General features: G+C 37.5%; 3 non-coding genes across 3 annotated transcripts; all 3 read right to left on the bottom strand.

Annotated features, from left to right (window-relative positions):
• Positions 1 to 24,587: 24,587 nt before the first annotated feature.
• Positions 24,588 to 24,695, bottom strand: LOC148553725 (small nucleolar RNA R71). Its single transcript, XR_015893486.1, has one exon. It is a non-coding gene; the product is annotated as a small nucleolar RNA R71 (small nucleolar RNA).
• Positions 24,696 to 33,805: 9,110 nt separating this feature from the next.
• LOC148553726 (small nucleolar RNA R71) lies at positions 33,806 to 33,913 on the bottom strand. Its single transcript, XR_015893146.1, has one exon. It is a non-coding gene; the product is annotated as a small nucleolar RNA R71 (small nucleolar RNA).
• Positions 33,914 to 39,767: 5,854 nt separating this feature from the next.
• On the bottom strand, positions 39,768 to 39,875 carry LOC148553727 (small nucleolar RNA R71). The gene has a single exon (XR_015892979.1). It is a non-coding gene; the product is annotated as a small nucleolar RNA R71 (small nucleolar RNA).
• Positions 39,876 to 72,089: the final 32,214 nt, after the last annotated feature.

The raw sequence follows: 72,089 nt of genomic DNA on the forward strand, positions 1-72,089 counted from the left end.
GCCATCCTCTCCCAGAAACGTATATTTAAGGGATGGTGGCAATGGTTTGAGCTCGGGTTTAGGAGGCTTATCCTCTTCCTGAAGAGTTTTCAGAGGCTTTTCTGTTTTCTCTGGTTCCTCCAGATCAGGCTGAACATCTTTAAAGATGTCCTCTAGCTCTGATTCAAGACTCTCAGTTATATTGATCTCTTCCACCAAGGAGTCAATAATATCAATGCTCATGCAATCATTTGATGTGTCTGGATGCTGCATAGCTTTGACAGCATTTAACTTGAACTCATCCTCATTGACTCTCAAGGTCATTTCCCTTTTTGGACATCAATGAGAGTTCGTCTAGTTGCTAGGAAGGGTCTTCCTAGAATGAGAGTTGCACTCTTGTGCTCCTCCATTTCCAGCACTACAAAGTCAGTGGGAAAGGCAAATGGCCCAACCTTGACAATCATGTCCTCAATTATGCCTGATGGATATTTAATAGAGCCATCATCAAGTTGAAGACATATCCGGATTGGTTTGACCTCTTCAGTCAAGCCAAGCTTTCTGATAGTGGATGCAGGGATTAGGTTGATACTTGCCCCAAGGTCACATAGAGCTGTCTTGGCACAAGTACCCTCTAATTAGCATGGTATCATAAAGCTTCTAGGATCCTTAAGCTTCTCTGGTAAGCTTGTTAGAATGACTGCACTGCATTCTTCTGTGAGAAATTTTTTTTTAGTTTCTCTCCAATCCTTCTTATGACTTAAGATCTCTTTCATGAACTTAGCATAAGAGGGTATTTGCTCAAGTGTCTCTACAAACGGAATCTTTATTTCAAGAGTTCTGAGATAGTCTGCAAAGTGGGCAAATTGTTTATCCTGTTCCGCTTGGCAGAGTTTTTGAGGATAAGGCATCTTGGCTTTATATTCTTCAACCTTAGTTGCTGCAGGTTTATTTCCTATAGAGGCAGGTTGAGAAGCCTTCTTGAGGGAGTTATTATCAGCACTTGCAGGTGTCTGATCCCTCATTGGCATTTGAACGCCAGGATAGGGGGATGGATGAGTGTTTAACGCCAGATTCCCGCCCTTTTCTGGCATTTGAACGCCAGAACTAGACATGGATTGGGCGTTTAACGCCACTTTCGTTCCCTTTTCTGGCGTTTGAACATCAGAATCATTCCTCTCTGGGCTCTTATTGTCCTCAGAGGGATTTTGGGCAGTGGGTTGGTCTTCCTCTGTCAGTTGTTCCTTTCTTGGCTTTCTGCTGTTTTGGGTTGAGACATTTAATGTCTTCCCACTCCTTAATTGAACAGCTTGGCATTCTTCTGTTATCTGTTTAGATAGCTGCTGTCTTGTTTGATTCAATTGTGCTTCCATATTTTGTTTAGCAATTTTAGTGTCTTGGAGCATCTCCTTGAATTTTGTGAACTATTTTGTTATAATAAGCAGTTGCTGATTGAGTTCAGCAACTTGTTCTTGAGGACTAAGTTCAGTGGATACTGCTTTAACCTCTTCTTTCGGGGAGGACTCACTGCTTAAGTACAGATGCTGATTTCTAGCAACTGTATCAATGAGCTCTGGAGCCTCTTCAATTGTCTTTCTCATGTGTATAGATCCACTAGTTGAGTGATCTAGAGATATTTGAGATTTTTCTGTAAGCCCGTAGTAGAAGATGTCTAACTGCACCCGCTCTGAAAAGATTTCAGAGGGGCATTTCCTTAGCATTCCTCTGTACCTCTCCCAGGCATTATAAAGGGACTCATCATCCTCTTGTTTAAAGCCTTGGATGTCCAGCCTTAGCTGTGTCATCCTTTTTGGAGGGAAATATTGATTCAAGAATTTGTCTGATAACTGTTTTCATGTTCTTATGCTTGCTGTGGGTTGGTTATTTAACCACCTCTTAGCTTGATCTTTTATAGCAAATGGAAACAGTAATAATCTGTAGACATCCTGATCTATTTCCTTATCACGTACTGTGTCAGCAATTTACAAGAACTGTGCCAGAAATTCAGTAGGTTCTTCCTGTGGAAGACCGGAATACTGGCAATTTTGCTACACCATGACAATTAGCTGAGGATTTAGCTCAAAACTGCTTGCTTTGATGGGAGGTATACAGATACTACTCCCGTATGCAGCGGTAATAGGGTTAGCATATGACCCCAGAGTCCTTCTGGACTGTTCATTTCCACTTATGTCCATGATGGAGAAAAGAGAATTGATATGAATTGCAAATAAATTATATTTTTATTTTTATTTTATTTAATTAAAAGCAACTGAATAAAATAAAATAAAATAAATGGAAAATAAAATAAAAGTTTCGGAAACTAAAATAATTGATTAATTAAGAAAATTTGAAAAACCTTGGATATGATTTTTGAAAAAGATTTGAATTTTGAAATTTCAAAACTAAGATAAGATAAAATAAGAAGTTTTAAAATAAAAATATGAATTTTTAAAGGCATAATTCAAAAATCAATTAAAATAAAGAGAAAAGATATTTTTGAATTTAATGAAGAAAGAGAAAAATAGTAAAAACGACACCAAACTTAAAATTTTTAGATCAAAACAAAGAAAACAAACAAGGAAGCTTTGAATATCAAAATGAACACTAAGAGCAACTTTTGAAAAATTTTTAAGAAAAAAGAAACACAAAGGACACCAAACTTAAAATTTTTTATATTTTGAGCACTGATAATTCAAAAAATGAAAGAAAAATAAAATCATGCAACTAAAACAGAAGACTAAATTATGAAGTTATTGGTTTTGAAAATTTTCGAAAATAATTTAGAAAAATAAAATAAGGATTTTAAAATTTTAACCAAAAAGAAAAATTTTTCCTAATCTGAGCAACAAAATAAACCGTCAGTTGTCCAAACTCGAACAATCCCCGGCAACGGTGCCAAAAACTTGGTGCACGAAATCACAATCACACTTTTGCAATTCCGCACAACTAACCAGCAAGTGCACTGGGTCGTCCAAGTAATACCTTACGTGAGTAAGGGTCGATCCCACGGAGATTGTCGGCTTGAAGCAAGCTATGGTTATCTTGTCACTCTTAGTCAGGATATCAATAATAATTCTCAGTTTTAATTGAAATGAATAAAAGAACATGGATTAAATAATACTTGTTATGCAGTAATGGAGAACAGGTTGAGGTTTTGGAGATGCTCTGTCTTCTGAATCTCTGCTTTCCTACTGTCTTCTTCTTCATGCACGCAAGGCTCCTTCCATGGCAAGCTGTATATTGGTGGATCGCCGTTGTCAATGGCTACCGTCCGTCCTCTCAGTGAAAATGGTCCATCTGCGCTATCACCACAGGGCTAATCATCTGTTGATTCTCACTCATATTGGAATAGGATCCATTGATCCTTTTGTGTCTGTCACTACGTCCAACACTCGTGAGTTTGAAGCTCGTCACAGTCATCCCATCCCAGATCCTACTCGGAATACCACAGACAAGGTTTAGACTTTTCGGATCTCAAGAATGCTGCCAATTGGTTCTAGCTTATACCACGAAGACTCTGATCTCACAGAATTGAATGCTCTATTGTCACGAGAGGCAATCAAACTCGTGAACCAGGAACCAAAGAGATACACACTCAATCTAAGATAGAACGGAGTGGTTGTCAGGCATGCGTTCATAGGTTGAGAATGGTGATGAGTGTCACGGATCATCATATTCATCATGTTGAAGTGCGAGTGAATATCTTAGAATAGCAACAAGCGTGTTTGAATAGAAAACAGTAGTAATTACATTAATCCATCGAGACACAGCAGAGCTCCTCACCCCAACCATGGAGTTTAGAAACTCATGCCGCAGAAGGTACAAAATTCAGATGTAAAAAATGTCATGAGGTACAAAATGAATCACGAAAAGTGGTTCTTATAATGAACGAGTAACCTAGGTTTACAGAAAATGAGTAAGCTAAGATAAATAGTGCAGAAATCTACTTCCGGGGCCCACTTGGTGTGTGCTTGGGCTGAGAATTGAAGCTTTCACATGTAGAGACTTTTCTTGGAGTTAAACGCCAGCTTTGGTGCCAGTTTGGGCATTTAACTCCAGCTTTTATGCCAGTTCTGGCGTTTAACGCCAGAAAAGGGTAGAAAATTGGCATTTAAACGCCAATTTGCGTTATCAAAACTCGAGCCAAGTATGGACTATTATATATTGCTGGAAAGCCCAGGATGTCTACTTTCCAATGCAATTGAGAGCGTGCTAATTGAGCTTCTGTAGCTCTAGAAAATCTACTTCGAGTGCAGGGAGGTCAGAATCCAACAGCATCTGTAGTCCTTTTTCAGCCTCTGAATCAGATTTTTGCTCAGGTCCCTCAATTTCAGCCAGAAAATACCTGAAATTACAGAAAAATACACAAACTCATAGTAAAGTCCAGAAATGTGACTTTTGCATAAAAACTAATAAAAATATAATAAAAGGCAACTAAAATAAACTAAAAGCTACATGAAAATGTCACCAAAAAGCGTATAAAATATATGCTCATCACAAATCAGAGAAGGAAACTGTTGGAGTTTAAAGTGGGTGAGCATGTATTTCTGAAGGTTACTCCAACAACTTGGACTGGAAAAGCGATTAAGACGAAGAAGTTAAATCCGAGATTCATAGGACCGTTTCAGATTTTGAGACGATTCGGGCCAGTGGCATATCAATTAGCCTTGCCACCACATTTGTCTAACTTACATGACGTATTCCACGTGTCACAAATCTGTAAGTACACGTCGGATGCAGCTCATGTGTTAGAACCTGAGTCGGTTGAGCTGAGGGAAAACTTAACTTTTCAAGTAACGCTGGTGCGAATTGATGACACTAGTGTGAAGAAGTTGTGTGGAAAGAAAAATTTGTTGGTTAAAGTGGCTTGGAGAAGAGCAGGAGTGGAAGAGCATACTTGGGAATTAGAGTCCAAAATGCGGAAGGATTATCTCGAGCTATTCTCAGGTAATCACTAAATTTTGAGAACAAAATTTCTTATTTGGTGGGGAGAATGTAAGAACTGTGACTAATTAACTGCTTAATTTATTAAATTAAATTGCTCAAAATAGGATCCAAAAATTTAGAATGTTAATTAGAAAATTTGAATATGATATTTGGACTCATTAGATTTTTCTGAGTTGAAAAATGTAATTTTCTGCGAAAAATTGCGTAAAAATGCGTACCGATAAGTTAGCCGGCAGTACTAGCTTAAATCTGTCTGGTACTATGTGAGACAAATAAAAACAGTAGAAAAACTTAGGAAAATAATTAAAGTTAAAAACTGGGCACTAATTTTAAAGGTTTGGCCCAAAATTGGGCCAAACGGGCCAAAAATGCTAACAGGTTAGATTGGGCCCAAGTTGGACCCAAGCCCAACATATAAATACACTTAAAATGAACCCATTCAGCATCATAACACCCCATAACACAACCATAGCAGCTGCAAGAGAAGAAAGGAAGACGAGAGAAAAACACTATTTACCACTAACTTTCGGTGGCCATAACTTGAGCTACGAAGCTCCGATTTGCGTTCCGTTTACGACCATGTAAAACTCTTGTTGAGCCCGTTAGTTCTAACTTGTGTTGGTAAGATTTCAAAATTTTCTCTCCTTTTTGTAGCCCTAAGAAATTCAAAAATGTGGGTCTTAGTTTTGAGTAAATTTTTTTATTTTGATTGATAAGGTGGTATCTAAGATTGGGCTATTGGTGGTTTGTGCCCCAAACACAAATACCATTGAAGAAGGTAAGGAAACACTTTACCTTGTGAATTTGTAAAATTGATGAACCCTAGGTGTTGATTTATGATAAAATTATGTATGTCTAGCTTAACTTGTGAATTATTGGAGCTTTGGATTAATTGTTGGTGATTGGAGACTTGGTGTGGACACAAATTTGGTGTATAGCACATATTGGAAATCGGCCAAGGTATGGTTTCAGTTTCCTCTATGTAATATGTAATATTTCTGGACACTTTGGCTAGTAGGCCTTAGGATAGGATTGAATTGGTTGTGATAATTGTTGATGTATAATAATTTTGAAGGTTGCGATTACTTCGGTGAATGATGATGCTGATGTATGATGTGGGATTGGATAATGATGATTTTGAGGATTTTTAATGAATGATGAGGTTTGTTGATATTGATAGAGGATGGTGGAATGATATTTTGTGATGTAAATTGTTGAGATTTGAGTTTACAAGTAGAATTTGGTGTATGGAATGGATGATTTTATGTGTTGCTAGGTTATGGAGTGATGAAAAGGTATATGAATATGATTTAAGTACATTAGGACTATTTTGAATGTGGAATAAGTGATTTTGGATTGAGAGTTGGTAAAATTGAGGTTTAAAGGTTTTTGGTGAAAATGGATTTTTGACGAACTTTGGCAGATCATACCTTGAGCTACAGATTTTGAAATTGATTGAACTTTCTATCAAATTAAAGATAATTTAAAGAGCTTTAAAACGGTATATATTTTGTGGAAGCCGGAATTTTGAAGAAAAGGATACGATCGTTAGAAGTTGGGCTCAAAAATCTGATTTTTGTGATGATGCAAAAATTGTGAGTTCTGGTTTGTATGCGCATGCACACTGTTGTGCGCGTGCTCTGAGCAGCGGCCATGATTTGACTTGTGCATACGCACACCCTTGTACGCACGGACACCTTGTAAAATTTTAAAAACGTGCATACGCACACACCTTGCGAAATCTGCAAGTTGTGCATACGCACACGCTAGAAAGTGCCTTCTGTTGAGGGCATTCACACGTATCCATGCGTGCACTCAAAATAGAAAATTTTACCTTCTGTGCGTACGCACACCTCTATGCGTATGCACACTGCCCCTTTTTTTTAATAAAATCTTGTTTTTAACTATTTTACCTTCCCGTCAAGCTTGTGAACTTCCGTAAAGCATATCTAGGGTGTCTTAACTTGTTTTTAGGCTTTGAGACATAGAGAATACCATAAGTAAGTTAATTAGATCATTTCAGGTAAAAGGTTTAGAAGACAGAGCCTTAGGATTCTGAAGTATTGAGGGTGTATTAGTTGAGTGAAGTGGCAGAGTACTATAAAGACGATTGATAGGATGAAATTGTGAGTTGTGGATTTGATGATGCTTAAGACGAGTCTAGGACTCGGAGTGGACTGAGCATTGAAAAATAATTTCTGAAAACCACTGATATACTATTTTACACTGAGATTGTTGAGACGCTATGTGCCTAGCAAGGATGGTTAGTTAATCCCGCTTGTCGAGGTCATGGCGGCAGCGTAAGGACGGTTGGTTTATCCCGCTTACGTTGAGATGTGGGTCTGTGGCAGACTATCCCGCTCGCATCCTTTTGGATAACAGGAGTGTGCCCGGCACTATATCCGTAGGGGGGTTCCGTATCTATATTCGTGATCAAAAGGCGACATCTCCATGGAGATGTGTCGGGTTGGAAATTGAATCGACGATGTGATATCACAGCCAAATAGGACAAGCATGCATCATGTGCATATTCTATCTCTTTGCTTGATTTGCCGACTTGAATTGTTTGCCTAATTGTATAACATGATTATTTGCTTCTTGAATTTCTTGATATACTTGTTTATGCTTGTGCTTTACTTGCATTGCTATTACTTGTGTTTTTTACTGGAATTGAGGAGGTTCGGAAGGCGGTGGTGATGGGATCGAATGGCAGTTAGGCTGGCGAAGGCTGTGGGACAACGGTGTATATGCTAGATTAGAAAATCCCTAAGTTAGATTCCCTTATTTCATTATGGTTTTTAAGGTGATGGTTTCATATTTAGTTATACTTTAAGTTGAATCTCATGATTGATATGAAGCTCTAGGATTGCCTATGGTGTCCTGGAGTCTTATATCTTACATTACTGGGCACTGTTACCATACTAAGAACCTCCGGTTCTCATTCCACACTTTGTTGTTGTTTTTTAGACGTAGGTCGTAACCCACCTCGGTGAGTTATGTGACGGTGACAGAGCAGAGGATCTTTATCCCATTTTGGAGTCATTTTAGATATTTTGGTTAGTTTCTCTCACTTTTGTATTTAAATTTGCCTTAGAGGCTTACTTGAGAGAGATATTCTATAAGTTGTTTTAATTTTCAAAACTCTGTATGTCTGTATATAACTAGTCGGCCTAAACTCCGCGGGCTGAGGCTAGTTCCTTATGACTATTATAGTCATATATCTATTTATGCTTCCTTATCTTTTATCTATATCTTGTGCCTTAAGTTTGTAGCTTCGTGTGAACGTTTCGCGCTTTTGTAACTCTGTTTTTGAGCTTATTTTTTCATCAGGCTTCTAGAATTACTATTTCTTTCTAAATATATTATATATAAGCCTTAGAATTGTCGTGACCTTTAATTAACCTTTACTTTACGATATGAGGTAAGGCTTAGGGTAATTAGGGTGTTACAAAACACAACCTCATCAAAATATCAATTTATCAACAAAATCAACATGAAATGCAATCAAATTTTGACAACACTCAATACAAACATCAGTTCACTTATCAAACACAATTTAATTAGTGAGAATTTACCAAAACCTACCTTCGTACGAAATCAAAATACTCAAAACTTCAAAAAAGCTTTCCGACTGAAAATAACTGAAGAAGAAAATATCAGAAATCGGTTATACCACCAGGATCACCAACCGGCCGAATCTCAAGAAAGGGAGAGTAACTTCACCGTCAACTTTTCTCGAACAAAAGTTACGCCATCGTGTAGAGGAGAAAGATACAAATACTTTTATCAAATTAGATTTTTTATTGGAGTTGTGGATTTAAAGAAATTGAAGTCGAAAGGTTTAAAGGTTCGATGGTTTTCTCTCTCACTCTCGGTCACTATCTTCTCACCATGCAAGAAAATGAAACCAAAAAAAGCTAGATGATGATGATTAACGTGATAAGAAAACATTAGATATCATGGTTAATTATATATATACTCATATGTACATATGTCTTCGGGCCACGTTTCTCACTTCTTCTTTTTTTCCTTTCCTAATGACTCATATATGTAGTTATGAATGATTATGATTAATGTCATAACAAAAAAGTGATCCACGGTCATATATATATATATAAGCCAAGTTTTCATTTCTTGTCTTTTATTCCCTTGATAGCTTTTTTGATAATCTTTCTATTATATGTAAATAATATATATATATATATATATATAAAATAATGATTATTTATCAAAATAGTTTTTAATAATTAATTCAAACTAATAGAATAAGTTATAATTAAATTAAACTTTAATAATCGTAAAATTTTATTTAATTATTTTTGTTAAAAATAATTTTTTTAAAAATAAAATTTCAACAAATATAATAACTCATAAATAACTAATTATTTAATTTTTAAAAATTTGGGGTGTTACAAATTAAATATACGTCGTCAATAAAATATACAACTAAAATAAAAATTGTTACCTATGAACAACTAGTACGTTAACTGCTGGAAGATACTGTCTCGGAATGGACGCCATACACAGGATTCGCTCCCATGTCCAAACAAAATATTAAGAGAGCCATCTATCTTCTTGCAATTGTACTGTGTTGCACGACACAATGCCTGTAAAGATGCTCGAGACATGCTGCTCCCAACTATAAGTGTGGATCCACTGAAAATCACGGAGTAGTGGTAGATACTTCGCATGGGTATAAGCCGTTGACTTATCCGCGAATACAGTCGAACCCAGCAAATAGAAAATTTGGCATTTGACGTATCTCTGAATAGAGTTCAAAGTGTCCAATGGTTCCGCATCTCTGATACGGCAAACCAATGCCAACTTTATATAAGATTTGGAGAAACTACTCACAATGGGTTCGTTGCCAAAAACGCGATGCTCTGCCTCTGCAAGAAGTCATGACTGCTATATATCTAGCCGTTTACAACCTCTCCATCAATCGATAGGCCAAATATATGAGCTATGTCTTCCAATGTAACGGTAACCTCATCCACCGATAATATAAAGGTGTGAGTCTCCGGCATTCACTTTCTACGAGAGCAGATAGTAAGAGATAATATCCTCTTATCACTCCAATTCTCGACACGTAGTAGAATTCTGATGCTTGTAAGGCGTCTTCTACCATCGAATTTCAGTCTCTAATGAATCAAGTTTGTGGACCATAAGATTTTTGTTAGGCTGGTTGATAAACTACTATTTTATGGTTTATCTTGTACTTAATTGAGTGGATTTTATCAATCTTTCATACACTTATTCATACAAAATGTATGGTTTTACAATTTCCTTCCTGATTTTGTGCTATGATTGAAAACATGTTTCTTTGGTCTTAATTTAGCTAATTTTAATCCCTCTTATTACCATTCGATGCTGTGATATGTGTGTTAAGTATTTTCAGAGATTATAGGACAGGAATGGCTTAGAGGATGGAAAGGAAGCATGCAAAAGTGGAAGGAATACAAAAAACTGAAGGAACTGCTAAAGCTGTCCAGCCTGACCTCTTGGTACTAAATTGACCATAACATGAGCTACAGAGGTCCAAATGATGCGGTTCAAGTTGCGTTGGAAAGCTAACATCTGGGGCTTCGCAACGATATATAATTTGCCATAGCTTTCCCGAAGCCAGACAATGAAAACACGTGGATCACATGGACACGTGACCTGACAAAAACCCAATCCACGCTAACGCGTGGACGACACTTCCGCGTGACTTTGCAACGACCTGTACATACCAGAAATCACTGGGGGTGATTTCTGGGCTGTTTTTGACCCAGTTTTTAGCTAAAAAAGCACAGATTAGAGGCTATAAAGTGGGGAAATCAATCCATTCATTAAAAACAATAGATACAACATTCATAATTCACAATTTTAGGTTTAGATGTAGCTTTTAGAGAGAGATGCTCTCTCCTCTCTCTTAGGATTTAGGATTAGGATTAGGATTTAGGATTTCTATTATGATTAGACTACTTCTCTTCAATCACAGGTTCAATGTTCCTTTAATTTATTTTCTATTTTTATTTATTCTATTACTTTAATTGTTATTTATCTTTTCAATTTGGTTTATGAACTCCATGTTAGGATTGATTTTCTTAATTAATACATATTGAGGTATTTCAGATTTATGATTGTTTTCTTTAATTTATGTTATTGATGCTTCTAATTAATCCAAATTATTTTCATTCGAGTAGATTTTCTTCTCTTTTGGCTTTGGTTGAGTAATTGGTGACACTTGAGTTATCAAACTCAGCAGTTGATTGGAAATTGGGATTGGTGATTGATTTGGATCTCTCTAAAGCTAGTCTTTCCATAGGAGTTGACTAGGACTTGAGGAATCAAGTTAATTAGTCCACTTGACTTTCCTTTATTTAGTAAGGGTTAACTAAGTGGGAGCAAAATCCAATTCTCATCACACCTGATAAGGATAACTAGGATAGGATTTCCAGTTCTCATATCTTGCCAAGAGATTTTCTAATTATTAATTTATTTTTTTTGTCATTTAAATTACTTGTTCTTTATTTTAAAAACCCAAAATTCTACCTTTTCCATAACCAATAATAAACCATACTTCCCTGCAATTCCTTGAGAAGACGACCCGAGGTTTAAATACTTCGGTTATAAATTTTATTGGGTTTTGTTACTTGTGAAAACCAAATTTTTATACGAAAAGATTCTCTGTTGGTTTAGAACTATACTTACAACGCGATTATTCTTATAAAATTCTTTACCGGCAGAAATCCAATCGTCACTCGTACAATAAAAATTTATTTCTTCGTTAAATATAGTTATTAGTTTAAATGAATGAAGATTATATCAAATAATTATTTATTATAGTACTTTACATAAGATAAAATAAAAAATATTATATTGTACTATTTATTTACTAGTTTAAATTTCTAAGTAAAAATATTATTTATTAATAATTATATTATTTATTACTTTTAATAAACATAAAATAAAATATAATAATATTATTATCCTCAAGTAATTATTACAACAAATAACCGAAAAATTTTATTTTTTGATATTTATATTATTTATTTATTTTCATAAATAAAAAAATTTTATTAATACTTTTATTAATCATCAAGTTAACTAAATACAAATTAAAATAAAAACATATTATAACAACAGAAAACTAAAATGCAAGAACAGAAATTTGAAGAATAATAATAATAATATTAAATCTATAGAAAAATAATTACATTATAACAAAAAGTTCAAAAAAATTATATATTCATATCTATATTATTTCTTTGTTTATTAATTATAAATATAAAATAAAATAATATATACTGAAAAAATAAAAATATTATCCAAAAATAGTTTAATATTTATATTATTTATTAAATTTAATAATTATAAATTTAAATAACATAATAATACTAAATACAAGTAAAAATAATAATACTAAAATAATAATACTATATCATCATATCGAATACTAAAAATATAATATTAATTAAAATTAAAAAAAATTAAATATAAAAAAGTAAAATTTATCAACTTGTATAAATCAGATGATCCAAATAATTAATAATATGTTCTTCGGGTATCGTATAATTACATACTATTTTTTATTAATATAAAATTATTTTTTTATTATAATCACTCTTTTTTTGTTTTAACAAACTACTAACTCTCTTCTTCTTTTTTACTGTGAAACTCTTCTCTCTCAAAATTTCTCTATTCTATCTTCAATTCTTCACTCAGATGCAATAAAAGGGAAGGGTTGATCAGCTCAATTTAAAGAGCTTTAGCCCTGCATTGCTTGTTCTCGAAGAAAGGAGTTGTCTCCTGCATGTAGACACAACTCCAACACATCCTCTCTGTGTTGGAAAAGGTTCTGCACCTCCTTGAAAATATGCAGTGAATCTCCGCAAAAGTTAGTTGGAATCTCTGAAGTAGCACGCCCCTGCATGTTGCCTGGGTGCTTTTACATCTGCGACGAATCTCTAGGCAAACACGTCCTCATGTATTTCTCTAATAAGGATACTGATGATGCTGTTCTAATACACCCTCTTCCGGTGTTAAGCTGGAACCACAAATAAGTAAAATACCCCAATTGTCAATATCGGGTAAATATATCAATTTTTTTCATATGAAAAATAAATTTTGTATATTCTACTTTTACTTTTGTGCTTGAATTAAAGATTATAAAAGAGAGTTTGTATGAAATTAATATTTTAAATTTGATTTTGATAAAGAAATAAGTTAGTATTAATGTGATTTATATTAGGTCTTTTTTATATAAAAATAGATTATAATAAGATGAATATTATTTAGATTATATTATTTAAAATTACATTTAAGATGAAAATTACTATAAAAGACATGAATTTTAAAATCATATTTTTTAAATACTTTTTAGTTATAATTTTTTTTAAAAACCTTAAATTTATGTGTTAAAATTTAATACTAGTTTAGTCATAATTTTTCAATAAGGGTGTTTAAGCCTTAGTCCAGTTCAAAACTTGGATTGGACCAAAGACATATTTTGTCAGGTTCAAGTTTGACATTTTGTCCGGTATTATTTTTGGGTTGGGTTTGAGTTATGCTTTCGGCCACCCGGCCCAGTCCAAAGTCATTTTTTTATAATAACAATTTATATGTTAGAGTGAAATTAGTAATGTCATATTATATTTTTTTACTTCAATTTATATTTTTTATATTATATAATATTTTTTTTATAATAACATTTGTTAAGAAAGAAAATAATAAAAGTGAGGTAAAATCTATAGGAGAAAATAGTTAAAGTTTCACTGTTGTTTATTCATCCGGATTAAGTTTTCTTAGCAACTATTTTAATCATGCAAGATTCGTTTCATAACAAACTGTAATTGACTAAACCCTAATGTCTAAGTGATTTAGTTTCCTCTAACCCAAATCAACCGCCAATGTCTTGGTCACTTAATCTAGATTAAAGGGTTAAGAGAAATTCTAGTTTATGGCCACAAAAACCCTAATTACCCAAAACTAAGAGGATTATATGTCACGTATCCTGATTAGTTCAAGTAATTAGCAATTTAAGAGGAATTTGCTTTCAAAAGTTGTTGTTCAAGTGAGATAACTCTGTCGAGAATCACAAGAACACATGTAGAATAAGGGTAATATTGTCGTTCTACCCAGATTCATAAGATGAAGAACGAAAGCAATCCTTGAAACTGAATCAATACATTAATTAAAATAGAAAAGCAATAGTCTTAATCCATAAAAATAAACAGAGCTCCTAACCTTAACCAAGGAGGTTTAGTGGCTCATGACTTACAAAGAAAACAAGGGTTCTGAAAAGTGAAATGTGCGGAAGTCAAAAAATTCTCCTAAATGGTGAATCTTTTCCCTTTTATATCTAACCTAATTTGATTTGAAACTAAAATAAAATAATAAAGTCTAAATCTAAAAGATTTTGTTTGTAAATAAAAATTACAAAAATAAAAAGATAAGAGAATAACTAAAAGCTAAATCCCATAAAAGATGCTCCTTTGATGAGGTTTAGTTTAGATTGCCTGGCGCTAAACGCCAGGTGTGGCATTTAGCGCCCCCATAGGCAGAGAACTCCCCTTAGTTTGCTGGTTGCTGGCGCTAAACACTAGCTAGGCATTTAGCGCCCAAGGGCACAACTTCAAAACTCTTTTTTGCTCAAAATTTTGCCAAATTGATCCGAATTTCACCTGAAAAAATAAAAATACCAGAAAAACTCAAAGTAGCATCCAAAGAGGATTTTAACACTAAAATATAATTAAATTTACTAAATTCTAACTAAATTTAACTTGAAAATAAGCTGAAAATGTGTATAAGATTCTCACACATCAAGTATCAGGGTTATATATTTTTGGTTGCGAATGCGTTAGGTGATGAACAGACGTTAGATCAAATTTTGGTACTTAGGGAGTTCCCAAAAGTATTTCTTGAAAATATTCCCGAATTCCCACCTAAAAGAAAAATTGAATTTGCGATTGAATTGATGTCGGGACTCAGATCAATGTCAATTGCGCCATACAGAATGGTTCTGATAAAGCTGGCAGAACTTAAGACTCAGTTGGAAGAGCTTCTGAATAAGAGGTTCATTCGACTGAGTGTATCTCTATTGGGAGTGCCAGTTTTATTGGTGAAAAAGAAAGATGGAGGAATGCGACTTTGTGTGGATTACCGATAGTTAAATAAAGTGATTGTGAAGAACAAGTATTCGTTGCCTAATGGATTAGTTGTAAGGAGTTGGGGTGTTTTCGAAGATTAATTTAAGATCTGGTTACCATCAGACTAGAGTGAAGGAGGATGATATCCCGAAAACGGCGTTTAGGATGTGATATGGACACTACGAGTTTGCCGTGATGTCCTTTGGGTTGACGAATGCACCCGCTATGTTCATAGATTACATGAACAGAGTATTTCGTCACCTTTTGGATAAATTCATGGTGGTACTCATAGACGACATTTTAGTTTACTCGAAGACAGTAGAAGAACATGAAGAGCACCTGATAATTGTGTTGTAAATCCTAAAAGAGCGTAAATTGTATGCGAAATTATCTAAGTATGAATTCTGGAAGGAAGGGGTGAAGTTCTTAGGCCACATAGTGAGTAAAAGTGGAATAGCGGTGGATCCTTCGAAAGTGGAGGAGGTGATGGAATGGGAGAGGCCAACGACGGTAATAGAGGTTAGAAGTTTCTTGGGATTAGCCGGGTTACTATAGGAGGTTTATTCACGAATTTTCTCAAATTGCATTAGATGACTAAGTTAACTTGGAAGGAGGTGCCATCTGTGTGGATGTCAGAATGTGAAAAGAGCTTTCAAACTTTGAAGGAGAAATTAACTTTAGTGCCTATTTTGGTTTTGTTAGAACCGCACGAGCCGTTTGAAGTGTACTATGATGCTTTGTTGAAGGGTTTAGGTTGCGTGTTGATGCAACACCGGAGCATAGTAGCTTACGCATCGCATTAGCTGAGACCTCATGAGATGAATTACCTGACTCATGATTTGGAATTAGCGGTGATTGTGTTTGCATTGAAGATTTGGAGGCACTACTTGTATGGTGTAAGGTTTAGAGTTTTCACTTATCACAAGAGTCTCAAGTAAATCTTTGATCAAAAAGAGCTCAATATGCGTCAAAAGAGATGGATGGAGCTATTAAAAGATTATGATTTTGAACTGAGTTATCACCTTGGGAAGGTGAACGTTGTAACGGATGCATTGAGTAGGAATTTATTGACGGTCGCTTGGATGATGATTAAGGAAGAGGAGTTAGTGAGCAAGTTTGAGGATTTAAGATTGAGTGTTGGAGAATTTGATGGGAGTGTATGCCTGAACCAACTGCAGATCTCTAGTAACTTCAAAACCAAAATTTCAAAAGCTCAACAAGAGGATCAAGAGTTGCAGAAAGTGTTGACGACAATTGAGAAAGGAAAACAATGGGGACTTTCGTGGGACGGAGATGGAATATGGAGGTACAAGGGTAGGATTTGCGTATCGGTTGTTGGTAACTTGCGACAAGATATCTTGAAACAGGCACATAACAGTGGATTCTCTATTCATCCAGGAAGTACGAAGATGTATTACAATTTGAAGAAGATGTTTTGGTGGCCTAGGATGAAGGGTGATGTAGCTACATTTGTGTCCAAGTGTCTGACGTGTCAGAAGGTGAAGATAAAACACCAGAGACCGTTGAAAATGCTACAGCCAATTGAGATTCCTCAGCGAAAGTGGGAAGGAATTGCGATGGACTTCGTGTCGGGATTACCAAGGATCAGAGGAGTTTTTGATGCAGTTTGGGTGACCGTAGATCGATTGACCAAGTTTGCTCACTTTCTACTGATACAGATGAACTACTCATTGGAGGAGTTGGCGAGGTTATATATTAAGGAGGTAGTAAGGTTGCTGACAAACCACAATTTTATGGTTTATTTTGTATCGAATTGAGTAGATTTTGTCATCTATTCTCACACTTATCCATATAAATTTCATGATTTTGTAAATCCTTCCTAATTTGTGCTTAAGAGTGAAAACATGCTTCTTAGGCCTTAAAATTGCTCATTTTTAATCATCTTTTATTACTATTCGATGCCGTGATGTGCTTGTTAAGTGATTTCAGAGTTTATAGAGCATGAATGACATAGAGGATGGAAAAGGAGCATGCAAAAGTGGAAGGAACACAAGAAATTAGGGATTTGAGAAGCTAGCCTCGACACATATATGAAACTTACGCGTGCGCGTGATCAAGTAGAGCATCAGCATGACGCGTACGCGTGGCCAGTGCATTATCCAGTGACGCGTACGTATGGCTGATGCCTACGCGTGATAAGCGACACGTGACTCACTAAAGTAAAAATGTTGGGGGTGATTTCTGAGCTGGTTTTGGCCCATTTTCAAGTCCATTCTGCAGATTAGAGGCTAGGAGTGAAGGAGGATGGGGGAGACAATTTCATTCATACATACATTAGTTTTAGATAGATGTAGAATTCTAGAGAGAAAGGCTCTCTCCTCTCTCTAGGTTTTAGGGTTCTTAGTTTTATTTCTTTTTAGATTTAGATTTCAATCTTGCTTAAATTTAGTTTTTCTTTACTTTTATTTGTTCTAGTACTTTAGTTCATTTACTTCTCTTGTTAATTCCTCTATTTTGCCAACTTTAGCTCATGAACTCTTTTATTATTTTCATTTCTCTTTTAATGCAATTTTGTGTTTCCATGTCTTTTTATGTTTGCCTTAGTTGCTGTTGTTAATTTCTTGTTTATGTTAGTTATAGTTTTCATTAATTCTTGCAATTTATGATGTTTACTTTTATTACACTCTAAGTGTGTTGATGAAATGTTTACTTTTATCAATTCTTGAGTTGCTAATGTCCAAGTGATTGATAATTGGTGTCCATTGACACCAGTCTTCACTAATTCAATTAGTGAGTGGCTAGGACTTATGGATTAGGATTGATGTAGCTCATTTGACTTTCCTTTATTTGTTAGAGGATGACTAAATAGGATTGATCCTTGCAATTATTATGTTGTGGTTAGTAACAAGGATAGTGATCCTTAACCATCAACCCTTGCCAAGACCTTTTTACCATTTGATTTCCTTTCCTTTATTAGTTAATTTCTATTTACCTTCTTGTCATTTACATTTCTTGTCAATCACCACCTCAACCCCAAATATCCCTTCATAGCCAATAATTGAGCACTTCATTACAATAAGTAGGGAGAATGACCCATGATTAATACTGCCAGTTATTTTGATTTATATTGTGACAAACCTTCTAAACTTTGATGGAGGATGAACTGTTGGTTTGGAACTATGCTTACAACGAAATTCCTTTGAGAAATTCTAAACCGACATTTATCCCCCATCAAGTTTTTGGCGCCGTTGTCGGAGAATTTCAATGTGTGCTTATTGTTGGTTATTGTATATATGTTAATATTGTGAATAGTTGCTTTTGCTTCTTTGTTGGTTTTTGCTAGTTTTAGGAGTTTATTTTCATTAGTTCTTATTAATGTTTGTGTTTATTTTCTATTCCTACTACGAATTCTCATCAGTTTGGCTATGAGTGTGGTTACAACTATGTTGTGGGAAATGAGAACTACAATGAAAGATTGCAACAAGGTTGGGACAATCAAAAGTGAGAGGAGCCATATACTCATGATCAACCATCTTGGCAACAACCTCCTCCAACATACTATGACCAAAAACCATACCTTGATGCATACCCATCTAATGGCTATGGTGGATCTCCTTGTGATTATCAACCACAACCACCATATGCCTATGAGCCCTATCTTCAACATAGCCCTCAACCACCATACTCACAAGCCCCATTTTATCAAACACCATCTTATAACCCATATCCATCATACAACCAACCTTCTTTACCTCATCCTTGTGACTATTATGAAAGAAAACCCTTAGAACCACCATAATTCCAACACAATTACTCCCAAGAATCACCATTCTCACATATACCACCTCAATACCACCACCAAAATGAACCATCTTCCTATAGTGAACCTTTTCTCCATATGATGAGCCCTCTATCCACCCCAATCCTCATTGAACAACATTCTCATTTCATGTCTCCAAGAGCAAAGGGAGCTACAAACCATGCTTCAAGAGCGACGTGAAGCTCAAGGAGGCAACTAGAGTTCATGGCTACCTTGACCGAGGTAGTAAGTCAATTAGCTTCCCAATGTTTGGACACTCAAGGCACTCTCATGGCCACATGTAGAGAATCTAATAAAGAACGGAGCATGAGAGAGAGATTAGAAACTCCAGTAGAAAACAAGGAGTGGGATTTTGTACTAGAGCAAGTAGAGAAAGACAAGTTATGAATGAAAAATTGGAAGGAATGGAGCAAGAACTGAATTCCCTTGGTGATGGAAATCATGCATCAAGCCCTATTAGTGAAGAATTCGCTTTTTAGCGAATGAATCCTTTAAATTTGAAGAACCTTCTTCGGATGAATTTGAAAGTGGTATGGAGGTAGACTTCTCTAAACTTTCTATTTATGATTTGAGTGACGGGAAAGAGTTGGATGATATTGGTGAGGAAAAGCTTGAAGGTGAAGAATCTTTTCAAAAGGTGGAAGTCCTTCAGAAAGTTGAATATGCTTTGTCAAGATCATTAAAGACCTCTCTACCTAGGTTGCCATCTAATCCTTCATGTGAGTGGGTAAAACTTGTTTCTCTTAGCTTTATTGTCCCACTTGAGTATGGTGTACTTGAAACGGATGGTCAACTTAGGAAGCTTTATGGAATGAAGGGTAAGAGAAGGATGTTTAGTGGTTGGCGTTGCAAATCAAGACTCATCAAGATTTAGTGCTTATTTGAATAGGTCTAAAAGAAGAGTTTGGTACCTCATTGAGAGTTCATCTTGCTTACCACCCGAGTGGAATTACAAGGATCAATTTGAAAACGGGTGTGAAAATAAGATATGGGATCCCAAATCACAACATGAATGCCAATTTTGGGAGCTCATATCTTGCGAAGAACTTCACTAAAGCTTGGTGAAGTCGGTTGGAAATTCTGACAACCGTTTGAGGAGCAAGCATCCTTGGAAGTTCAAGGATGAGTACAAGCATAAACCACCTTGACAAGGAGCCTCACAATTGTCCAACTTAAGGACAATAAATAAAAGTTCTAGGTGGGAGACACCCCACCATGGTATGATCTTCCTAGTTTTCATCTTCTTTCACTTTATTTTCATCTTTTTGAGTAGAAATGTTTGATTAGATATAGTAGGAGTTTCTTGAATTTGATTAGATATGTTGGTAATCTTGTGGTTGCCTTGAATTTTAAGTGTTTTTGGAGTATTTTGCTTATCTAGGTGCCTAAAGTGTGCTTAATTACTCTTCCCCTGTTTTATAAAAAAAAAAAGGCACACCACGCGTGCGCGTGCTTGACACGTACGCATGACCCCCCGAAAAATTCACCATGCCAGAATAGTGCGGGGAGGGTGCTGCCGCCTGGTTCCAAACAGAGACTTGTGCTGGAACCATGTGGGTGGGGTGCAAAGTGCACAACCTACCCCACGTGTACGCATAGCTGACGCGTACGTGATGAGCGGATAATTTATACGCTTTTTGGCATTATTTTTAGTATGTTTTTAGTAGAATCTAGTTACTTTTAGGGATGTTTTCATTAGTTTTTATGTTAAATTCACATTTCTGGACTTTACTATGAGTTTGTGTATTTTTCTGTGATTTCAGGTATTTTCTGGCTGAAATTGAGGGACTTGAGCAAAAATCAGATTCAGAGGTTAAAGAAGGACTACTGATGTTGTTGGATTCTGACCTCCCTGCACTAAAAGTGGATTTTCTGGAGCTACAAAACTCGAAATGGCGTGCTTCCAATTGCATTGGAAAGTAGACATCCAGGGCTTTCCAGAAATATATAATAGTCCATACTTTGCCCAAGTTTAAATGATGCAAACTGGCGTTCAACGCCAGCTCTCTGCCCAATTCTGGCGTCCAGTGCCAGAAACAAGCTGCAAAGTGGAGTTCAACGCCCAAACTGGCACAAAAGCTGGCGTTCAACTTCAAGAAGGACCTCTACACCTTCAACATTCAAGCTCAGCCCAAGCACACACCAAGTGGGCCCCGGAAGTAGATTTATGCATCAATTACTTACTTCTATAAACCCTAGTAGCTAGTTTATTATAAATAGGACCTTTCACTATTGTATTAGACATCCTGGATTGTATTTTGATCCTGTGATCACGTTTTGGGGGCTGGCCTCTCAGCCATACCTGGACCTTTCACTTATGTATTTTCAACGGTAGAGTTTCTACACTCCATAGATTAAGGTGTGGAGCTCTGCTGTTCCTCAAAGATTAATGCAAAGTACTACTGTTTTCTATTCAATTCAACTTATTCCACTTCTAAGAAATTTATTCGCACTTCAACCTGAATGTGATGAACGTGACAATCATCATCATTCCCTATGAACGTGTGCCTGACAACCACTCCCGTTCTATATTCGATTGAACGAGTATCTCTTAGATTACTAATACAGGGGACCGAGTCCGAGATATTGGGGTTTTCGTGGTGTAAGCTAGAATGATGGCGGCATTCAAGAGAATCCGGAAAGTCTAAACCTTGTCTGTGGTATTCCGAGTAGGATTCAATGATTGAATGACTGTGACGAGCTTCAAACTCGCGATTGCTGGGCGTAGTGACAGACGCAAAAGGATAGTAAATCCTATTCCAGCATGATCGAGAACCGACAGATGAATAGCCGTGCCGTGACAAGGTGCGTTGACCATTTTCACTGAGAGGATAGGATGTAACCATTGACAAGGGTGATGCCTCCAGACGATTAGCCGTACCGTGACAGGGCATTTGGATCATTTTCCCGAGAGAAGACCGAAAGTAGCCATTGACAATGGTGATGCATTACATAAAGCCAGCCATGGAAAGGAGTAAGACTGATTGGATGAAGATAGCAGGAAAGCAGAGGTTTAGAGGAACGAAAGCATCTCTATTCGCTTATCTGAAATTCTCATCAATGATTTACATAAGTATTTCTATCCCTATTTTATTAATTATTTTCGAAAACCCCATTACTATTTTATATCCGCCTGACTGAGATTTACAAGGTGACCATAGATTGCTTCATACCAACAATCTCCGTGGGATTCGACCCTTACTCACGTAAGGTATTACTTGGACGACCCAGTGCACTTGCTGGTTAGTTGTGCGAAGTTGTGAACCATCGTATTGGCATCGTGTTTTTGGTGCCATTGCCAGGGAAAGAAAGAGCAATGAATTTTACATAATCAAAGTGTAATCACAATTTCTGCGCACCAAGTTTTTGGCGCCGTTGTCGGGGATTGTTCGAGTTTGGACAACTGACAGTTCATCTTGTTGCTCAGATTAGGTAATTTTCTTTTTGTTTTATCTTCAAAAATTCTTCAAAAAAAAATCTTTCAAAAAAATTTCTCCTTTGTTTTCGAAAAAAAAAAATTTTAAAATAAAAATATTTTCAAAAATATATTTTTCTTCAGAATTTTTAAGAATGAATTCTTGTGTTTCATAAAGCATGTTGAAGCCTGGTTGGCTGTAAAGCCACGACTGTAGGGCATGTTAGACGCGTCATGTCTGAGTACATACTAAAGCTTGGCTGGCTATTAAGCCATGCTTGACCCTTTGATTGGAGCTTTAGACTAAAGAGCATAAGATTCCTGGAATTCATATTAAAAATTTTGGAATCCTTATTTTTCTTTTTCAAAATGATTTTCGAAAAAATTAAAAGAAAATACAAAAAAAATCATAAAATCATAAAAAAATCAAAAATATTTTTGTGTTTCTTGTTTGAGTCTTGAGTCATGTTATAAGTTTGGTGTCAATTGCATGTGCATCTTGCATTTTTCGAAAAAATCATGCATTCATAGTGTTCTTCATGATCTTCAAGTTGTTCTTGGTAAGTCTTCTTGTTTGATCTTTGCATTTGCATGTTTTGTGTCTTTTCTTGTTTTTCATATGCATTCTTGGATTCTTAGTGTCTAAGCATTAAAGAATTCTAAGTTTGGTGTCTTGCATGTTTTCTTTGCATTAAAAATTTTTCAAAAATGTGTTCTTGATGTTCATCATGATCTTCATAGTGTTCTTGGTGTTCATCTTGACATTCATAGCATTCTTGCATGCATTCATTGTTTTGATCCATAACTTTCATGCATTGCATCATTTTTCTTGTTTTTCTCATTCTTCATTAAAAATTCAAAAATCAAAAAAATATCTTTCCCTTTTTCTCTCTCAAAATTTCGAAAATTAGATTTGACTTTTTCAAAAATTTTTAAAATCTAGTTGTTTTTATGAGTCAAATCAAATTTTCAATTTAAAAATCTTATCTTTTTCAAAATCTTTTTCAAAAATCAAATCTTTTTCATTTTTCTTAGTTATTTTCGAAAATTATAAAAATATTTTTCAAAAATCTTTTTCTTATTTTTATATCAAATTTTCGAAAATAACAATAACAATTAATATTTTGATTCAAAAATTTCAAGTTTGTTACTTACTTATTAAGAAAGTTTCAAACTTTAAGTTCTAGAATCATATCTTGTGATTTCTTGTGAATCAAGTCATTAATTGTGATTTTAAAAATCAAATCTTTTTTTTCAAAAAAACTAACTTTTATCATATCTTTTCAAAAATATCTTCTCATCTTATCTTTTTCAAAAATTTGATTTCAAAATATCTTTTCTAACTTCCTAACTTCTTATCTTTTCAAAATTTGTTTCAACTAACTAACTAACTTTTTGTTTGTTTCTTATCTTTTTCAAAACCACCTAACTAACTCTCTCTCTCTAATTTTCGAAAATATCTTCCCTCTTTTTCAAAATTTCTTTTTAATTAACTAATTATTTCAATTTTTAAAATCTTAATTTTTGAAAATTACTAACATTTTTCAAAAACTATTTTCGAAAATTGCTATCTCTTTTTCAAAAATTATTTTCAAAAATCCTCTCCCTCTCTCATCTTATTCTATTTATTTATTCATCTACTAACATCTCTTCCTCACATCACTCACTAAATTCGAACCCCCCTCTTCTATCTGTGTTCGAATTTTTTCTTCTTCTTCTCTTCTTCTACTAACAATAAGGAACCTCTTTACTGTGACATAGAGGATTCCTCTTCTTTTCTTTTTCTCTTCTCTTTCTTATGAGCAGGGACAAAGAAAAAGGCATTCTTGTTGAAGCTGATCCAGAACCTGAAAGGACTCTGAAGAGGAAACTAAGAGAAGCTAAATTACAACAATCCAGAGAAAACCTTATTGAAAATTTCGAACAAGTAAAGGAGATGGCAGCCGAACCCAACAACAATAATGCAAGGAGAATGCTTGGTGACTTTACTGCACCTAATTCCAATTTACATGGAAGAAGCATCTCCATTCCTGCCATTGGAGCAAACAACTTTGAGCTGAAACCTCAATTAGTTTCTCTGATGCAGCAGAACTGCAAGTTTCATGGACTTCCATCTGAAGATCCTTTTCAGTTCTTAACTGAATTCTTGCAGATATGTGATACTGTTAAGACTAATGGAGTAGATCCTGAAGTCTACAGGCTCACGCTTTTCCCTTTTGCTGTAAGAGACAGAGCTAGAGTGTGGTTGGACTCTCAACCCAAAGACAGTCTGAACTCTTGGGATAAGCTGGTCACGACTTTCTTAGCCAAGTTCTTTCCTCCTCAAAAGCTGAGCAAGCTTAGAGTGGATGTTCAAACCTTCAGACAGAAAGAAGGTGAATCCCTCTATGAAGCTTGGGAAAGATACAAACAGTTGACCAAAAAGTGTCCTTCTGACATGCTTTCAGAATGGACTATCCTGGATATATTCTATGATGGTCTGTCTGAGTTATCTAAGATGTCATTGGATACCTCTGCAGGTGGATCCATTCACCTAAAGAAAATGCCTGCAGAAGCTCAAGAACTCATTGACATGGTTGCAAATAACCAGTTCATGTACACTTCTGAAAGGAATCCTGTGAATAATGGGACGCCTATGAAGAAGGGAGTTCTTGAGGTTGATACTTTGAGTGCCATATTGGCTCAGAACAAAATATTGACTCAGCAAGTCAATATGATTTCTCAGAGTCTGAATGGAATGCAAACTGCATCCAACAGTACTCAAGAGGCATCTTCTGAAGAAGAAGCTTATGATCCTGAGAACCCTGCAATAGTAGAGGTAAATTACGTAGGTGAACCTTATGGAAACACCTATAATCCATCATGGAAAAATCATCCAAATCTCTCATGGAAGGATCAAAGGCCTCAACAAGGCTTTAATAATGGTGGAAGAAACAGGTTTAGCAATAGCAAGCCTTTTCCATCATCCACTCAGCAACAGACAGAGAATTCTGAGCAGAATCCATCTAACTTAGCAAATTTAGTCTCTGATCTATCTAAGGCCACTGTGAGTTTCATGAATGAAACAAGGTCTTCCATTAGAAATTTGGAAGCACAAGTAGGCCAGCTGAGTAAAAGGATCACTGAAATCCCTCCTAGTACTCTCCCAAGCAATACAGAAGAGAATCCAAAAGGAGAGTGCAAGGCCATTGACATAACCAAAATGGCCGAACCCAATGAGGGAGAGGAGGACGTGAACCCCAAGGAGGAAGACCTCCTGGGACATCCAGTGATCAATAAGGAGCTTCCCTCTGAGGAACCAAAGGACTCTGAGGCTCATCTAGAGACCATAGAGATTCCATTGAACCTCCTTATGCCATTCATGAGCTCTGATGAATATTCCTCTTCTGAAGAGAATGAGGATGTTACTGAAGAGCAAGCTGCCAAGTTCCTTGGTGCAATCATGAAGCTAAATGCCAAATTATTTGGCATTGATACTTGGGAAGATGAACCTCCCTTGTTCATCAATGAACTAAGTGATCTGGATCAACTGACATTGCCTCAGAAGAGATAGGATCCTGGAAAGTTCATAATACCTTGTACCATAGGCACCATGATCTTTAAGGCTCTGTGTGATCTTGGTTCAGGAATAAACCTCATGCCCCTCTCTGTAATAGAGAAACTGAGAATCTATGGGGTGCAAGCTGCTAAAATCTCACTAGAGATGGCAGACAATTCAAGAAAACAGGCTTATGGACAAGTAGAGGATGTGTTAGTAAAGGTTGAAGGCATTTACATCCCTATTGATTTCATAGTCCTGGATACTGGAAAGGAAGAGGATGAATCCATCATCCTAGGAAGACCTTTCCTAGCCACAGCAAGAGCTGTGATTGATGTGGACAGAGGAGATTTGATCCTTCAATTAAATGAGGACAACCTTGGGTTTACAACTCAAGGATCTCTCTCTGCATCCATGGAGAGGAAGCATAAAAAGCTTCTCTCAAAACAGAGTCAACCAGAGCCCCACAGTCAAACTCTAAGTTTGGTGTTGGGAGGCCACAATCAAACTCTAAGTTTGGTGTTGAACTCCCATATCCAAACTCTAAGTTTGGTGTTGGAGAGTCTCAACAATGCTCTAAACATCTGTGAGGCTCCATGAGGGCCCACTGTCAAGCTATTGACATTAAAGAAGCGCTTGTTGGGAGGCAACCCAATTTTTATTTATCTAACTATATTTTTCTTAGTTATATGTCTTTGTAGGTTTATGATCATGTGGAGTCACAAAATAAATATAAAAATTGAAAACGGAAACAAAAACAGCAGAAGAAAAATCACACCCTGGAGGAAGCACCTGCCTGGCGTTCAACGCCAGAAAAGAGCATGGTTCTGGCGCTGAACGCCAAAAATGGGCAGTGTCTGGGCGTTGAACGCCCAAAATGGGCATCATCTGGGCACTGAACGCCAGAATTGCACCCTGGAGAGGAGCTGGCGCTGAACGCCCAGAACAAGCATGGTTCTGGCGTTCAACGCCAGAAATGGGTAACAAATGGGCGTTGAACGCCCAAAATGGGCACCAACCTGGCGCTGAACCCCCAGAGTTGTGTGCAAGGACATTTTACATGCCTAATTTGGTGCAAGGTTGTAAATCCTTGAACACCTCAGGATCTGTGGACCCCACAGGATCATCTCAGGATCTGTGGACCCCACAGGATCACCTCAGGATCTATGGACCCCACAGGATCCCCACCTACCTCCACTCACTCTCTTTTCTCTTCTCAATCATCCTCTATTCCTAATAAATACTCTTCCCCAAAACCCTTCACCTATCACCTCCATCCCTCTTCCCTATTAACCCTTCACCACTCACATCCACCCACTCTTCCCCATAAACCTACCTCATAAACTCCACCTACCTTCAAAATTCAAAACCAATTTCCCACCCAAACCCACCCATATGGCCGAAACCTTCCCCCCCTCTCTTCCTTATATAAAGCCCTCCATTCTTCTTCAAATTCACACAACACAACCCTCTCTTCTCTTCTTGGCCGAAACACAACCCCTTCTCCCTCTCCTCCATTTCTTCTTCTTCTTCATCTATTCTCTCTTTTATTGCTCGAGGGTGAACAATATTCTAAGTCTGGTGTGGTAAAAGCATAAGCTTTTTATTTTTCCATTACCATTGATGGCACCTAAGACCGGAGAATCCTCTAGAAAAGGAAAAGGGAAGACAAAAGCTTCCACCTCCGAGTCATGGGAGATGGAAAGGTTCATCTCCAAAGCCCATCAAGACCACTTCTATGATGTTGTCGCCAAGAAGAAGGTGATCCCTGAGGTCCCTTTCAAACTCAAAAGAAATGAGTATCTGGAGATCCTACATGAAATTCAAAGAAGAGGTTGGGAAGTTCTAACAAATCCCATCCAACAAGTCGGCATCCTAATGGTTCAAGAGTTCTATGCTAATGCATGGATCACCAAGAACCATGATCAAAGTAAGAACCCGGATCCAAAGAACTATGTTACAATGGTTCGGGGGAAATACATAGATTTTAGTCCGGAAAATGTGAGGTTGGCGTTCAACTTGCCAAACATGGAAGAGAATGCACGTCCCTACACAAGGAGAGTCAACTTTGATCAAAGGTTGGACCAAGTCCTTATGGACATATGTGTAGAAGGAGCTCAATGGAAAATTGACTCAAAAGGCAAACCGGTTCAACTAAGAAGACTGGACCTCAAGCCTGTGGCTAGAAGATGGTTGGAATTCATCCAATGCTCCATCATCCCTACTAGCAACCGATCTGAAGTTACAGTGGATCGGGCCATCATGATTCATAGCATCATGATTGGAGAGGAAATAGAAGTTCATGAAGTCATCTCTAATGAACTCTACAAAATAGCCGAAAAGTCATCCCCCATGGCAAGGCTAGCTTTTCCTCATCTTATTTGCCATCTATGTTACTCAGCTGGAGCTTTCATAGAAGGAGACATTCCTATTAAGGAAGAGAAGGCCATCACTAAGAAAAAGATGGAGCAAGCAAGAGAGCCCATTCATGGAGCTCAAGAGGCGCAAGAAGCTCATCACCATGAGATCCCGGAAATGCCTCAAATGCATTTTCCTCCACAAAATTATTGGGAGCAAATCAATACCTCCCTAGAAGAATTAAGTTCCAACATGGGACAATTAAAGGTGGAACATCAAGAGCACTCCATCATGCTCCATTAAATAAGAGAAAATCAAAAAGCAATGAGGGAGGAGCAACAAAGACAAGGAAGAGACATAGAAGAGCTCAAGGACATCATTGGTTCCTCAAGAAGGAAATGCCACCATCACTAAGGTGGATTCATTCCTTGTTCTTATTTCTTCTGTTTTTCATTTTCTATGTTGTGTGCTTATCTATGTTTGTGTCTTCATTACATGATCATTAGTAGTTAGTAACTATGTCTTAAAGTTATAAATGTCCTATGAATCCATCACCTCTCTTAAAATGAAAAATGTTTTAATTCAAAAGAACAAGAAGTACATGAGTTTCGAATTTATCCTTGAACTTAGTTTAATTATATTGATGTGGTGACAATGCTTCTTGTTTTCTGAATGAATGCTTGAACAGTGCATATGTCTTTTGAAGTTGTTGTTTAAGAATGTTAAATATGTTGGCTCTTGAAAGAATGATGACAAGGAGACATGTTATTTGATAATCTGAAAAATCATAAAAATGATTCTTGAAGCAAGAAAAAGCAGTAAAGAACAAAGCTTGCAGAAAAAAAAATAATAGGCGAAAAAAAATAGACAGAAAAAGCAAGCAGAAAAAGCCAAAAGCTCTTAAAACCAAGAGGCAAGGGCAAATAAAAAGGATCTCAAGGCTTTGAGCATCAGTGGATAGGAGGGCCTAAAGGAATAAAATCCTGGTCTAAGCGGCTAAACCAAGCTGTCTCTAACCATGTGCTTGTGGCGTGTAGGTGTCAAGTGAAAACTTGAGACTGAGTGGTTAAATTCAAGGTCCATAGCAAAAAAAGAGTGTGCTTAAGAACCCTGGACACCTCTAATTGGGGACTTTAGCAAAGCTGAGTCACAATCTGAAAAGGTTCACCGAATTATGTGTCTGTGGCATTTATGTATCCGGTGGTAATACTGGAAAACAAAGTGCTTAGGGCCACGGCCAAGACTCATAAAATAGCTGTGTTCAAGAATCATCATACTGAACTAGGAGAATCAATAACACTATTTGAACTCTGAGTTCCTATAGATGCCAATCATTCTGAACCTCAATGGATAAAGTGAGATGCCAAAACTATTCAAGAGGCAAAAAGCTATAAGTCCCGCTCATATGATTAAAGCTATGTTTCATTGATAGTTTGGAATTTATAGTATATTCTCTTCTTTTTATCCTATTTGATTTTCAGTTCCTTGGGGACAAGCAACAATTTAAGTTTGGTGTTGTGATGAGCGGATAATTTATACGCTTTTTGGCATTATTTTTAGTATGTTTTTAGTAGAATCTAGTTACTTTTAGGGATGTTTTCATTAGTTTTTATGTTAAATTCACATTTCTGGACTTTACTATGAGTTTGTGTGTTTTTCTGTGATTTTAGGTATTTTCTGGCTGAAATTGAGGGACTTGAGCAAAAATCAGATTCAGAGGTTAAAGAAGGACTGCTGATGCTGTTGGATTCTGACCTCCCTGCACTCAAAGTGGATTTTCTGGTGCTATAAAACTCGAAATGGCGTGCTTCCAATTGCATTGGAAAATAGACATCCAGGGCTTTCCAGCAGTATATAATAATAGTCCATACTTTGCCTAAGTTTAGACGACGCAAACTGGCGTTCAACGCCAGCTCTCTGCCCAATTCTGGCGTCCAGCGCCAGAAACAAGCTGCAAAGTGGAGTTCAACGCCCAAACTGGCACAAAAGCTGGCGTTCAACTCCAAGAAGGACCTCTACATGTGCAACATTCAAGCTCAGCCCAAGCACACACCAAGTGGGCCCCGGAAGTGGATTTATGCATCAATTACTTACTTCTGTAAACCCTAGTAGCTAGTTTATTATAAATAGGATCTTTCACTATTGTATTAGACATCCTGGATTGTATTTTGATCCTGTGATCACATTTTGGGGGCTGGCCTCTCGGCCATGCCTGGACCTTTCACTTATGTATTTTCAACGGTAGAGTTTCTACACTCCATAGATTAAGGTGTGGAGCTCTGCTGTTCCTCAAAGATTAATGCAAAGTACTACTGTTTTCTATTCAATTCAACTTATTCCACTTCTAAGATATTTACTCGCACTTCAACCTGAATGTGATGAACGTGACAATCATCATCATTCCCTATGAACGCGTTCTTGATAACCACTCCCGTTTTACCTTCGATTGAATGAGTATCTCTTAGATTACTAATACAGGGGACCGAGTCCGAGATATTGGGGTCTTCGTGGTGTAAGCTAGAATGATGGCGGCATTCAAGAGAATCCGGAAAGTCTAAACCTTGTCTGTGGTATTCCGAGTAGGATTCAATGATTGAATGACTGTGACGAGCTTCAAACTCCCGATTGCTGGGCGTAGTGACAGACGCAAAAGGATAGTAAATCCTATTCTAGCATGATCGAGAACCGACAGATGAATAGCCGTGCTGTGACAGGGTGCGTTGACCATTTTCACTGAGAGGATAGGATGTAACCATTGACAAGGGTGATGCCTCCAGACAATTAGTCGTGCCATCACAGGGCATTTGGATCATTTTCCCGAGAGAAGACCGAAAGTAGCCATTGACAATGGTGATGCATTACATAAAGCCAGCCATGAAAAGGAGTAAGACTGATTGGATGAAGATAGCAGGAAAGCAGAGGTTCAGAGGAACGAAAGCATCTCTATTCGCTTATTTGAAATTCTCATCAATGATTTACATAAGTATTTATATCCCTATTTTATTAATTATTTTCGAAAACCCCATTACTATTTTATATCCGCCTGACTGAGATTTACAAGGTGACCATAGCTTGCTTCATACCAACAATCTCCGTGGGATTCGACCCTTACTCACGTAAGGTATTACTTGGACGACCCAGTGCACTTGCTGGTTAGTTGTGCGAAGTTGTGAACCATGGTATTGGCATCGTGTTTTTGGTGCCATTGACAGGGAAAGAAAGAGCAATGAATTTTACATAATCAAAGTGTAATCACAATTTCTGCGCACCAAGTTTTTGGCGCCGTTGCCGAGGATTGTTCGAGTTTGGACAACTGACGGTTCATCTTGTTGCTCAGATTAGGTAATTTTCTTTTTGTTTTATCTTCAAAAATTCTTCAAAAAAAAATCTTTCAAAAAAATTTCTCCTTTGTTTTCGAAAAAAAAAAATTTTAAAATAAAAATTTTTCAAAAATATATTTTTCTTCAGAATTTTTAAGAATGAATTCTAGTGTTTCATAAAGCATGTTGAAGCCTGGTTGGCTGTAAAGCCACGACTGTAGGGCATGTTAGACGTGTCATGTCTGAGTACATACTAAAGCTTGGCTGGCTATTAAGCCATGCTTGACCCTTTGATTGGAGCTTTAGACTAAAGAGCATAAGATTCCTGGAATTCATATTAAAAATTTTGGAATCCTTATTTTTCTTTTTCAAAATGATTTTCGAAAAAATTAAAAGAAAATACAAAAAAAATCATAAAATCATAAAAAAATCAAAAATATTTTTGTGTTTCTTGTTTGAGTCTTGAGTCATGTTATAAGTTTGGTGTCAATTGCATGTGCATCTTGCATTTTTCGAAAAATCATGCATTCATAGTGTTCTTCATGATCTTCAAGTTGTTCTTGGTAAGTCTTCTTGTTTGATCTTTGCATTTGCATGTTTTGTGTCTTTTCTTGTTTTTCATATGCATTCTTGGATTCTTAGTGTCTAAGCATTAAAGAATTCTAAGTTTGGTGTCTTGCATGTTTTCTTTGCATTAAAAATTTTTCAAAAATGTGTTCTTGATGTTCATCATGATCTTCATAGTGTTCTTGGTGTTCATCTTGACATTCATAGCATTCTTGCATGCATTCAATGTTTTGATCCATAACTTTCATGCATTGCATCATTTTTCTTGTTTTTCTCTCTCTTCATTAAAAATTCAAAAATCAAAAAAATATCTTTTCCTTTTTCTCTCTCAAAATTTCGAAAATTAGATTTGACTTTTTCAAAAATTTTTAAAATCTAGTTGTTTTTATGAGTCAAATCAAATTTTCAATTTAAAAATCTTATCTTTTTCAAAATCTTTTTCAAAAATCAAATCTTTTTCATTTTTCTTAGTTATTTTGGAAAATTATAAAAATATTTTTCAAAAATCTTTTTCTTATTTTTATATCAAATTTTCGAAAATAACAATAACAATTAATATTTTGATTCAAAAATTTCAAGTTTGTTGTTACTTATTAAGAAAGATTCAAACTTTAAGTTCTAGAATCATATCTTGTGATTTCTTGTGAATCAAGTCATTAATTGTGATTTTAAAAATCAAATTTTTTTTTTCAAAAAAACTAACTTTTATCATATCTTTTCAAAAATATCTTCTCATCTTATCTTTTTCAAAAATTTGATTTCAAAATATCTTTTCTAACTTCCTAACTTCTTATCTTTTCAAAATTTGTTTCAACTAACTAACTAACTTTTTGTTTATTTCTTATATTTTTCAAAACCACCTAACTAACTCTCTCTCTCTAATTTTCGAAAATATCTTCCCTCTTTTTCAAAATTTCTTTTTAATTAACTAGTTATTTCAATTTTTAAAATCTTAATTTTCGAAAATTACTAACATTTTTCAAAAACTATTTTCAAAAATTACTAACTCTTTTTCAAAAATTATTTTCGAAAATCCTCTCCCTCTCTCATCTTATTCTATTTATTTATTCATCTACTAACATCTCTTCCTCACATCACTCACCAAATTCAAACCCCCCTCTTCTATCTGTGTTCGAATTTTTTCTTCTTCTTCTCTTCTTCTACTAACAATAAGGAACCTCTTTACTGTGACATAGAGGATTCCTCTTCTTTTCTTTTTCTCTTCTCTTTCTTATGAGCAGGGACAAAGAAAAAGGCATTCTTGTTGAAGCTGATCCAGAACCTGAAAGGACTCTGAAGAGGAAACTAAGAGAAGCTAAATTACAACAATCCAGAGAAAACCTTATTGAAAATTTCGAACAAGAAAAGGAGATGGCAGTCGAACCCAACAACAATAATGCAAGGAGAATGCTTGGTGACTTTACTGCACCTAATTCCAATTTACATGGAAGAAGCATCTCCATTCCTGCCATTGGAGCAAACAACTTTGAGCTGAAACCTCAATTAGTTTCTCTGATGCAGCAGAACTGCAAGTTTCCTGGACTTCCATCTGAAGATCCTTTTCAGTTCTTAACTGAATTCTTGCAGATATGTGATACTGTTAAGACTAATGGAGTAGATCCTGAAGTCTACAGGCTCATGCTTTTCCCTTTTGCTGTAAGAGACAGAGCTAGAGTGTGGTTGGACTCTCAACCCAAAGACAGCCTGAACTCTTGGGATAAGCTGGTCACGGCTTTCTTAGCCAAGTTCTTTCCTCCTCAAAAGCTGAGCAAGCTTAGAGTGGATGTTAAAACCTTCAGACAGAAAGAAGGTGAATCCCTCTATGAAGCTTGGGAAAGATACAAATAGTTGACCAAAAAGTGTCCTTCTGACATGCTTTCAGAATGGACCATCCTGGATATATTCTATGATGGTCTGTCTGAGTTATCTAAGATGTCATTGGATACCTCTGCAGGTGGATCCATTCACCTAAAGAAAATGCCTGCAGAAGCTCAAGAACTCATTGACATGGTTGCAAATAACCAGTTCATGTACACTTCTGAAAGGAATCCTGTGAATAATGGGACGCCTATGAAGAAGGGAGTTCTTGAGGTTGATACTCTGAGTGCCATATTGGCTCAGAACAAAATATTGACTCAGCAAGTCAATATGATTTCTCAGAGTCTGAATGGAATGCAAACTGCATCCAACAGTACTTAAGAGGCATCTTCTGAAGAAGAAGCTTATAATCCTGAGAACCCTGCAATAGCAGAGGTAAATTACGTAGGTGAACCTTATGGAAACACCTATAATCCATCATGGAGAAATCATCCAAATCTCTCATGGAAGGATCAAAGGCCTCAACAAGGCTTTAATAATGGTGGAAGAAACAGGTTTAGCAATAGCAAGCCTTTTCCATCATCCACTCAGCAACAGACAGAGAATTCTGAGCAGAATCCATCTAGCTTAGCAAATTTAGTCTCTGATCTATCTAAGGCCACTGTGAGTTTCATGAATGAAACAAGGTCTTCCATTAGAAATTTGGAAGCACAAGTAGGCCAGCTGAGTAAAAGGATCACTGAAATCCCTCCTAGTACTCTCCCAAGCAATACAGAAGAGAATCCAAAAGGAGAGTACAAGGCCATTGACATAACCAAAATGGCCGAACCCAATGAGGGAGAGGAGGACGTGAACCCCAAGGAGGAAGACCTCCTGGGACGTCCAGTGATCAATAAGGAGCTTCCCTCTGAGGAACCAAAGGACTCTGAGGCTCATCTAGAGACCATAGAGATTCCATTGAACCTCCTTATGCCATTCATGAGCTCTGATGAATATTCCTCTTCTGAAGAGAATTAAGATGTTACTGAAGAGCAAGCTGCCAAGTTCCTTGGTGCAATCATGAAGCTAAATGCCAAATTATTTGGCATTGATACTTGGGAAGATGAACCTCCCTTGTTCATCAATGAACTAAGTGATCTGGATCAACTGACATTGCCTCATAAGAGACAGGATCCTGGAAAGTTCATAATACCTTGTACCATAGGTACCATGATCTTTAAGGCTCTGTGTGATCTTGGTTCAGGAATAAACCTTATGCCCCTCTCTGTAATAGAGAAACTGGGAATCTATGGTGTGCAAGCTGCTAAAATCTCACTAGAGATGGCAGACAATTCAAGAAAATAGGCTTATGGACAAGTAGAGGACGTGTTAGTAAAGGTTGAAGGCCCTTACATCCCTGCTGATTTCATAGTCCTAGATACTGGAAAGGAAGAGGATGAATCCATCATTCTAGGAAGACCTTTCCTAGCCACAGTAAGAGCTGTGATTGATGTGGATAGAGGAGAATTGATCCTTCAATTAAATGAGGACAACCTTGTGTTTACAACTCAAGGATCTCTCTCTGCATCCATGGAGAGGAAGCATAAAAAGCTTCTCTCAAAACAGAGTCAACCAGAGCCCCCACAGTCAAACTCTAAGTTTGGTGTTGGGAGGCCACAACCAAACTCTAAGTTTGGTGTTGAACTCCCATATCCAAACTCTAATTTTGGTGTTGGAGAGTCTCAACAATGCTCTGAACATCTATGAGGCTTGATGAGCGGATAATTTATACGCTTTTTGACATTATTTTTAGTATGTTTTTAGTAGGATCTAGTTACTTTTAGGGATGTTTTTAATAGATTTTGAGTTAAATTCACATTTCTGGACTTTACTATGAGTTTGTGTGTTTTTCTGTGATTTCAGGTATTTTCTGGCTGAAATTGAGGGACTTGAGCAGAAATCAGATTCAGAGGTTGAAAAAGGACTGCTGATGCTGTTGAATTCTGACCTCCCTTCACTCAAAGTGGATTTTCTGGAGCTACAGAATTCGAAATGGCGCGCTTCTAATTGCGTTGGAAAGTAGACATCCAGGGCTTTCCAGCAATATATAATAGTCCATACTTTGGCCAAGAATTGATGACGTAAACTGGCGTTCAACGCCAGTTTTCTACCCAAATCTGGCGTCCAGCGCCAGAAAAGGATCCAAAACCAGAGTTGAACGCCCAAACTGGCACAAAAACTGGCGTTCAACTCCACAAATGGCCTCTGCACGTGCAACACTTAAGCTCAGCCCAAACACACACCAAGTGGGCCCCGGAAGTGGATTTATACATCAAATACTTACTCATGTAAACCCTAGTAGCTAGTTTATTATAAATAGGACCTCTTACTATTGTATTTTGACATCTTTGGACGCCTGGTTCTTAGATCAGAGGGGCTGGCCTCTCGGCCATGCCTGGACCTTCACTTATGTATTTTCAACGGTAGAGTTTCTACACGCCATAGATTAAGGTGTGGAGCTCTGCTGTTCCTCAAAGATTAATGCAAAGTACTACTGTTTTCTATTCAATTCTTCTTATTTCGCTTCTAAGATATCCATTCGCACCCAAGAACGTGATGAAGGTGATGCTTATGTGTGACGCTCATCATCCTTCTCCCTTATGAACGCGTGCCTGACAAACACTTCTGTTCTACATGAAATAAGCTAGAATGAGTATCTCTTAGATCTCCTAACCAGAATCTTCGTGGCATAAGCTAGAATGATGGCGGCATTCAAGAGAATCCGGAAGGTCTAAACCTTGTCTGTGGTATTCCGAGTAGGATTCAATGATTGAATGACTGTGACGAGCTCCTAACTCGCGATTGCAGGGCGTTAGTGACAGACGCAAAAGGATAGTAAATCCTATTCCAGCATGATCGAGAACCGACAGATGAATAGCCGTGCCGTGACAGGGTGCGTGAGCATATTATTCACTAAGAGGATAAGATGAAGCCATTGACAAGGGTGATGCCTCCAGACGATTAGCCGTGCCGTGACAGGGCATTGGATTATTTTCCCGAGAGATGACCGAAAGTAGCCATTGACAGTGGTGATGTATCACATAAAGCCAGCCATGGAAAGGAGTAAGACTGATTGGATGAAGATAGCAGGAAAGCAGAGGTTCAGAGGAACGAAAAGCATCTCCATTCGCTTATCTGAAATTCCTACCAATGATTTACATAAGTATTTCTATCCCTATCTTATTAATTAATATTCGAAAACCACATAACTGTTTTATATCCGCCTGACTGAGATTTGCAAGGTGACCATAGCTTGCTTCATACCAACAATCTCCGTGGGATTCGACCCTTACTCACGTAAGGTATTACTTGGACGACCCAGTGCACTTGCTGGTTAGTTGTATCGAAGTTGTGACAATTTATGAATGTGTAATCACGATTACGCGTACCAAGTTGCTCACGTGCCAGGAATAGTTTGAGCCTGGACATCACAATTTCGTGCACCAAGTTTTTGGCGCCGTTGCCGGGGATTGTTCGTGTTTGGACAACTGACGGTTCATCTTGTTGCTCAGATTAGGTAATTTTCTTTTTGTTTTGTTTTCAAAAATTTTTCAAAAAGCTTTCAAAAATTTTTCTTTTGTTTTCGAAGAAAAAAAAATAAAATAAAATAAAATAATAAAAATAATGTTTTCAAAAAATAAATTATTCTATGGCTTCAAGATTTTTAAGAATGAATTCTAGTGTTTCATGAAACATGTTGAATCCTATCTGGCTGTAAAGCCATACCCAAACTGCTTTGGGATTGGTATTCAACTAATCACTCCAGTCCATGTAATTATATGCTAAAGCTTGGCTGGCTATTAAGCCATGCCTGACCCTTTGATTGGAGCTTTAGAGCATAAGATTCCTGGAATTCATATTAAAAATTTTGGAATCCTTATTTTTATTTTTCAAAATAATTTTTCGAAAAATATAAAATAAAAATCCAAAAAAAATTTAGAAAATCACAAAAATAAAAAATATTTCATGTTTCTTGTTTGAGTCTTGAGTCATATCATAAGTTTGGTGTCACTTGCATATGCATTTTGCATTTTTCGAAAATATCATGCATTCATAGTGTTCTTCATGATCTTCAAGTTGTTCTTGGTAAGTCTTCTTGTTTGATCTTGATGATTTTTTGTTTTGTGTCTTTCCATGTTTATCATATGCATTCTTGAATTCTTAGTGTCTAAGCATTAAAGAATTCTAAGTTTGGTGTCTTGCATGTTTTATTTGCATTAAAAATTTTTCAAAATTATGTTCTTGATGTTCATCATGACATTCATAGTGTTCTTGGTGTTCATCTTGACATTCATAGCATTCTTGCATGCATCACATGTTTTGATCTAAAAATTTCATGCATTGCATCTTTTTTGTGTTTTTCTCTCTCATCATAAAAATTCAAAAATCAAAAAAATATCTTTCCCTTTTTCTCTCATCAAATTCAAAAATTTGGATTGACTTTTTCAAAAATTTTTAAAATCAAATTGTTTCTCATGAGTCAAATCAAATTTTCAATTTGAAAATCTTATCTTTTTCAAAATCTTTTTCAAAAATCAAATCTTTTTCAAAATTCTTGGTTATTTTCGAAAATTCCAAAAAAATATTTTTCAAAAATCTTTTTCTTATTTTTATATCAAATTTTCGAAAATAACATAATCAATTAATGTTTTGATTCAAAAATTTGAAGTTTGTTACTTGCTTGTTAAGAAAGATTCAAACTTTAAGTTCTAGAATCATATCTTGTGATTCCTTGTGAATCAAGTCATTAATTGAGATTTTAAAAATCAAATCTTTTTCAAAACTAATTTCAATTATATCTTTTCAAAAATATCTTCTTATCTTATCTTTTTCAAAAATATCTTTTCAAGATATCTTTCCTAACCTCCTAACTACTTATCTTTTCAAAATTGGTTTTCAAAATTTGTTTCAACTAACTAACTAACTTTTTGTTTGTTTCTTAACTTTTTCAAAACTACCTAACTAATTCTCTCTTTCTAATTTTCGAAAATATCTCCCCCTTTTTTCAAAAATTTCTTTTTTATTAACTAATTATTTTTATTTTTTATTTAAAAAAAAATTCGAAAAAAAATACTAACCTTTTTCAAAAACTATTTTCAAAAATCACTAACTCTTTTTCAAAAATTGTTTTCGAAAATTCACTTCCCCCTCTCATCTTCTTCTATTTGTTTATTGATATACTAACATCTTTCCTTCAACTCTCCAAAAATCCGAACCCCCTCTCTCTCTGAGTTCAGATTTTCTTCCCTTCTTTTCTTCTACTAACACAAGGATCCCCATATTGTGGTATAAAGGATCCATATTATTATTACTATTTTTTCTGTGCCATCTTCTTTGTCATATGAGCAGGAGCAAGGACAAGAACATTCTTGTTAAAGCAGATCCAGAACTTGAAAGGACTCTGAAGAAAAAATTAAGAGAAGCTAAAATACAACAATCCAGAGATAACCTTTCAGAAATTTTCGAACAGGAAAAGGAGATGGCAGCCGAAAATAATAATAATATAAGGAAGATGCTTGGTGACTTCACTGCACCTAATTCCAATTTACACGGAAGAAGCATCTCCATTCCTGCCATTGGAGCAAACAACTTTGAGCTGAAACCTCAATTAGTTTCTCTGATGCAGCAGAACTGCAAGTTTCATGGACTTCCATCTGAAGATCCCTTTCAGTTCTTAACTGAATTTTTGCAGATATGTGATACTGTTAAGACTAATGGAGTAGATCCTGAAGTCTACAGGCTCATGCTTTTCCCTTTTGCTGTAAGAGACAGAGCTAGATTATGGTTGGATTCTCAACCCAAAGACAGCCTGAACTCTTGGGATAAGCTGGTCACGGCTTTCTTAGCCAAGTACTTTCCTCCTCAAAAGCTGAGCAAGCTTAGAGCTGATGTTCAAACCTTTAGACAGAAAGAAGGTGAATTCCTCTATGAAGCTTGGGAAAGATACAAACAGTTGACCAAAAAGTGTCCTTCTGACATGCTTTCAGAATGGACCATCCTGGATATATTCTATGATGGTTTATCTGAGTTATCAAAGATGTCATTGGATACTTCTGCAGGTGGATCCATTCACCTAAAGAAAACGCTTGCAGAAGCTCAAGAACTCATTGACATGGTTGCTAATAACCAGTTCATGTACACTTCTGAAAGGAATCCTGTGAGTAATGGGACGCCTATGAAGAAGGGAGTTCTTGAGGTTGATACTCTGAATGCCATATTGGCTCAGAATAAAATATTGACTCAGCAAGTCAATATGATTTCTCAGAGTCTGCATGGAATGCAAGCTGCATCCAACAGTACTCAAGAGGCATCTTCTGAAGAAGAAGCTTATGATCCTGAGAACCCTACAATAGCAGAGGTGAATTACTTAGGTGAACCTTATGGAAACACCTATAACTCAACATGGAGAAATCATCCAAATTTCTCATGGAAGGATCAAAAGCCCCAGCAAGGCTTTAATAATGGTGGAAGAAACAGGTTTAGCAATAGCAAGCCTTTTCCATCATCAACTCAGCAACAGACAGAGAACTCTGAACAAAATGCTTCTAATTTAGCAAATCTAGTCTCTGATCTATCTAAGGCCACTGTAAGTTTCATGAATGAAACAAGGTCTTCCATTAGAAATCTGGAAGCACAAGTGGGCCAGCTGAGTAAAAGGATCACTGAAATCCCTCCTAGTACTCTCCCAAGCAATACAGAAGAGAACCCAAAAGGAGAGTGCAAGGCCATTGACATAAGTGCCATGGCCGAACCTGTGAGGAAAGGAGAGGACGTGAATCCCAAGGAGGAAGACCTCCTGGGACGTCCAGTGGTCAATAAGGAGCTTCCCTCTGAGGAACCAAAGGACTCTGAGGCTCATCTAGAGACCATAGAGATCCCATTGAACCTCCTTATGCCCTTCATGAGCTCTGATGAGTATCCCTCTTCTGAAGAGAATGAGGATGTCACTGAAGAGCAAACTGCCAAGTTTCTTGGTGCAATCATGAAGCTGAATGCCAAATTATTTGGCATTGATGCTTGGGAAGTTGAACCTCCCTTGTTCATCAATGAACTAAGTGATCTGGATCAACTGACATTGCCTCAGAAGAGACAGGATCCTGGAAAGTTCATAATACCCTGTACCATAGGCACCATGATCTTTAAGGCTCTGTGTGACCTTGGTTCAGGAATAAACCTCATGCCCCTCTCTGTAATAGAGAAACTGGAAATCTATGGGGTGCAAGCTGCTAAAATCTCATTAGAGATGGCAGACAGCTCAAGAAAACAGGCTTATGGACAAGTAGAGGACGTGTTAGTAAAGGTTGAAGGCCTTTACATCCCTGCTGATTTCATAGTCCTGAATACTGGAAAGGAAGAGGATGAATCCATCATCCTAGGAAGACCTTTCCTGGCCACAGCAAGAGCTGTGATTGATGTTGACAGAGGTGAAATATTCCTTCAATGGAATGAGAACTCCCTTGTGTTTCAAACTCAAGGATCTCCCTCTGCAACCATGGAGAGGAAGCAGAAAAAGCTTCTCTCCAAGCAGAGTCAACCAGAGCCCCCACAGTCAAACTCCAAGTTTGGTGTTGGGAGGCCACAACCAAACTCTAAGTTTGGTGTTGAACTCCCATATCCAAACTCTAAGTTTGGTGTTGGAGAGTCTCAACAAAGCTCTGCACATCTGTGAGGCTCCATGAGAGCCCACTGTCAAGCTATTGACATTAAAGAAGCGCTTGTTGGGAGGCAACCCAATGTTTATTTATCTAACTATATTTTTCTTAGTTATGTGTCTTTATAGGTTCATGATCATGAGGAGTCACAAAATAAATATAAAAATTGAAAACGAAATCAAAAACAGCAGAAGAAAAATCACACCCTGGAGGAGCATCTGTCTGGCGTTCAAACGCCAGAACAGAGCATAGTTCTGGCGCTGAACGCCCAAAATGGGAGCATCCTGGCGCTGAACGCCCAGAACAAGCATGGTTCTGGCGTTCAACGCCAGAAATGGCAGCAAAGGGGCGTTGAACGCCCAAAATGGGCACCAACCTGGCGCTGAACGCCCAGAGTTGTGTGCAAGGGCATTTTACATGCCTAAATTGGTGCAGGGATGTAAATGCCTTGACACCTCAGGATCTGTGGACCCCACAGTATCCCCACCTACCTCATCATCTCTCTTCCCATTCATGATCATCCCTTCTACTTTCCATTTACCACTCACATCCATACACCCACTACCTTCAAAATTCAACATCTCTCTCCCACCCAATCCCACCCATATGGCCGAATACACACTCCCATCTATCTCCTCCATATCTTCTTCTTATTCTTCTATTCTTTCTTCTTTTGCTCGAGGGCGAGCAACATTCTAAGTTTGGTGTGGTAAAAGCATAGCTTTTTGTTTTTTCCATAACCATTGATGGCACCTAAGGCCAGAGAAACCTCTAGAAAGAGGAAAGGGAAGACAAAAGCTTTCATCAAGGGTCTATAGCTCAGTGGTAGAACATTTGACTGCAAATCAAGAGATCCCTGAGATACCTCAGGGGATACATTTTCTTCCACACAATTATTGGAAGCAACTAAGGGTGGAACATCAAGAGCACTCCATCATCCTTCATGAAATCAGAGAAGATCTAAAAGCAATGAAGGAGGAGCAACAAAGACAAGGAAGAGACTTAGAAGAGCTTAAGGACATCATTGGTTCCTCAAGAAGGAAACGCCTCCATCACTAAGGTGGATTCATTCCTTGTTCTTATTTCTTCTGTTTTTCGTTTTCTATATTATGTGCTTATCTATGTTTGTGTCTTCATTACATGATCATTAGTAGTAGCAACTATGTCTTAAAGTTATAAATGTCCTATGACTCCATCACCTCTCTTAAATGAAAAATGTTTTAATTCAAAGGAACAAGAAGTACATGAAGTTTTGAATTTATCCTTGAACTTAGCTTAATTATATTGATGTGGTGACAATGCTTCTTATTTTCTGAATGTATGCTTGAACAGTGCATATGTCTTTTGAAGTTGTTGTTTAAGAATGTTAAATATGTTGGCTCTTGAAAGAATGATGACTATGAGACATGTTATTTGATAATCTGAAAAATCATAAAAATGATTCTTGAAGCAAGAAAAAGCAGCAAAGAACAAAGCTTGCAGAAAAAAAAATAGGCGAAAAAAAATAGAAAGAAAAAGAAAAAGCAAGCAGAAAAAGCCAAAGCTCTTAAAACCAAGAGGCAAGAGCAAAAAGCCAATAACCCTTAAAACCAAAAGGCAAGGGCAAATAAAAAGGATCCCAAGGCTTTGAGCATCAGTGGATAGGAGGGCCTAAAGGAATAAAATCCTGGTCTAAGCGGCTAAACCAAGCTGTCCCTAACCATGTGCTTGTGGCGTGTAGGTGTCAAGTGAAAACTTGAGACTAAGCGGTTAAAGTCAAGGTCCAAAGCAAAAAAAGAGTGTGCTTAAGAACCCTGGACACCTCTAATTGGGGACTTTAGCAAAGCTGAGTCACAATCTGAAAAGGTTCACCCAATTATGTGTCTGTGGCATTTATGTATCCGGTGGTAATACTGGAAAACAAAGTGCTTAGGGCCACGGCCAAGACTCATAAAGAAGCTGTGTTCAAGAATCATCATACTGAACTAGGAGAATCAATAACACTATTCGAAATCTGAAGTTCCTATAGATGCCAATCATTCTGAACCTCAATGGATAAAGTGAGATGCCAAAACTATTCAAGAGGCAAAAAGCTATAAGTCCCGCTCATATGATTGAAGCTCTGTTTCATTGATGGTTTGGAATTTATAGTATATTCTATTCTTTTTATCCTATTTTGATTTTCAGTTGCTTGGGGACAAGCAACAATTTAAGTTTGGTGTTGTGATGAGCGGATAATTTATACGCTTTTTGACATTGTTTTTAGTATGTTTTTAGTAGGATCTAGTTACTTTTAGGGATGTTTTTAATAGATTTTGTGTTAAATTCACATTTCTGGACTTTACTATGAGTTTGTGTGTTTTTCTGTGATTTCAGGTATTTTCTGGCTGAAATTGAGGGACTTGAGCAGAAATCAGATTCAGAGGTTGAAAAAGGACTGCTGATGCTGTTGGATTCTGACCTCCCTGCACTCAAAGTGGATTTTCTGGAGCTACAGAACTCAAAATGGTGCGCTTCCAATTGCGTTATAAAGTAGACATCCAGGGCTTTCCAGCAATATATAATAGTACATACTTTGGCCAAGAATTGACGACGTAAACTGGCGTTCAACGCCAGTTTTCTACCCAAATCTGGCGTCCAGCGCCAGAAAAGGATCCAAAACCAGAGTTGAACGCCCAAACTGGCACAAAAACTGGCGTTCAACTCCACAAATGGCCTCTGCACGTGAAACACTTAAGCTCAGCCCAAACACACACCAAGTGGGCCCCGGAAGTGGATTTATACATCAAATACTTACTCATGTAAACCCTAGTAGCTAGTTTATTATAAATAGGACCTCTTACTATTGTATTTTGACATCTTTGGATGCCTGGTTCTTAGATCAGAGGGGCTGGCCTCTCGGCCATGCCTGGACCTTCACTTATGTATTTTCAACGGTAGAGTTTCTACACGCCATAGATTAAGGTGTGGAGCTCTGCTGTTCCTCAAAGATTAATGCAAAGTACTACTGTTTTCTATTCAATTCTTCTTATTTCGCTTCTAAGATATCCATTCGCACCCAAGAACGTGATGAAGGTGATGCTTATGTGTGACGCTCATCATCCTTCTCCCTTATGAACGCGTGCCTGACAAACACTTCTGTTCTACATGAAATAAGCTAGAATGAGTATCTCTTAGATCTCCTAACCAGAATCTTCGTGGCGTAAGCTAGAATGATGGCGGCATTCAAGAGAATCCGGAAGGTCTAAACCTTGTCTGTGGTATTCCGAGTAGGATTCAATGATTGAATGACTGTGACGAGCTCCTAACTCGCGATTGCAGGGCGTTAGTGACAGACGCAAAAGGATAGTAAATCCTATTCCAGCATGATCGAGAACCGACAGATGAATAGCCGTGCCGTGACAGGGTGCGTGAGCATATTATTCACTAAGAGGATAAGATGAAGCCATTGACAAGGGTGATGCCTCCAGACGATTAGCCGTTCCGTGACAGGGCATTGGATCATTTTCCCGAGAGATGACCGAAAGTAGCCATTGACAGTGGTGATGTATCACATAAAGCCAGCCATAGAAAGGAGTAAGACTGATTGGATGAAGATAGCAGGAAAGCAGAGGTTCAGAGGAACGAAAAGCATCTCCATTCGCTTATCTGAAATTCCTACCAATGATTTACATAAGTATTTCTATCCCTATCTGATTAATTAATATTCGAAAATCACATAACTGTTTTATATCCGCCTGACTGAGATTTGCAAGGTGACCATAGCTTGCTTCATACCAACAATCTCCGTGGGATTCGACCCTTACTCACGTAAGGTATTACTTGGACGACCCAGTGCACTTGCTGGTTAGTTGTATCGAAGTTGTGACAATTTATGAATGTGTAATCACGATTACGTGTACCAAGTTGCTCACGTGCCAGGAATAGTTTGAGCCTGGACATCACAATTTCGTGCACCAAGGCTCCATGAGGGCCTACTGTCAAGCTATTGACATTAAAGAAGCGCTTGTTGGGAGGCAACCCAATTTTTATTTATCTAACTATATTTTTCTTATTTATATGTCTTTATAGGTTCATGATCATGTGGAGTCACAAAATAAATATAAAAATTGAAAATGGAATCAAAAACAGCAGAAGAAAAATCACACCCTGGAGGAAGCACCTGCCTGGCGTTCAACGCCAGAACAGAGTATGGTTCTGGCGCTGAACGCCCAAAATGGGCAGTGTCTGGGTGTTGAACACCCACAATGGGCATCATCTGGGTGCTGAACGCCAGAATTGCACCCTGGAGAGGAGCTGGCGCTGAACGCCCAGAACAAGCATGGTTCTGGCGTTCAACGCCAGAAATGGGCAACAAATGGGCGTTGAACGCCCAAAATGGGCACAAACCTGGCGCTGAACGCCCAGAGTTGTGTGCAAGGGCATTTTACATGCCTAATTTGGTGCAAGGTTGTAAATCCTTGAACACCTCAGGATCTGTGGACCCCACAGGATCATCTCAGGATCTGTGGACCCCACAGGATCACCTCAGGATCTGTGGACCCCACAGGATCCCTACCTACCTCCACTCACTCTCTTCTCTCTTCTCAATCATCCTCTATTCCCAATAAACACTCTTCCCCAAAACCCTTCACCTATCACCTCCATCCCTCTTCCCTATTAACCCTTCACCACTCACATCCACCCACTCTTCCCCATAAACCTACCTCATAAACTCCACCTACCTTCAAAATTCAAAACCAATTTCCCACCCAAACCCACCCATATGGTCGAAACCTTCCTCCCCTCTCTTCCCTATATAAAGACCTCCATTCTTCTTCAAATTCACACAACACAACCCTCTCTTCTCTTCTTGGCCGAAACACAACCCCTTCTCCCTCTCCTCCATTTCTTCTTCTTCTTCATCTATTCTCTTTTATTGCTCGAGGGCGAACAATATTCTAAGTTTGGTGTGGTAAAAGCATAAGCTTTTTGTTTTTCCATTACCATTGATGGCACCTAAGACCGAAGAATCCTCTAGAAAAGGAAAAGGGAAGACAAAAGCTTCCACCTCCGAGTCATGGGAGATGGAAAGGTTCATCTCCAAAGCCCATCAAGACCACTTCTATGATGTTGTCGCCAAGAAGAAGGTTATCCCTGAGGTCCCTTTCAAACTCAAAAGAAATGAGTATCTGGAGATCCTACATGAAATTCAAAGAAGAGGTTGGGAAGTTCTAACAAATCCCATCCAACAAGTCGGCATCCTAATGGTTCAAGAGTTCTATGCTAATGCATGGATCACCAAGAACCATGATCAAAGTAAGAACCCGGATCCAAAGAACTATGTTACAATGGTTCGGGGGAAATACTTAGATTTTAGTCCGGAAAATGTGAGGTTGGCGTTCAACTTGCCAAACATGGAAGAGAACGCACGCCCCTACACAAGGAGAGTCAACTTTGATCAAAGGTTGGACCAAGTCCTTATGGACATATGGGTAGAAGGAGCTCAATGGAAAATTGACTCAAAAGGCAAACCGGTTCAACTAAGAAGACTGGACCTCAAGCCTGTGGCTAGAAGATGGTTGGAATTCATCCAATGCTCCATCATCCCTACTAGCAACCGATCTGAAGTTACTGTGGATCGGGCCATCATGATTTATAGCATCATGATTGGAGAGGAAATAGAAGTTCATGAAGTCATCTCTAATGAACTCTACAAAATAGCCGAAAAGTCATCCCCCATGGCAAGGCTAGCTTTTCCTCATCTTATTTGCCATCTATGTTACTCAGCTGGAGCTTTCATAGAAGGAGACATTCCTATTAAGGAAGAGAAGCCCATCACTAAGAAAAAGATGGAGCAAGCAAGAGAGCCCATTCATGGAGCTCAAGAGGCGCAAGAAGCTCATCACCATGAGACCCCGGAAATGCCTCAAATGCATTTTCCTCCACAAAATTATTAGGAGCAAATCAACACCTACCTAGAAGAATTAAGTTCCAACATGGGACAATTAAGGGTGGAACATCAAGAGCACTCCATCATGCTCCATTAAATAAGAGAAGATCAAAAAGCAATGAGGGAGGAGCAACAAAGACAAGGAAGAGACATAGAAGAGCTCAAGGACATCATTGGTTCCTCAAGAAGGAAACGCCACCATCACTAAGGTGGATTCATTCCTTGTTCTTATTTCTTCTGTTTTTCATTTTCTATGTTGTGTGCTTATCTATGTTTGTGTCTTCATTACATGATCATTAGTAGTTAGTAACTATGTCTTAAAGTTATAAATGTCCTATGAATCCATCACCTCTCTTAAAATGAAAAATGTTTTAATTCAAAAGAACAAGAAGTACTTGATTTTCGAATTTATCCTTGAACTTAGCTTAATTATAATTATGTGGTGACAATGCTTCTTGTTTTCTGAATGAATGCTTGAACAGTGCATATGTCTTTTCAAGTTGTTGTTTAAGAATGTTAAATATGTTGGCTCTTGAAAGAATGATGACAAGGAGACATGTTATTTGATAATCTGAAAAATCATAAAAATGATTCTTGAAGCAAGAAAAAGCAGCAAAGAACAAAGCTTGCAGAAAAAAATAATAGGCGAAAAAAAATAGACAGAAAAAGCAAGCAGAAAAAGCCAAAAGCTCTTAAAACCAAGAGGCAAGAGCAAAAAGCCAATAACCCTTAAAACCAAAAGGCAAGGGCAAATAAAAAGGATCCCAAGGCTTTAAGCATCAGTGGATAGGAGGGCCTAAAGGAATAAAATCCTGGTCTAAGCGGCTAAACCAAGCTGTCCCTAACCATGTGCTTGTGGCGTGTAGGTGTCAAGTGAAAACTTAAGATTGAGCGGTTAAAGTCAAGGTCCATAGCAAAAAAAGAGTGTGCTTAAGAACCCTGGACACCTCTAATTGGGGACTTTAGCAAAGCTGAGTCACAATCTGAAAAGGTTCACCCAATTATGTGTCTGTGGCATTTATGTATCCGGTGGTAATACTGGAAAACAAAGTGCTTAGGGCCACGGCCAAGACTCATAAAATAGCTGTGTTCAAGAATCATCATTCTGAACGAGGAGAATCAATAACACTATCTAAACTCTGAGTTCCTATAGATGCCAATCATTCTGAACCTCAATGGATAAAGTGAGATGCCAAAACTATTCAAGAGGCAAAAAGCTATAAGTCCCGCTCATATGATTAAAGCTATGTTTCATTGATAGTTTGGAATTTATAGTATATTCTCTTCTTTTTATCCTATTTGGTTTTCAGTTGCTTGGGGACAAGCAACAATTTAAGTTTGGTGTTGTGATGAGCGGATAATTTATACGCTTTTTGGCATTGTTTTTAGTATGTTTTTAGTAGAATCTAGTTACTTTTAGGGATGTTTTCATTAGTTTTTATGTTAAATTCACATTTCTGAACTTTACTATGAGTTTGTGTGTTTTTCTATGATTTCAGGTATTTTCTGGCTGAAATTGAGGGACTTGAGCAAAAATCAGATTCAGAGGTTAAAGAAGGACTGCTGATGCTGTTGGATTCTGACCTCCCTGCACTCAAAGTAGATTTTCTGGAGCTACAAAACTCGAAATGGCGTGCTTCCAATTGCATTGGAAAGTAGACATCCAGGGCTTTCCAGAAATATATAATAGTCCATACTTTGCCTACTTTTAGACGACGCAAACTAGCGTTCAACGCCAGCTCTCTGCCTAATTCTGGCGTCCAGCGCCAGAAACAAGCTGCAAAGTGGAGTTCAACGCCCAAACTGGCACAAAAGCTGGCGTTCAACTCCAAGAAGGACCTCTACACGTGCAACATTCAAGCTCAGCCCAAGCACACACCAAGTGGGCCCCAAAAGTGGATTTATGCATCAATTACTTACTTCTGTAAACCCTAGTTGCTAGTTTATTATAAATAGGACCTTTCACTATTGTATTAGACATCCTGGATTGTATTTTGATCCTGTGATCACGTTTTGGGAGCTGGCCTCTCGGCCATGCCTGGACCTTTCACTTATGTATTTTCAACGGTAGAGTTTCTACACTCCATAGATTAAGGTGTGGAGCTCTGCTGTTCCTCAAAGATTAATGCAAAGTACTACTGTTTTCTATTCAATTCAACTTATTCCACTTCTAAGATATTTATTCGCACTTCAACCTGAATGTGATGAACGTGACAATCATCATCATTACCTATGAACGCGTGCCTGACAACCACTCCCGTTCTACCTTCGATTGAATGAGTATCTCTTAGATTACTAATACAAGGGACCGAGTCCGAGATATTGGGGTCTTCATGGTGTAAGCTAGAATGATGGCGGCATTCAAGAGAATCCGGAAAGTCTAAACCTTGTCTGTGGTATTCCGAGTAGGATTCAATTATTGAATGACTGTGACGAGCTTCAAACTCGCGATTGCTGGGCGTAGTGACAGACGCAAAAGGATAGTAAATCCTATTCCAGCATGATCGAGAACCGACAGATGAATAGCCGTGCCGTGACAGGGTGCGTTGACCATTTTCACTGAGAGGATAGGATGTAACCATTGACAAGGGTGATGCCTCCAGACGATTAGCCGTGCCGTGACAGGGCATTTGGATCATTTTCCCGAGAGAAGACCGAAAGTAGCCATTGACAATGGTGATGCATTACATAAAGCCAGCCATGGAAAGGAGTAAGACTGATTGGATGAAGATAGCAGGAAAGCAGAGGTTCAGAGGAACGAAAGCATCTCTATTCGCTTATCTGAAATTCTCATCAATGATTTACATAAGTATTTCTATCCCTATTTTATTAATTAATTTTGAAAACCCCATTACTATTTTATATCCACCTGACTGAGATTTACAAGGTGACCATAGTTTGCTTCATACCAACAATCTCCGTGGGATTCGACCCTTACTCACGTAAGGTATTACTTGGACGACCCAGTGCACTTGCTGGTTAGTTGTGCGAAGTTGTGAACCATGGTATTGGCATCGTGTTTTTGGTGCCATTGCCAGGGAAAGAAAGAGCAATGAATTTTACATAATCAAAGTGTAATCACAATTTCTGCGCACCAGTATGCGTCACCCATTTTTTTTCCTATCCACGCGTGGGTGTGATCGACGTATACGTGTCGCACTAGTTTCATGAATTGTGAATTTTTTATGCTGAAATGCTACTACCGCATGGTTCAAAAAATAGAAAGTTGTGCTGAAACCATGCGAGTGTTGCACGAAGAGCATGAAAAGTCTCCACGCATACGCGTGAGTGACGTGTATGTGTCACCTTCTTTTCTCTACTCATCACGCGTGCATGTAGGTGACGCGCGCGTGTCACTAGTTTTTTATGCCTATCACGCGTACGCATGATCCAAGCGTACGCGTCGCATTCACGACCTCAGCTGCCCTGTTTCTTCTTCTTTCTTCTCTCCTTTCTTCTTCTTTCTTCTTCCTTTCTTACTTTCTTCTTCTCCCTCTCTTCAAAATTCCACTTCTCATTTTTCTTATCTTTCATTTTCTTTTTTCTGTTGTATTTGCATACTTTTATTGATTGCATTTTAACTTTGTTGCTTGTTCTGATTTTCTTTTCTAAATTCATTGTTTTAACATTGGTGTTGAATTTTTCTACTTAACTGTTGAGAATTTCTTAGATAGTTTTGGTGCTTCGTGACTTGTTTGATATTGATTGGGTAATGAAATCTTTTGGTCAATGCTTAATCTTTAATGACTCTTGCACCCTTTGTGCATTAATATGAACTTCCATTGTCTTTCATGACCCACTCTTTCCTATTTGAACTTGATGCTCCAAATGCTCTTCATGCTATTTACTTATGCTTTGATTTTACTCTTGCATCAAGTGTTAGTTGATATGCCCTTCACTTATATTGCTTTCTCACTTACATGTTGTAGCTACCATGTAGTTGAGAACCCCAATCTTATTTGGCATTAGCCCCCACCTATGTTATGTTTGCTTTGATATCTTTGTTTTTTGTGCTTAATCTTCCGTCTTTTTCTCCCCTTTCAGGCTGGCCACCAAGAAGGGAAAGGAAAAGCTTCTAAATGGGGCGAACAACAAGTCCCTCCACACAATCTTTTAAAGGAGCTCATCAGTTGTAGCAACCCACCCTAATCCACCTTGCTCATCTTTGCATGCACCAAGGATGGTGCAATCTTTAAGTATGGGGAGGTCGAGGACCAACTTCCGTGGGTAACTACTTCCTTTTCCAACACCAATTCTTCATCTTCTTTATTAGTTAGTTGTTTCATTGCATGATAGATTGCATGTTAGTTAGAAATTGTACATATTTTACCACTTCTTTCTTACTAGGACTACTTGGTTGAAGTGATGATTTCTTTTCCAAGAAAGTGTTTTAAGGCATTTCACTAATTTGAATCAAAACTTTTGTTGAATTTGCTTGAATAAATTTATTTTGGAACATGGTTTTAGAGCTAGAACACACAAACCCAGTGAGATTTTGAGCCTATTTGATTGGTTGCATCTTATCAACCAATATTCTTGTTTTGGTGTGTGTTATTCTCTCTAAGATTGTGACCTTTCTCTTGCTTGATTCTATTTCTATTATTTGATGTATAAATGCATTTATGTGATTGAGGCCTTTGTTTCACTAAACTCACATACCCAAATGGTCTTACCCTTTCATCATCCTTTGCAAATCAATGTTGAGCCTATTTTACCCCATGTGTTCTTTATTTTAGCACATCACTAACTCTAAGCGGAAAATAATGAATATCCTTAATTTGAATCCCTAGTGAGAGTGTGCATGATTTAAGTATAGAAAAATTGGGTTTGGGAACATTTGGTTTGGAAATTGGGTATTTTATAATTTTTGTAAAAATGAAAAAAAAATAGTTGGGTACATATTCATGCATTCAATACTTTAACCATATGCATGAATCTCGTGTATATAGATATTTTCCACCATATGTATATAAAAAGAAGAAAAACAAAAGAAAAAAACCAAAAATAAAAGAAAAATAAAAAAAAAAGAAAAAGAGAAAAAGAAAACAATAAAAAAAGGGACAAAAAGCCCCAAAGTAAGTGGTGATAGCAATGCATATGTATTGTATTCAAAATTGGGATGCATGAATATGTGGCAAAAGATAGTCAATGGGTAGTTAGGTTTTGCATTTTGATTACATGGATTGTCTTAGGTTAGGTGGGAAGTTTAGGTTAATCAAGGATTCAAACTTTAGTCCACTTGACGAAATACAATCCTACCTTGACCATAACCCCATTACAACCCTTGAAAAGACTTCTTGATATGTGTATTCATGAATTGAACATATGTTGATTGGTAGAAGAAGAGCAAGGCTTGGAAAGCAAGATTAGCAGAGAATTGAGAGAATCGATCCCCAAACACTAGAGAGATTAGAGTGCAAACACTTCTGGTGAGGGTTCGATGCTCAATTCCTTGTTCCTGACTTTCATGATCTTTTTTCTTGCAAGTCTATTTGTACTTCATTTTGAGATTTGAATTGGTAGAATTCATGAATACATGACTATCTTAGCCCTACTTGTTCACATATGTTCTTGGGGATTGATTTACCTTTAACCAAGTAGGTAAAAACATTTTACATTTAGTTACATTCATATAGATAGGTTACATTTAATAAATCCTACCATCCCTCTTCACCCCTTTATAGCTTCTCTTGAGCTTAGCATGAGGACATGATAATGTTTAAGTGTGGGAAGATTGATAAACCATAATTTTATGCTTTATTGTGTATCGAATTGAGTAGATTTTTTCAACTATTCTCACATTTATCCATATAAGTTGCATGGTTTTGTAAATCCTTCCTAATTTGTACTTAAGAGTGAAAACATGCTTCCTAAGACTTAAAATTGATCATTTTTAATCATCTTTTATTACCATTCGATGACGTGATGTGCTTGTTAAGTGATTTCAGGGTTTATAGGGCAGGAATGACATAAGGAATGGAAAAAGAGCATGCAAAAGTGGAAGGAACACAAGAAATTAAGGATTTGAGAAGCTAGCCTCGACGCGTACGTGAGACTGACGCTTGCGCGTGACCAAGTACAGCGTCAACATGACACGTACGCATGGCCACTGCATTATCCAGTGACGCGTACGCGTGGCTGATGGGTACGCGTGACAAGCGACACGTGCCTCACTAAAGTAAAAACGCTGGGGGTAATTTCTGAGCTGGTTTTGGCCTAGTTTCAAGCCTATTCTGCAGATTAGAGGCTGGGAGTAAAGGAGGATGGGGGAGACAATTTCATTCATACACACATTAGTTTTAGCTAGATGTAGAATTCCAGAGAGAAAAGGCTCTCTCCTCTCTCTAGGTTTTAGGGTTCTTAGTTTTATTTCTTTTTAGATCTAGATTTCAATCTTGCTTAAATTTAGTTTTCCTTTAGTTTTATTTGTTCTAGTACTTTAGTTCATTTACTTCTCTTATCAATTCCTCTATTTTGCCAACTTTAGCTCATGAACTCTTTTGTTAATTTCATTTCTCTTTTAATGCAATTTTATGTTTCCATGTCTTTTTATGTTTGCCTTAGTTGCTGTTGTTGATTTCTTGTTTGTGTTTGTTATAGTTTTCATTAATTCTTGCAATTTATGATGTTTACTTTTATTACACTCTAAGTGTTTGATGAAATATTTCCCTTAGCTATAGAGTAGATTTCCCTCTTCTTAGCTTGGGTTGGTTACTTGGGTGACCTTGAGTTGCTAATGTCCAAGTGATTGATAATTGGTGTCCATTGGCACTAGTCTTCACTAATTCAATTAGTGAGTAGCTAGGACTTATGGATTAGGATTGATGTAGCTCATTTGACTTTCCTTTAGTTGTTAGAGGATGACTAAATAGGATTGATCCTTGCAATTATCATGTTGTGGTTAGTAACAAGGATAGTGATCCTTAACCATCAACCCTTGCCAAGAATTTTTTACCATTTGATTTCCTTTCCTTTATTAGTTAATTGCCATTTAATTTCTTGCCATTTATATTTCTTGTCAATCACCACCTCAACCTCAAATATCCCTTCATAGCCAATAATTGAGCACTTCATTACAATTCGTAGGAAGAATGACCCGGGATTAATACTCCCATTTATTTTTATTTGTATTGTGACAAACCTTCTAAACTTTGATGGAGGATGAATGGTTGGTTTGGAACTATGCTTACAACGAAATTTCTTTGAGAAATTCTAGACCGACATTTATCCCCCATCAAGTTTTTGGCGCCATTGCCGGGGAATTGCAATGTGTGCTTATTGTTGGTTATTGTATATATGTTAATATTGTGAATAGTTGCTTTTGCTTCTTTGTTGGTTTTCGCTAGTTTTAGGAGTTTATTTTCATTAGTTCTTATTAGTGTTTGTCTTTATTTTCTATTCCTACTATGAATTCTCATCAGTTTGGCTATGCGTGTGGTTACAACTATGTTGTAGGAAATGAGAACTACGGTGAAGGATTGCAACATGGTTGGGACAATCAAAGGTGGGAGGAGCCATATACTCATGATCAACCATCATGGCAACAACCTCCTCCAACATACTATGACCAAAAACTATACCTTGATGCATACCCATCTAATGGCTATGGTGGATCTCCTTGTGATTATCAACCACAACCACCATATGCCTATGAGCCCTATCCTCAACATAGCCCTCAACCACTATACTCACAAGCCCCATTTTACCAAACACTATCCTATAACCCATATCCATCGTACAACCAACCTTCTTTACCTCATTCTTGTGACTATTATGAAAGAAAACCCTTAGAGCCACCACAATTCCAACACAATTACTCCCAAGAACTACCATTCTCACATATACCACCTCAATACCCCCACCAAAATGAAGCATCTTCCTATTGTGAACCTTTTCTCCCATATGATGAACCCTCCTATCCACCCAATCCTCAATGAACAACATTCTCATTTCATGTCTCCAAGAGCAAAGGGAGCTACAAACCATCCTTCAAGAGCGACGTGAAACTCAAAGGAGGCAACTAGAGTTCATGGCTACCTTGACCGAGGTAGTAAGTCGATTAGCTTCCTAATGTTTGGACACTCAAGGCACTCCCATGGCCACATGTGAAGAATCTAATGAAGAACGGAGTATGAGAGAGAGATTAGAGACTCCGGTGGAAAACAAGGAGTGGGATTTTGTACTAGAGCAAGTGGAGAAAGCCAAAATTATTGGAAAAGAGGAAGTGGTTGAAGATTTAGGAGATGCCGAATCTCCATGGGAATCTAGAGTTATGAAAAGTTCCTCCGAGAAGATTGAACTTGATGTTGAGGAGGAGAGTGCACAACCTCCAAGTCAAGTTATGAATGAAAAATTGGAAAGAATGGAGCAAGAATTGAGTTTCCTTGGTGATGGAAATCATGCATCAAGCCATATTAGTGAAGAATTTTCTTTCACGAATGAATCCTTTGAATTTGAAGAACCTTATTCGGATGAATTTGAAAGTAGTATGGATGTAATTTTCTGCGTAAAATTGCATAAAAATGCGTATCGGTAAATTAGCTGGCAGTATCGGCTTAAGTCTATTTGGTACTACGTGAAAGTAATAAAAAAAACTATAGAAAAACTTAGGAAAGCAATTAAAGTTAAAAACCTGGTGCTAATTCTAAAGGTTTGGCCCAAAATTGGGCCAAACAGGGCAAAAATGCTAACGGGTTGGACTGGGCCCAAGCCCAACATATATAAGTTTGTTAGTAGGGGTGGCAAAATGGGTCAAACCCGCTGGGTCAAAACGCCAAAAAAGGAGGGTCGGGGCGAGATTTTGAGCCCGCCAAATTTTAAAAACCCGCCTAAACTGCACCGCCAAAATCGCTGGCCAAGGCAGGGTAGGGCGGGCTGCCATCTTGTTTTTTTTAAGGGTATTTTTGTAAATGTACATATAATATAAATAGCTTCTTGAATAGAAGATTAGGTTTTCCTTCCCACCAACAACAGCCGGCCCTAACCCTTCCCTGATCCTGAGACCCTGACCCTCGGCTTCAGCCTTCAGCAGCTCATCGTCGTCGATCTTCCCGTCGCCAGTCCCTGTCTCATCTAGATTCTTGTCAGTCCTCACCAAATTGAAGTCCCGGTAGCGCTATTTGGTCTTGCCTCTACTCTACCATCTGCTCATCTTTCCTCCTTTGCCTCTCGGGCCTTGGTGATACTATTTTCGGCGGATTCCCGGCGCGCTCCTGTCTCCTCTTCTACTTCTCGGCGGCTGTTATTCAGTAAGTGAAGATTTTTATTTTCTTTTTCTTTTTTGTTAAAATAAGGAACTGTGATTGCTATTCTTTGTTTTTGTTATGTCTCTATCATATATTCATGCGTTTGTGGAGATATTTTACAAAGCTTGGACCTGGTGATAATGGTATAGATCGTGCTCAATGTGATGGATGCAAACAGAAGTTTAAGGCTGGCGGTAAACAATATGGGACATCGTCACTTAAGCGTCATTTAGATAGGTGCGTGAAAATAGACTTTGAGGATATTGGTCAAACTTTGATAGAAATGCAAAATAAAATGGGGGCCCTCAAGATAGATAATCATGTATCACGTGAGATATTTGCTGCCTTTATGATTGATTGTGATGTTCCCTTTTTTATTGTTGATAATAAAAAATTTAGGATTTGGGTAAAATACATCAGTCCAACTCTAGGCTTGATTACTAGAAATACTCTTGAGGAGGATGTGCTAAAAATTTACTCAAGGAAAAAAGAAAAGCTTAAAAGTACTTTAGTAGCCATTCCTAATAGAGTTTGTTTGACTTCTAATTTATGGACATCCATCACTACAGAGGGTTATTTATGCTTACCTGCTCACTTTGTTGACTTAAATTGGAAATTGCAAAGTAAAATTTTGAGTTTTTGTCATATGCCTCCTCCTCACACAGAATTTGAATTGTTGATGTGTATTTTTGGAAAACGAATTCCAAACACACAAATCTAACCGGCAAGTGCACCGGGTCGCATCAAGTAATAATAACTCACGGGAGTGAGGTCGATCCCACAGGGATTGAAGGATTGAGCAATTTTAGTTTAGTGGTTGATTTAGTCAAGCGAATCAAGTTTTGGTTGAGTGAATTGTGATTTGCAGAATGTAAATTGCATGAGAAGTAAAGGGAATGGGTAAATTGCATGAAATTAAAGAGAACTGAAATTTAAAGTACTGAATCTTAAAGAACAAGAAATTAAATGGCAGAAACTTAGAACGCTAGAAATGTAAATTGCAGAATCTTAAAGTGCAAGAAATGTAAATGGCTTGGATTGTAAAGGGAATTGGGAATTGGATTTGCAGAAATTAAACAAGGAAAAGTAAAATTCAACAAGCAGAGGAGTAGAAGATAACTTGGATTGAACCGGATCTAAAAACAGAATTGTAAATGAGCATGAAAAGCATTAAACAGATGATGTAAAATTGGAATTTAGATCTCAGGACCCAAGAGACTAGATAACCAAGTCTAGATCTCAATGCCTTCCTAGATCCAACAAGAACAATTACAAAGGAAATGTAAATTGCAAAGAAAGTAGATGAAGAAGCAATTAACCGAAACGGAAATTCAATTAAGCAAAGAATTAAACAAGATCCCAAGGTGAGATTGAAACAGATTTCCTTCAATTCTCCAACCCAAGATCCAAGACAATTGTAATTGAAATTAAAAGAAAGAAAACTAAGAGGAAGGGAATTCAATTCTCCTTCCCCGAGACTTAGAAATTAAAATTCACTCAACACCAAAAGCTCTCCGAAAACTCTCTCTGAAAACTAAAAGGGAAAGCTCTCTTAAAAACTTAAATCCTATGCTATTTATACACTTTCTTCAAATGGTCTTCAAGCCTTCAATTGGGCCTTTGCTCTTGATGGAATTGGGTTGATAGAGGCCTTGGTTGATTGCTCTTGGAGTTTGGAGAAGAACCGAATTGAACCGGGTTTGGAATCATGAAAGCTTGAGTAAAAGTTTGAGGCAAACTTTTACTCAAACTTTTCACATCAGCCACCCTCTTTTGCTGATACCAACGTTGGGGCAAAAGTTTGGGGTCAAACTTTTGCTCCAACGTTGGCCTCCCCTTGCACACTCATGGCGCCAACGTTTGCCAAAAATTTAGAGGCAAATGTTGGCGCAAACTTTTGCTCTCCAGGGTGTGTTGTTCATGCGCCAACGTTTGCCAAAAAGTTTGAGGCTAACGTTGGCGCAAACTTTTGCTCTCCAGGGTGTGTTGTTCATGCACCAATGTTTGCCAAAAAGTTTGAGGCTAACGTTGGCGCAAACTTTTGCTCTCCAGGGTGTTGATTTGTGATGCCAAAAGTTTGCCAAAAAGTTTGAGGCAAACTTTTGCTCCAGCTTTTTGCCCAAAAGTTTGCACAAAAGTTTGAGGCAAACTTTTGGTCCAGCTTTTTGCACAAAAGTTTGCACAAAAGTTTGAGGCAAACTTTTGGTCCAGCTTTTTGCTCCCTGGTTCATTTTCACTTATTCCAAAAGTTTGAGCTAAAGTTTGAGGCAAACTTTTGCTTAAACTTTTTGTCCTCTCTTCCTCCTAGCCATTCCTCCTTGCTTCAACCTTTCTCCAAGCTTTCTTCACCTATCATTAATCAACCAAACACATCAAAGCTATGCTCAAAACTATGAGATATTCATTCTTTCATAATATGTGACAATTATAGCATAAAACCTCATGAAATAGCATGAATTCATACATGGTTGATTAAATCAAAGGAAGCATGAAAATCTACCCAATTGGCTTGCTTATGGCTCAAGAAAGTGCATAATTCAATTTAAAACAAAAGAAAAAGGCTAGTGAAACTAGGCTAAGATGACTTGTCATCACAACACCAAACTTAAAGCTTGCTTGTCCCCAAGCAAGAAATGATTTATTGAGAAGAAAGAATGAAATGGAAGAGGATGTTCATGCTAGTAGAGTGTTATTGGTAGTTCATGGGGTTTTATGTGGATATGTAAACACTCACCTCTTATTGACTCTTAAGCCTAGAAAGTCTCCTTCAAGCTTCAAGTAACATACTGCTATGACCTCTCATTATTTCTTTATCCTTGGCTATTATTTTGTTCATAAGCTTTATTTGAGTGTCATGTGTAGCAAGTTCATTTCCTTTTCTTTATACTTGACACATTATTCACTATAGACACTTGGCTCACATTCCTTCTTAGAACATTAATGCCCAGCACCTCTTTGGGCTACTAAATGCCTTGTAGTTAGGTTGCTCTTGATAGTGGACTTTCAGCTGATGATCCCAGGTTAGTTAACCCAAGTCACCAAGTGTTGATGCACTCCAAAGAGCTTACTAATCCAAGCAGATCCTAATACAAAGACACCACAGACATATATTCTAAGGTTCAAGCTATTGGTGTCCAGCTTTGTTTCTTTTTTTTTTTGTTTTCTTTTGTTCTGCCACTCTTTGGCTATTTCTTTTTCTCCCCTTTTTTCTTTCTTTTTGTTTTTCTTTCTAACCAAGGATTTTTATTTGATTGAGATTCATAGATAATAGGCCACTTTATACTTAGAAGGAGACATCCTAGTTCTTTTATTCACTAAAAGTGAGCTATTATACAATCACACACACACACCACCACTTACTTTTATTGTACTTCTATCTAACAGAGAACTATCTCATTTCATATTCAAACATTTCTTTTATTGAATTGAAAATGCAGGGGATAAAGCATGCTTTTTGTTCAGTAAAAGTAAACACACAAGCTCACACATAGACTAGCTTACTTATTTTAAGGGAAACAAACATGATGCAAAGACTATTAATTATAATAACTACTTAAAGATGCAAGGACCACTTAAAACAGACATAATGCATGCTTTTTTCTTTGTAGTGATGAACAAGGAGCAAGTCCACCTTTTATTTGTCATGCTTTTTCTTTCTTCTTTCATACACCTGGTTGCTGGTGTTCCCTGTGTCCATGTCTGTTGTCTGTTGATCCCGCCAGAAACCAGCTTTATTCATCGCTTCCTCTACTCTATCTTCAAGCTTCATTGCATTGCTTACTTCTATCTCACTTCTCCTTTTGAAGAATTCATCAACAGTTGGAAAAGCTGGATCCATGTTGTGCAGATGCTCTCCAATATAGTTCATCTTGATTTGACTATTTATGTTGTAGTTGGCTTGGACTTCATATCTTGCATCTTGGAGTGTTGTGAACTCTTTGAGAGCCCTCAAATTTTCAGCTTGCATTTGTTCCAACTTTCCAAATGATTCATGAGATTAAAAAGCATGCTCTTCTTGCATCACAAGGAATTTTGACTCAAATTCACTTTGTTTGTTCATCATTCTTAGCTCCCGTTCTTCTTGTTCTTGTTGGTTTTTCATGTATAGTGAATGGTATTCCTCTTGCCTTTCTTGAATTCTCATGTACTGTTGTGATAATCTTCCAATTGCTTCCTGCATTTGAGTCATGTCCAGATTGTTATGTAGAGGAATGTGCTGCTGTTCCTCCTCCTCTTGTGGCTCTTCTTCCTCTTGTAATTCTTCTCCCTCCATTGGTTCTTCTCTTTGCCTTCTTCCATGTAATCTTCGGCCTTGATGTGCTTCAGGAGCCATCATCATTCTTTCAATGGTTATAGGCATGCCTTGGCTTAACCACATTGGATTCTCCTCTTCCATTGGCACTTTAGCCTTTGCACACAACCTCCAAATGGTACTTGGATAGTATAACCAAGACCCGGCCGAGTTCTTCTCAGCAAGCTTTTGAATGTCTTTTGCCAGGATTTCATGAACTTTTACCTCTCCTCCCACAATAATGCAATGCAACATAACAACTCTATTCTTGTTAACTTCTGAGGTGTTTACTGTGCCCAGAATTGATCTTTTCAATAACTCATACCATCCCTTTGCTTCCGGGGTAAGGTTAACTCTCTTCAAATACTTGTATTTGTTCTTGTCATCTCCTTCCCACTCTAAGTTCTCCATACAAATATCTCTAGAAATCCCATCATAATCCGGATCACCATTTACCCTTTGGTGGTATCCCGGTTCACTAAAGCGGACTGATTTTAGTCCCAAGACTTTCTTGATTGCATCCGAGCTAAAGTCTACTTCCACTCCCCGCACATAGCTCTTGTATGTTGGGGCCTCACTCATGTCAAGCCTTGAGACATTGGCATAGAACTCTCTTATGATATTAGCATTGATTCTGGTGATTGGTGATATGAGTTCCTCCCACCTCCTCTTTCTAATTTTGTCCTTCATTTCTTGGCATCCATCATCCAGCAGCAAGAGTGGAATTTCTGGATATATCTTCTTCTCATTCATCCATTCAATTTGCATCTGATGGTACCGAGATTTGAATCTCCATCGGTCATATTCAGGGGTGCTCTCCTCCACCATGGGATCTTTCCCTCTTCTTCGTTTGGTTCTTGAGGAAGAGGCCATGATCACTTGGTTGTTTGAGACTCTTGAGGTTAAAGGAAGTGTGAAGAATATTGGATATTTTGATGTATATTTGGAGCAAGAAGAAATTTGAGGCTGAGCTTGTTATGATAAGAAATGATGAAGGGAATGGAGTTTAAATGGTTGTGGTGCAAGGATTCGGTCATATGCATGGCTTGAAGGTGGTGTGTCATTTAAATGAACAATGAAGGGCTAGGATGCTATTGGATACTATGTGAATCAAAGGTGTGCATGTAAGGATGAATGAAGACAAAGCTTGCTTCTTCAATTGTCTTTGCCGTGATCATCTCAAGGAGTGGCAGATTCTCTTTTTGAGGCATGTGATGAGATTTTGTCCTCATGCTATGCTTTCCTTTGTCTTGTCTCTTTCATAGAGTGTTCTTTGACCACCTAGTCATCACAACAAGACAACACACATTAGCTTTATCAAACCGAGGCAATAGTGCTTCTTTTCATTAACACTATATGAATCATCATTCCTTATATCCATTTGAACCGTGACTTTCCTTGGAGGACACCAAACTTAATGTTTGGTCATATAAAAAAAGTGTTTCTTCCTCCAACTAGTGAAATCCCAATGTCACTCTTAGTTAAATGTTTATAAGAATTGATTTCATCAAAATTTTCTTTTTCTCCCCCCCCCCCTTTTTTTTTCATTTGTAAAGTCTTAGAAAATAACAATCGTATGATTATTGATGCATGAATTTTTAAACTTTCATGAAGAGAGACATGAATTGACTCTTTTGAGAATGTCCACCTTTGCAGACACCAAACTTAGTGTTTGGTTGTATGTTTCATCAAAACACTTAAGCATATAGCATGAAATGGTTTGTGACACTGGTTTGGTGTGCTTGAAGGCACACCAAACTCAGAATTCTCAGCATATGTTTCAGAACAGTGTATGCATTCAGTGGGTATGTTCATGAAAAGGAAAAAAAAATTCATGCTCAAATGATCATAGCTTATTGAACTTAAAATGACATGAATCTTAAATCATGGGTTGCCTCCCATGGAGCGCTCTTTTATTGTCACTAGCTTGACATTGGGGCTTTCTTTTATGGTGGTTGGTGCTTGTAGTTCCTCAACTTGTCTCCCCTAACTGTGATCCTCCTCTTTGTTCTCTGGTGTTCAATTTTGGCATGTTCCAACGAGATTATGTTGCTGACAGTGTAATAGTCATCAGTCTGTTGGCCTGCTCCCAGTTGTTGATATATCAATTGCACTTTGTCACCTTTGGAAAGCCCCTCTGTTGGAATCTTCCTGTTCTTCCAACCCCTTTTTATTTTGTTTCTGCGTTTCATCCCCTTTTTTGTTGATCTTTCTTTTATGGCTGTAGACTTACCTTGGGATTTCTCTCTTCAGTAGCTAATACTCCAATATCCTCTTGGACTTTTTCATCCTTCTGCACAATCTTCTGCCTTGGGATATTGTTGTGAATCACCTTGTCAATTTCCATAGAGTCCCTCCTCCTATTACTAAAATGGGCTTCTGGTAATACTTTCAGAGTGACACTCTTATCATGCATCCTGAGAGTTAGTTCTCCTTGCTCTATGTCTATGATAGCTCTAGCAATGGCCAAGAATGGCCTTTCCAGTATAATAGAATCACCATCATCCCCATCTGAATCCAAAACCACAAAATCTGCAGGGTATATGAAATTGTCCACCTTGACCAGAAGGTTTTCAATCATACCCCTGGGGTATACTGTTGACTTATCTACTAGCTCTAGAGATATCTGTACTGGTTTAACTTCCTCTATATGCAACTTTTTTACCAAGGAGGATGGTATTAAGTTGATACTTGCTCCTAGATCGCACATTGCTTTAGTGATGGTTAATTCCCCAATGGTGCAAGGTAGCAAAAAGCTCCCTGGGTCCTCAAGTTTTGGAGGAAGCCCTTTTTGAATCAAGGCTCTGCATTCCTCAGTAAGCAATATGGTTTCTTTCTCATCCCAACTTCTTTTCTTGTTGATAAGCTCCTTCAAAAACTTGCCATACAGAGGCATTTGCTCAAGTGCTTCAGCCAAGGGAATATTGATTTCCAGCTTTTTGAAAGTCTCAAGGAACTTATGAAAATGTTGGTCCTTAGTTTCTTTGTTGAACCTCTGGGGATATGGCAGTGGAGGTGTGATGCTCTTTCCTATTTGCTGCTGTCCCTGAGTTACTTCTTTTGAACTGTGTGGTTAGTTGTCCTTCTCTTTGAGTTTCTCAATGCTCTTGTTTGGCATCACAGCTTAATCCTTGGTTTCATCTGCTTTTGTTTGCTCCTCATCTTCTATTGGCCTTTTGCTGCTCTCTGCTTGCTTCTTTGTAGTGTCATTATTGCTCATCAATGTTCTCCCACTCCTTAATTGTATTGCCTTGCATTCTTCCTTAGGATTTGGAATTGTGTCACTCGGCAGAGAGCTTGAAGGTCTCTCAATAGAGATCTGTTTGGAGATTTGCCCCATCTGCCTCTCTAGGCTCTTTATGGAGGTTTCATGGTTCTTGGTTATCATTTCCTGGTGTTTCAATATTTTATCCATCAAGGTCTCCAAGTTAGTGAGTCTTTGAGATTCAGGTGATACTTGAGGTGGGTTATGAGATGTGGGTGGTGGATGGTAGGCATTTTGGTTGGTGGGTTGGTTATTGGATTGGTACTGGTTGGGGTTGGGGTAGTTGTTTTGAGGTTTTCTGTAGGGGTTCTGGTTAGTTTGTTGCTGGTTGTGGCTTTGGTTACTTCTTGGGTTGTTTTGGTTTGAGTTCCTCTGCCATGGTTGTTGGTTTTTGGTGTGATTATCTCTCCATCTGAGGTTTGGGTGGTTCTTCCAGGATGGATTGTATGTATCACCATACACTTCATTTGGTCCTTGGTTGTGCATATACTGTACTTGCTCTTATTGTTGTTCTTCTTGAGTTTCTTCATTTTGCCCCCATGTGGATGATGGTTGGCTTGTGTTAACTGCTGCAACTTGGAGGCTATCAATCCTCTTGGCCATTTGCTCAAATTGTTGTTGAATTTGCTGCTGCATCATCTTGTTTTGAGCCAAGATTGAGTCCACTCCTTCTAGCTCCATTACTCCTCTCCTTTGTGATGGTTGGCGATTTCTTTGGTGAGCAAAGAAATATTGATTGTTGGCCACCATGTCAATAAGATTTTGAGCTTCTTCTGCTGTTTTCATCAGTTGCAATGATCCTCCAGCTGAGTGGTCAAGTGATTCTTGAGCCTTTAGAGTGAGTCCTTCATAGAAGTTCTGTAGCTTGTCCCACTCAGTGAACATTTCTGGTGGACATTTCCTCAGCAGAGCCTTGTATCTCTCCCATGCTTCATACATATTTTCAGCATCCAATTGTGTGAATATTTGCACCTCAGTTTTCAGCCTGACGACTCTTTGAGGTGGATAGAATTTGGCTAGAAATTTAGTCACCAAATCATCCCAGCTAGTGATGCTTCCTTGAGGAAAAGTTTCAAGCCATTGTGCGGCCTTGTCCCTTAATGAGAACGGGAACAGCAGAAGCTTGTAGGTCTCAGGATTCACGCCATTGGACTTGACAGTGTCACAAATCCTTAAGAAGGTAGATAGATGTTGATTTGGATCCTCCAATGGTCCTCCCCCAAACGAGCAGTTGTTTTGGACCAATGTAATGAGTTGTGGCTTCAATTCAAAGTTATTTGCATTGACATTAGGGGTGAGAATGCTGCTTCCACAATGTCTAGCATTTGCAAAGGTATAGGAGGCCAAAACTCTCCTCTGGGGTGGGTTGTTATTGTCGTTGTCTGCTCCACTAGGTGGATTGGTTGAATGTTCCTCCATATCTTGGAATTCTTCTTCTGATTCCTCTTCTCCAACAATATTTTTCCCTCTTTCAGCTCTTCTTAACCTCCTGAGAGTTCTTTCGTCTTGTTCATGAAAGGTGGGTGTGGTTCTTCTTGTACCTGACATACAAGCAAAACATAAGAAACACGCAAACCAGTGACACTTCAATCTACTGCTAGAATGAAGTTTTAGTTAGCTTAAGCAAAAATTCAAACAGTTAGCGGGTTAATTGAAAATTAGAGAAACAGAAAATAAAAATGCTAGATCTAGATCACCACCTCACTTAATCATTGTCAATCTAATCAATCCCCGGCAACGGCGCCAAAAACTTGATGTGTATTTTTGGAAAACGAATTCCAAACACACAAATCTAACCGGCAAGTGCACCGGGTCGCATCAAGTAATAATAACTCACGGGAGTGAGGTCGATCCCACAGGGATTGAAGGATTGAGCAATTTTAGTTTAGTGGTTGATTTAGTCAAGCGAATCAAGTTTTGGTTGAGTGAATTGTGATTTGCAGAATGTAAATTGCATGAGAAGTAAAGGGAATGGGTAAATTGCATGAAATTAAAGAGAACTGAAATTTAAAGTGCTGAATCTTAAAGAACAAGAAATTAAATGGCAGAAACTTAGAACGCAAGAAATGTAAATTACAGAATCTTAAAGTGCAAGAAATGTAAATGGCTTGGATTGTAAAGGGAATTGGGAATTGGATTTGCAGAAATTAAACAAGGAAAAGTAAAATTCAACAAGCAGAGGAGTAGAAGATAACTTGGATTGAACCGGATCTAAAAACAGAATTGTAAATGAGCATGAAAAGCATTAAACAGGGGATGTAAAATTGGAATTTAGATCTCAGGACCCAAGAGACTAGATAACCAAGTCTAGATCTCAATGCCTTCCTAGATCCAACAAGAACAATTACAAAGGAAATGTAAATTGCAAAGAAAGCAGATGAAGAAGCAATTAACCGAAACTGAAATTCGATTAAGCAGAGAATTAAACAAGATCCCAAGGTGAGATTGAAACAAATTTCCTTCAATTCTCCAACCCAAGATCCAAGACAATTGTAATTGAAATTGAAAGCAAGGAAACTAAGAGGAAGGGAATTCAATTCTCCTTCTCCGAGACTTAGAAATTAAAATTCACTCAACACCAAAAGCTCTCCGAAAACTCTCTCTGAAAACTAAAAGGGAAAGCTCTCTTAAAAACTTAAATCCTATGCTATTTATACACTTTCTTCAAATGGTCTTCAAGCCTTCAATTGGGCCTTTGCTCTTGATGGAATTGGGTTGATAGAGGCCTTGGTTGATTGCTCTTGGAGTTTGGAGAAGAACCGAATTGAACCGGGTTTGGAATCATGAAAGCTTGAGTAAAAGTTTGAGGCAAACTTTTACTCAAACTTTTCACATCAGCCACCCTCTTTTGCTGATACCAACGTTGGGGCAAAAGTTTGGGGTCAAATTTTTTCTCCAACGTTGGCCTCCCCTTGCACACTCATGGCGCCAACGTTTGACAAAAAGTTAGAGGCAAACGTTGGAGCAAACTTTTGCTCTCCAGGGTGTGTTGTTCATGCGCCAACGTTTGCCAAAAAGTTTGAGGCTAACGTTGGCGCAAACTTTTGCTCTCCAGGGTGTGTTGTTCATGCGCCAACGTTTGCCAAAAAGTTTGAGGCTAACGTTGGCGCAAACTTTTGCTCTCCAGGGTGTTGATTTGTGATGCCAAAAGTTTGCCAAAAAGTTTGAGGCAAACTTTTGCTCCAGCTTTTTGCCCAAAAGTTTGCACAAAAGTTTGAGGCAAACTTTTGGTCCAGCTTTTTGCTCCCTGGTTCATTTTCACTTATTCCAAAAGTTTGAGCTAAAGTTTGAGGCAAACTTTTGCTCAAATTTTTTGTCCTCTCTTCCTCCTAGCCATTCCTCCTTGCTTCAACCTTTCTCCAAGCTTTCTTCACCTATCATTAATCAACCAAACACATCAAAGCTATGCTCAAAACCATGAGATATTCATTCTTTCATAATATGTGACAATTATAGCATAAAACCTCATGAAATAGCATGAATTCATACATGGCTGATTAAATCAAAGGAAGCATGAAAATATACCCAATTGGCTTGCTTATGGCTCAAGAAAGTGCATAATTCAATTGAAAATAAAAGAAAAAGGCTAGTGAAACTAGGCTAAGATGACTTGTCATCAATTGTCTTCCATGATTTTTGAGCTTCTAAATGAGTGGTGAATTGAAAAGAAGATTATAACTCTTACACTAGATAATGCATCTGCTAATGATACATGCCAAGATCGTTTGAAAATTACATTAAATATGCATGATTGGTTGTTGTGTGATGGGGAGTTCTTTTATATTCGTTGTTCTGCTCATATCTTGAATCTTATTGTACAAGATGGATAAAAAATTGCTCATGATGCATTGGATAAGATTAGGAAAAGTGTGAAATATGTAAGGGGATCGGAAAGTAGAATGATAAGGTTTAAAGAATGTGTTTCTGCGATTCATGATTTGAATTTTACAAGTGGGTTGCATCTAGATGTTACTACTCGATGGAATTCTACATACAAGAATTCTCTTCCAACTGTTGAAGCACAATGACCTAGTATTCAATCTTCATCCATGGCGTATACCTCTGAAAGTGCAAGCAAGAAGTGACTTGCGATTGTTGGAGTAAGTAATGTTTAACATATTTTAATTCTCTTATATTATTAATTGTCATTATTCTATCCTAACAAGATGTGATTATTTCTATTTTGCTAGAAATTGATGAAACGTAACCATCAAGCTGAGGTCTCTAGTGAAAAGAATCCACTTGATACATACTTGGAGGAGCCACTTTTTTCAAAGGATTGCTTTGAAGATTTAGATGTTTTGGAATGGTGAAAATTATATGAGAGTCGTTATCCGAAGTTATCAATCATGGCACGTGACTTATTGAGTATTCCAATTACTACGGTTGTATCGGAATCTTTCTTTAGTATAAGAGCTCATGTCATTAACAAATATAGAAGTCGAGTGTTGCCAGAAAATATTAAGGTTGTGATGTGTACTCGTAATTGGAATAAAGGCTTTGTTGATGGTAATTAGATTGTTAGTTACTAATTTAATATTTATATAATATTTAAGTATTTATATCTTGTTCTAAATTTGGGTATTCTTCTAATTGTAGGTGAACGTGAAGGTGAAGATGTGAATCCTCAAGGTGCTAGGTGAGGCGGTGTTTCAACTTTCGGATCAGATTCAAATTTTATTGATTTGGAAGTTGATAATTGATTTATGTGTGTTGATTTAAGAATTTTTTTCGATGTCTTGTTGATTTATGGATTCTGTTATGTGTTTTATTTTAATTATAGTAGGATTTGTGTGTGAATTATGTGTTTATTTTATTATTGTTATGCACTTATGTTTGAGACTTTGAAACTTATTATTTGTTATGTTATTTTTATTATTGTTAATTTCAATCAAAAAAGTTATTATGGTTAATTATAAATTTTTATGGATTAATAATTAATTTAAGATATTACTCTATATATTAAAAAACTAATTCGATGAAATAATTTTATTATAAAATAAAATAATTGTTAGTACTTAGTATGTTAAATTGAATTTATCATAAAAGAAAAAATTTAGTTAAAAAATATTTCAAAAAAAAAGAGGCAGGCCGGCCCGCCAACCCGCCAGTCCGCCCTTTGGCGGGGCGGGGTAGCAAGTTGAACTATATTAGTTTAGCGGGGCAGGCTGGCCCACCCCATATTTGGGCGGGCTTTGACGGGGCGGGGCGGGTCATGTAACACCCTAATTACCCTAAACCTTACCTCTAGCCGTAAGGCAAAGGTTAATCAAAGGTTACAATAATTTTAAGGCTTATACATATTTATATATAGAAGAAAATAATATATTCTAGAAGCCCGATGAAGGATTAAGCTCAAAGACAGAATTACAAAAGCACGAAACGTTCACACGAAGCTAACGCATAAGATACAAGGTATAGATGCAAAAGAATAGAACATATATAGATATAAGAATATAATAATCATAGGGAACTAGCCGCAGCTTGCGGAGTTTAAGCCGACTAGTTACAAACAGAAAAATACAGAGTTTTGGAGTTAAAACAGCTTCTACAACTTGTCTCTCAAGTAAGCCTCTAAGGCCATAAAGATAAATATACAAAGAGATGTGAGAGTAACTATAACAAGGTAAAATAGAAATAAGGCAAGGAGGAACCATACTCCGCTCTGTCACCGTATCCGCAATCTCACCGAGGTGGATTTGTAACCTGCGTTTGAAAAACAACAACGACATATGGTATGAGAACCGGAGGTTCTCAGTATGGTAACAGTGCCCAATATGTAAGATGTAATGCTTCGAGACATCGAAGGCAATCCTAGAACTTCATATTGAATATGGATATTCAAGCTTAGAATAAAATAAATAAATAAAGAACTTAAACCATAAACCATAAGCAGGGTTATCTAACTTAAGGGATTTCTAACAAGAACTAGTCACCGCTATCCCACCGCCTTCTCCAACCTACCCTATGTGCGATCCCATCGCCATCGCCTACTTAACCTCCTCAGCACCAGACGAATCACAAATAATACAAACAAGTAAAACATAAGTAATATACATGTACAGCAAGTAAAACAACTAGCAAATAAGCATATTATTCATTTAGGCAAGAAATGCAATTAGGCAAAGCAAACAAGACACATAGAAGATGCACATAATGAATGCCTATCCTATTGGCTCGTGATATCACTTGTCGGTCCATAAATGCCAACCCGACACATCCTCCCGGATGTAGCCTTTTCTGCCACGTCATAGATATAGTGCCATGTACACTCATGCAGCAGCGAATCTGCTATGTCAGAGATATAGTGCCTTGGACACTCATGTAGTAGGGAGTCTACTACGTCAGAGATATAGGTCCCGCACACTTTCTGCAGTAGAGAAGGAAATAACCACAACAAATCATGCAACAGAAAAATCTGCCATGCTGGAGATATAGGCTCCGCATACTCTCAACAACAACTCGTCATGCAGCAGAACAATCTGCTACGCCAGAGATATAGGCTCCGCACACTTTCAACAACAACTCGTCATGCAGTAGAACAATCTGCTAGATATAGGCTCCGCACACTCTCAACAACAACTCGTCATGCAGCAGACAATCTGCTACGCCGGAGATATAGGCTCTGCACACTCTTAACAACCCAATTATTTCCTCATTATTCCTTTCCAAGTTCTCAACTCATCACAACCATCATCAATTATAATTCCATTCCAAACTCATTAGTTCATCAGTTTCTCAACTCATTGTCAATAATCACCAAGTTCACTACTCTTCCTTCCCTCTCCACCAAACTCATCCTCAGTACACCAGAGACCTAAACCTCCGTTCTCTAACTTTTCAAAGTCAAACCCAAATTAAATCTCCTAGAACCTTTCCCATGTTCTAATACTCAATAACAAGCCAAAGAGTCTTAAATTGGTGTCTCAGAAGTATACAACATTGTTGGAAAAATAAAATAGTGTAAAAACAAAGTTTAAGTTATAAAACAGGGCATGTGCGTGCGCACACCCAGAAGATTTTTAAGATGTGTGCATACGCATAGAGGTGTGCGTACGCACAGATACTAAATTTCATAATTTTGTTCGCTTGCACAAGCTGTTCTAGCGCCCCAACAAACTGCCTTTTCCAACTTGTGCGTGCGCACAGGTTGTAATACACGCACAAGCTGTGCTAGCGCTCAAAACAAGAAGCCTTCCCCTTCCTGTGCGTACGCACAGGGGTGTGCGTGTGCACAGGTTTAAATTTTCGCAGGGGTGTGCGTGCGCATATACCAGAAATCACAAAATTCTGCAAATTTGTAGAATTTCAAATTTTGACACCAAACTTTGAATGATCATAACTTCCTTAACAAAAATCCAAATTTTACAAACTTTATATCAATTTGAAGAGTATTCAATGGACTTTAATTCTAAACAAGTTTCAACAACTTTTGAAAACTGAGGCACAAGTTATGACCCGTCAAAGTTCACTAAAAACTAGTTTTTATCAAAAACCTCAGAATACTCAATTTTAACCACTCTCCATCCAAAACCATTTCAATCACATTTTTAACCATACCAAGACAGCCCAAAATTCATACCAAACACTACTTCAACCATTTTCTCAATCACACAACCTTCTAAATCATTCAACAATTCTAAATCCAAGCTAATTCACATTCTCTAATTTCCATTAACCTTATTAACATCAATATAACCACTCGCCATTACCATCCATCACCAATATCACATATTTCCAGACTTCCATCCAATAAACACATTATCATTAATTCATCATCATCATCAATACTCAAACTCATTATTCACAATTCTCAACAATACATTCAATTCA

Source organism: Arachis ipaensis, chromosome B7 (assembly GCF_059453495.1).
Source record: "Arachis ipaensis isolate K30076 ecotype BB chromosome B7, ASM5945349v1, whole genome shotgun sequence".
In the NCBI taxonomy this organism is placed as follows: domain Eukaryota; kingdom Viridiplantae; phylum Streptophyta; class Magnoliopsida; order Fabales; family Fabaceae; genus Arachis; species Arachis ipaensis.